The 52,557-nt window shown below is 42.5% G+C and overlaps 3 protein-coding genes across 8 annotated transcripts; all 3 read left to right on the top strand.

Annotated features, from left to right (window-relative positions):
- The first annotated feature begins 1,546 nt into the window (after positions 1-1,546).
- On the top strand, positions 1,547-10,639 carry BRS3 (bombesin receptor subtype 3). Its single transcript, XM_080366125.1, has 3 exons — positions 1,547-2,035; positions 4,220-4,571; positions 5,133-10,639. The coding sequence occupies exons 1-3, from the start codon at positions 1,605-1,607 to the stop codon at positions 5,538-5,540; spliced, it is 1,191 nt and encodes a 396-aa protein (XP_080222251.1). The 5' UTR covers positions 1,547-1,604; the 3' UTR covers positions 5,541-10,639.
- Positions 10,640-11,370: 731 nt separating this feature from the next.
- On the top strand, positions 11,371-26,258 carry HTATSF1 (HIV-1 Tat specific factor 1). Its single transcript, XM_080366105.1, has 9 exons — positions 11,371-11,784; positions 15,617-15,821; positions 16,147-16,194; positions 17,382-17,536; positions 18,302-18,465; positions 20,109-20,208; positions 20,724-20,813; positions 21,267-21,404; positions 21,790-26,258. Exons 1-9 carry the CDS (start codon positions 11,617-11,619, stop codon positions 22,072-22,074), a joined length of 1,353 nt encoding a protein of 450 aa, XP_080222231.1. The 5' UTR covers positions 11,371-11,616; the 3' UTR covers positions 22,075-26,258.
- A 257-nt stretch (positions 26,259-26,515) lies between these two features.
- On the top strand, positions 26,516-51,420 carry VGLL1 (vestigial like family member 1). Of its 6 annotated transcripts, none has more exons than XR_013923904.1 (6): positions 26,516-31,843; positions 32,426-32,842; positions 34,932-34,991; positions 35,663-38,631; positions 39,915-39,980; positions 43,376-51,420. XR_013923904.1 is itself a non-coding variant. In XM_080366122.1 (6 exons), exons 3-6 carry the CDS (start codon positions 31,633-31,635, stop codon positions 35,701-35,703), a joined length of 729 nt encoding a protein of 242 aa, XP_080222248.1. In that variant the 5' UTR covers positions 26,516-28,142; positions 30,723-30,786; positions 31,614-31,632; the 3' UTR covers positions 35,704-51,420. The 6 variants fall into 6 exon arrangements, 3 of the variants coding, with proteins under 3 accessions (XP_080222248.1, XP_080222247.1, XP_080222246.1); XM_080366122.1 differs by having other exon boundaries at positions 26,516-28,142; positions 30,723-30,786; positions 31,614-31,843; positions 35,663-51,420; XR_013923905.1 differs by having other exon boundaries at positions 39,915-51,420.
- The last annotated feature ends 1,137 nt before the right edge of the window (positions 51,421-52,557 follow it).

The raw sequence follows: 52,557 nt of genomic DNA, 5'->3' as shown, positions 1-52,557 counted from the left end.
CATCCTCAAAGGCACCTAAATCTGTGAGCAACCTACATATTGTGCCTGCATAAAAGGATATATTATGGTCGATCGTGACAAGAACTTATCTTCTAAAGGCACTTTCAAAATCTGTAACTGGACTTTTTAACCCATGCATCCTTTTTGTATCGGTGACTCCTTCTTCCACCTGGCCTGATCATTGGTCTTCCATCTGATTCTACCACCTACCATCTGGTTTATCGCTGCCTGATATCTAAATCATAGCTCTATTTGCAAAGGATCTGGATTGGGAAAGGGAAAATTAGACTTTTCATACGCAGTACTTAAAGGAGGCTTTTATTGAGTAAATGAAACAAACTTGGTTTTCTGTGTCTGCGTGTCTGTGTGTGTGCTGCTATAGATAAAGGGACTCGGCTATAAGCTTGCTTTTGTGATTTGAGCAGGGTACCTTCTCCACTCGAACATCACAGCTGAAGAACAACCTGGAGGAAAAAATACTCCAGCTACTGATCTTCATTTTCAAGGCATAAACCTCAGTCCTTTGATACCTTTTCCACTTTCACTATTTAGAAATTAGATCTTCACTTTCTTAATTTCAGGAGATTTAACTCAACAGGTCACATTCCTTGAACCTTAGTTTGAAGTTAATCAGGAGTTCATCACAGCAGAGTTTAAGATTTGAGTATTGACTAAGCTAAACATAAGAAAACCCATAGTACTAACATGTTTGATTGATATAGCATCATGAAAAGTGATTTTTCTCCCAGAAGATTTCAATCATCAGTTGTATTATCCAAAGCAAATAAATACATATTGCAAAATAACAGCAACTATCTATTAAACCCGTTCACACTTCAGCATAAGCTGTGGTTTTTTGATGGCAATGGGACTGTTTGTGGGACAAACCTAAGCTTTAATGTAAGTGTTAGCAGGATTGTAAGTGTTAGCAGGATTATGGCCATAAATTTTGATCGTTTATTGCCATTTGGAAGGTCACTGCGTTTCTGTGATGGAAAGACTACTCAGAGCATAGACAAGCACAGGCTGTCTCTGGCTTTTTCAGCAAATACTCTCTATACTCTGAGATATTTTATCTGCCATTAAGGTATACTGCAGAGTTTTGTGTTAAGTTAGTATATTTTATTCTTACCTGTACTATTGAGGAAACTATTTCAAGTTTTCATTTTATTTCTTTTTTAGAATATTTTGAAAAACATTTACAAGTATTTGCTAGATAATATGTAAATCCTGACACTACAGTGATTACAATACAAGATTTACTTGCCAGATACCTCCAAGGAAAAAAAAACATCATTTCAGCTAATATCTTTAAAGAAATTCCATTTCTCTTTTTTCCTCCTCCCTCTCTGCTCCACTAGCTGAAAAGCCAATAAAAAAATTCTCCACCTCCTACACAGTTCAGAACAAGATCTGTGTGCATTTCTCCTAGGCATGTTTTGAGACCCAGAAGGGGATGAAAGTAGTTAATGCGCAACAGGAATCTTTATTTCAGACGCAGATCTGTACCTTTCTATTGACCTTGCTGATATGCTGCAAGCTAAATATTAAACAATTTTTTGATCAATTTAAGTCCACCCTGGGGAGAAGAAACAGTTAAAGAAATGTCTCAAGTATACTTGCATTCAGCTAATCAGACTTTGTGTGCATCTACAGACGGTACAGAACTGAAATCAATCACTGATAATGAAACCACAAATGAAAAATGGACTGAAGACTCCTTTCCAGGATTAGAAATACTGTGCACAATTTATGTTACATATGCTGTGATCATTTCAGTGGGTCTCCTTGGAAATGCTATACTCATCAAAGTCTTTTTCAAGATTAAATCAATGCAGACGGTTCCAAACATCTTCATCACCAGCCTGGCATTTGGAGACCTACTGCTTTTATTAACTTGTGTGCCTATAGATGCAACACGTTACATTGTGGATACCTGGCTCTTCGGAAGAATTGGGTGCAAGCTGCTGTCTTTTATCCAGTTAACCTCAGTTGGAGTATCAGTGTTTACCCTGACTGTTCTCAGTGCTGACAGGTGGGTCTGATGCAACTGATTTGCCAGGAGATATACCGCAAGTGTGAAGTTAGAAATTAATAAAAGAGCAGAAATGATCATTTTGCACCATATTAAATGGCACGTTATAATAGACAATAGGAAAACAATAGGAAAAAAACAAAACCCAACCAACTGCTCTCCCATTTAATTTTAAAATGTGTGTTAAAAATTTGAGCAGTTCTTTTTAACGTGAAGTGAGAAAGACTCTTCAAGTCTTTTGACCTTTTAATAGCTTGAAGTATAGTACATAGGTTTTTTCTCAATTGCATAGGAAAGGGAAATTGCTTAAGGCATGGAAAAGACAGTATATTGGTGCTATCTAGTGGTGCACTAAAGTAGTCAGTGCAGAGGAAAAACAAAACTGAAAATGACTGAGTGGAAATCCTTTGTCCTACGCACTTAGCGAGGCTCTAAAATTCTAGAACTGAAATGATTGACATGTGGGGTAAAAAGCCAAAAGAAAACACAGAACAGACTGGGGGACAAATGAATGGCTTATAATTTGATAGTTACTGCAATATTGTATTAATATTCCACTTGATAAGTGCTTAGTGCAACAAGATACAATTTTAATATTTTCTCTTATACTTCTTAGATCTTTTCCAGAGATATTTTAGCCCAGAGGTTCTGAAATTAAACTGAGGTGACGACAACAGCACTGTTAGTAGGGATCAGTGCTCCCATCTGACTGCTGTCAGGAGTTGCTGATCAATCAGTTTTCCACGCACTTCTTTTCTGAACTAAACTAACTAAACTGAACAAAACTAACGTGAGATTTCAGTTCAATCGGTATGAGCATGTCAAGGAGCAGAAAAGCCCCCAAATTAATTTTAGTGTTAAGAGAGAAAATGATTTTCATATTGTGGCCAGCAATTGTGGATTGTATGTAACAGCAAGTAGTTCATGTGTCCAGAATTTAAGCAATGCTGCTGTTACTGTACTACCAAAAAAAATCAGCCAACATACGAATGGCCACATTGGGTCAGATTGAGGGTCCATGTGGGCCAATACCAGCCTCCAGCAGTAGTAGTATAAGGACAAGAAAAGACACACAGGAAGAATAAAAACCACTATCCAACACTACGCTTATAACTTAAGCCTTCCGATGACCTCCTGAGCAGATGTGGTTTCTGTCTATTTAATAACCTCAATAGATTTCTCTTCTAGAACCTTGTTCAGCCTCTTGAACTTGTTTAGCAATGACTTTCACTGCCTGTTGCACATTATTTTGCTTTGCACGTGGCTTCATTCGATGGCCCTGGGTCTCGTGCCCAGAAGAGACAGAGATCCTTACCCACCTCTCCAGGCTATTCACATTATATTCTATACTTAGTATGTGTTTTTTTTGTTAAGGTGTGCAGAGCAGCCCACGGTGTTCAAAAGTTGCATGAACCTGAGGCACAGATAATTGCACAGTAGTCTCTTTTGCTCTCCATTGTTTTCCTGATAATTCCAACCATTTTGCTTTTGTGTTGGTTTTTTAGGGTTTGGAGTATGTTTTTTTACTACTGCTGAACATTAAGGTGATGTTTTCACTGGACTATCTATCATAGCTCCAAGGTCTTGGTCCTGTACGATGTCAATTCTTCACACATCTATACGTTTACCCAGATTTTTCTCATACGTCTGACTCAGTCCACATGCTGCAGAATCACAGTCATGAATCAACAGCACTGTTAGCTCCAGTTTTATAAATATGAATGAATACTGGAGCATTACTTTGAGTCAGATCACTGCACTTAGCTGGGATCTTAACAACATGGAAGAAAGGAGAGGTGTACATGCTTGGTTTCATGTATTTATAAAGTAGTTAATCTGTTCCATACCAATTTTGCATGCTAATTCCCTCATTTACCGTTCTAGGCAATGTCGTAGGAGAAATGTTTGCCCTTGCTGATCTTAACCCAAACAGCAGAAGTCACCTTTACGTAGCAAGGCTTTAATGATAAGTCCTGCCAGCCAAGTCATTAAAATACATGCTTAAAGCTAACTCTTACATTTCCATCTTGATTGCAAAGAGCTAGTACCTGTTTTCATTTCCAAGACGATTCTACTACCTTCACTTTAGCAAGAACAGAGATGGCTTTATCCTCAAGAAGTTTGCACTGTCACTGCTTGCATTATTTCTGTATTTGTTCTGACAATGATGTTGGTTGGGTTTAGGTACAGAGCCATCGTTAAGCCCCTGGAACTGCAGACTTCGGATGCGCTCCTGAAGACGTGCTGTAAAGCTGGCTGTGTTTGGATCATCTCCATGATATTTGCTATCCCAGAGGCTGTTTTTTCAGATTTGTATTCTTTCACCAATCCTGAGAAAAATGTAACTTTTGAGGCATGTGCTCCCTATCCTGTATCTGAGAAGATCCTGCAGGAAGCTCACTCCCTGGTTTGCTTCTTAGTGTTCTATATTGTACCCTTAGCTGTCATTTCTGTCTACTATTTTCTTATTGCCAGAACTTTATATAAAAGTACAGCCAACATGCCAGCAGAAGAACATGGTCATGCCCGTAAGCAGGTAAGCTATGACCAAGCACTAAAGTGTCCAATTTTCCAAAATCTATCGTGCTGATTAAGTCTGAATTCTTGAGTGCAAATCCTTTACCTGACAATGGAGTAAAAAGCTCCATAAACTCAGCCCATATTAGCAATCCCAATTCAGCTATGCACTTCAGCACATGCTCATGACTCATTAACTTTACTGTGTGAGTGTGCATGTTTTCCAAAGGAGGGATGGGGTTTGTTTTGCTTTAATATGACCCCATTAAACTCAGGAGTTAAAATGTGGAATTGTGAGCTGACATATTAACTATTGTACTTTTAGACCCTAGTCTAGATGAGATTGCCATGTGATTTATAATGGAAAGGGAATGTGCTCTGCACTGGAAATACTTTGTTACAAAAATTATTAAATAGATTTATTTTTCTGTTGGTTTCTTGGGGTTGTTTTTTTTTTTCATTTTGGTTTTTTGGTTACTAATGCATTTAGACTTTTAGACCCCTTTGAAACTCAGCACCAACTACATAAACATGTGTTACTAATTGCTATTAATACCAGATATTCATTATTTTCTTGTAGATTGAATCCCGCAAGAGAGTTGCAAAAACAGTGCTGGTGCTTGTTGCTTTGTTTGCCTTTTGCTGGTTGCCTAACCATATCCTCTACCTATACCGCTCTTTTACATACCATGCTTCTGTAGATGCTTCCACCTTTCATCTGATAGCTACTATTTTTTCCCGTGCCTTGGCCTTCAGCAATTCCTGCGTCAATCCTTTTGCTCTTTATTGGCTAAGCAAAAGTTTCCGGCAACATTTTAAAAAGCAAGTCTCATGCTGTAAGGCAAAATTTCGTACAAAGCCTCCCAGTGCTACCCACAGTAATACACCTACCAGAGCCCTGTCAGTTACGGGCAGCACGCATGGCTCAGAAATCAGTGTTACACTGCTAACAGATTATAGTATCACAAAAGAAGAAGAAAGTGTTTAGTCCATCTGGGATGAAAAAGGACAGAAACTGAGCCTTTGCCATCAGTTCACTACTACTGGCATCACGGAAAGAGGTGCCATGCCTTGCCCTGTCTGTGACAGAGTTTTTGTCAGGATTTCCTCAATTTTTTCAAATATACCATAAAGAAATCAATTTGTGTGGGAGAAGAAGCTGCAACAGCTGAACTTTCCAGTGTAAGCTCAAAGGGATTGTTCATGCTCCCAAGCATGAACACGGATCCCTAACTGGAATTCCTGGACTGGGCAGGACAGGAGTCAGCAGAGTTGGTGCGAGAATTGGCTGCGAGGATGGTTTTGTCTTCGTGACTTCCTTGACTTGTGACTGAGAGCTCCCTCTGTCAACTACTTGCATCTACAGCAAACAAGCAAACCCACGTATCTTCATAAGACGGTCAACCAGGCAGATTTTTTATTTATTTCTTTTCTTGTCCCAAATGTTGAAAGTTGGCAAACTTATCAGAAAGCATGCTAAAATGAAAGAAAGCTAAGGTCTGAAGTATGGTGTAATAAAAAAAAGAAAAAGCATCATGGGCTAAATCCACACCAGCCTTTGCTCTGTCGGGGACTTTGAAACTCTGGGTAAGAGCTGGCTGCTGTGTAGAGGTGCCCTTGTCAGTTCCTAAGGAAATCAAGGGAACCAGCAGGTGATCACCTCTCTTAAAAAGCTATAATCATTGTTAACCGCACTTGTGAAATTCTTGGTAATCTATGGGCAGAAGATCTCAACAAGCGCAGAGTTCTTTATTGTTATAGTGATTGAACATCACGAAATTGGGGTGGATCTGTATTAGATTTCTAGTTTGGATTCACAGTGCGCTTTTGAAGTGAACTGCTCAAACGTCCCCTCCTGCCCTACTTCGTCTCCCAGAGTGGTCTGGAGTGCATAACCCACATTTCCCTCAGACGAAACTGTGTCCCCAGTCCACAGAACCAGACTAGAATGAATTTGAAATAAAGCCCCCAAAAGTGTATGGCGCAAGGGGTCAGCCCAACCCCTGCAGATCCACTCCTGCTGTAGTGTACATGGTCGTATCTCAGTGGTCTGCACATTTTCAAGCATGCTGGGAGAGCTTGATTTTTCTATTGTACTAATTTTCTGTTATTCAAGTTGTAACCCTTTTTAATATTAGGATAGACTGTCCTTACGAGATAGGCCTTCTAATCTCAAATCCACTGATACTGTGACTCTGTACGCAGAGGCAGGTCAGTGACAGCCTACCACGAGCAGCCTGGGCATCCCTAGAAAGCCCAGAAGCACTGCTGGCAGGGACTGGCTTCCCATCAGGAAATACAGGAGGCAAATCTTCCTACCCCACATTACAAAAATGTTGAATGACACTTATTTTTATGAATTTTGTGTACCCTGAAGCAAAATTTTCTGTGGGAGTTAGTGATAGAAAGCACAATATATTTTCCATTGCTTAAACTAAGGGACTTCTATCTCAAAAAAGAATTTGTGTGTTGAAGTATAGAAGAGAGGTTGCAACATATAAATTAAACAAAATAGTGCTGTCAGTCACAGAAGTTTCAATTTTAACTAATCCTTGAAGATATAACACCCCTCCAGCTGCACAGAGCCCCAACAACACATTGTTGGAAATCCATACATCCATCAAGGCACCGTTATTTGAGTTCACTGTAAGATGAGAAAATCTGTTTTCAGTCTCTCTCTGTTGACTGCCCTTATCATAATAATATAAGCAAATGATAAATCCCAAGGGTGTTGGAATACAACCTCTGTCACCATATTAAACCAGTTTAATGCCAGTCCATTTTAATGCCATCACGCCTGGCCTTATTTTACTACACTCTTCATGTTACTAGCTGCAAGGCTATAAACACTAATTTTCAAAGGGATTCTCCCTTTTATTGTACCAATTGTACACCAGGATAGGACCACTGAAATAAATGGAAATATAACAGCACAGAAATACGATTTATGGCAAATCAGACTCCAGAGACCTTATTTTACTCTCTTGGTCTTAATACAACACATTCCCTGGTAGTGAGCTACGTGCAAATACAACAAACATATTGGACTGGTATTTTCCCCTTTTCCTTTTTTCTCAATGGAGCTGCAGGGTGAGACTGAAATAAATAAATAAGCCTACACACTTATGAGCCTATTTTTATCTTCCTGGATCTTACTGTAGGGACTTCCAAACAAAAGAAAAATCAACGCACAGTAGAGTTCCTTACGTCATTCTTTATTCCAATTTATTAAAGCCTTTGGAAAACAAATCTGCCACATGTTTCTGGACTTCACAATTTGTCTCTGTTGGAAACCAAATTTCCCGCTGCAAAATCCTTGGCTACACCTCACAGTAGCCCTTAATACCACAGTTTCCTAATTCATCATTTTCCTTGCTTTGCATGCAGCTACTTTTTGCTTGTGTAATTACGCTAACTGGATGGTCTATTGCTAACATATCCTGCTACAAAATTGATGGTTTTGCTATATGCTGCACATGTTTTGGTTAAAGACTGGCAATATTTTGAGCCATAATTTAACTACTCTCTGTACTTTATGCTTTTGTAATTCTGTACTTTCAAATCTTCATGACATGTTGTATTGGAGTGATATATTGGTCAACATTTATTTTTATCTAAGGAAGTTGATATTATTCGTTCCATCTATTCCCCCCATATAATTACGCATAAAATGTCTCCACATTACCATAACTGGATTTAGGGGAAAAGAGTTGTTTCCTCTGCAATCTCTTCTAGTGGTCTAAAAACCAGTTCTTTCACCCCTAGCTAATACAAGTGTAATTGTATAAGAGCATAAAGGAATAATGTCTATTTACAGAAATAATGAATATTATTTAGCAAAGAACTGGCATGAATAACTAGTATACTATTTATATCTACAATGAAAAAATAGGTAGAAAAAAAGCAAAAAATACTGAAAGGCAAGACGCTATCAAAGGTCTTGTTCATATGGAGTCTTACTGAGTAAATAAATACCATTTCTAGGATGTACCTTTCTTATAGTTTGTTTTGTGACTGAGATGCACGCATTAACAGCTTTAATACATACGAATGTAATAATGTTTGTGTTAGTAACAGGCTTAATATCAGTTCTCTTAATTTGTGCTGTCACTACAAGATGCTGGTTTAGTTTAAAAAAACAAAAATTCCAAAAAAAAGAACAAAACTGTGTCAAAGCACGGATGTAGTGTAACAGACTGCATCTCCAGCACATGGCACAGAATATTAAAGTCAGTTATGAAATTATAGCCATTTTAATGCTCACCCTCCTCTTTTTTAGAAAGTATTGTTTTATTTTACATAGTTAAATATGGGCTACCCACTGACGCTCAAGCGATGCCGTTTCTTGATAGTTCAGACTATCTGAGCTGAGTAACACTGGAGCTCTTCGCACCATCCCCAGAACACGCAGCTTGCAGCAGCAGTGCTTGTGCAGCCATGAATCATAATTTTTCAAGGATGTGACTGAGAGGAAAGCTCTCTTGACCCAAAAAATGACAAGTTTCCAGCCAAATCAGTTCCCTGAGCTGGCTCACTGTGCTGTCTTTACTGAAGAGGAAGAGGACAGATGGTGGCAACACATTAAGATACTGTGCCACAGTGGCTGCCACCACGCATGTTGTTGTCTGTGGAAAGTGTGAGGGAATTTGAGGTAGTTTGTCCTCATAGCTACATTAAAGTGTGCAGATGAGATTTACCATGCACTAACCCTGCTGCACACAAACATGCTCTCACTTTCATCGGTCTGAGATTAAATTTGGATCTCCTGCTCCCCAGGACAGTGCCCCAGTCACTTGCTGTAGGCAGATCTGCACACTAGGGAAATCTGTACTGTGTGGGCATAAACTTCACCACATTTTTACTCAGGTTATGGAAGTAACAAACTTTGCCAAAATCGAACAAGTAGTTTAAGACTTAAATTGCATTGCTCTTACAATGTTTAAGGCTATGATTACCCTACCTCCAAACATCTACCCAATTTTTCTAAGTAAGCGCAATTTATATTAAACCTCTCATGTTCCTCACCAAAATCCAATACCTATTTGAGAGCTAATACAAATGCCTCTTAAGCTGTCAGTTTATAAGTGATCACAAAACAATTTTTGGACAACTATCGTAATAGCCCTGCCAAGAGAAAATTCTTGAAGCATGAAAGATGTCATTAACCAGGCTGGATGTTCTTTGTGTAATAGCCAAAGGTTACTAGAAGTCTATATTTATATCCTCAGCAATTTCATCTGACAGTCTGTTGACCAGCCAGTTAGATGATGTCGGTCTCTCCCTGCAGAGCTTTGCAAGCTCAGGATTGTGTCTTTGATTTTATTATCATTCCAGTCTGTATGACAGTAAAGATATATTTGTTCCTGGAATACTTATTTCCAGAAAACTTCTGTACTGAATATTGTTTTCATTTCTGAGTAGAAAGATTGCTTTGTCATTGGCAGCCAGCCACTGCCAGCCTCGATGGGGCTGTTCAGCTAAATTTTCATTTAAAACACATGCACTGTTTTAATACCTGGGGTTTGTAGCTCTGTGTTAAATTTTGCAAAACAAAACTTAAAGTGTGCTTCTTCATCTTCTAAATAAAAATACTTTGAAGTAGGTACTTCAGCAATTGAATTTGGTTTTGGTGTAATGCTGTCTGGATGACACCGTGAAAACCACTAGATGGCTCTGAATTAAGTTATTTCAAGAGAACTGATTTGAGTAAGAAAATTTGATTTAAAATATTTAATTATCCACAGAGTACTACAATGCTTAAGAACTCATTGTGAGACTTATGCAGACATTAATGCAAACCAACTCAAAATTTTGAAGACAAGCTTCATCCTTTGCGTTGTACCAATGGATCAACCCTTTCCCAAGGGAGCACAACAGCTGTAGCTGGTCACCCTCAGCCTGTCACACTCCTGTCCTGTGGCCAGCAGATACTTGTGCCACCTCGGTATATCCAGGCAGCAGATGCCTCTTCCCCGGAGGCTTAATTGTTCAACCCATTTGCACCACAAACAAGTGCCCAGGGAGAAGCAAGAACCAATGTGTTTTTTTGATATTTAGCAAGCCATTTTCATCTCACCCACCTCTTCTTGGTTTCATTTTTGCCTCTGGTAGGGTGTGGATACAGACTTTCAGTGGCAGTGGCAGATGGCAGCCAGCTAACTGCACAGCGCAACTGACAGCAGCAACTTGACCATTCAGTGCTGCCCAAGGCACAGCAGGGGGGAAATACTTTCAGCGCTTCTTGGCCCTTAGCAGGCTTTTATTTTATCATAGCGGTGGACTTGGCAGTGCTAGCTTAATGGTTGGACTCGATGATCTTTAAGTTTTTTCCAACTTAAAAGATTCCATGTAACTAAAACCAGCCTCCACGCAAGGCCTCTCCGGGCCCGGCTCCCCGCCCACAGCAGGCCGAGAAGGATCTCCCAGCCTCAGGGCCAGCCGCGCTCACGCCAAGGCCCTGCCTGCGGTGAGACAGACTGCAGGCTGAGGGAAAGGCGCAAGGCTGGAGCCAGCAGCGCCCTCCCCTGCGCGGCCCAGCCTGCCGCCGCCGCCATCGCCATCGCCACCGCCGCCGCCACAGCCACAACCCTCGCGCTGCGCCGTCCCTGCAGGCCGGGGCCCGCCCAGAGGCGGGAAAGCACACCCCGCCCCCTACCGCGCGCCCCCAGGCGGCCGGCCCGCTCCAGGAAGAGCCCCCTGCCTCCCTCCTTCTCTCCCTCCCTCTCTCCCTCCCATTGGCTGTGTCTCTGTCACGTGATCAGTCAGCCCGCCGCTCAGTGGCTGAAGCGTGGGTTAGGGGCGGGAGGGCGGAAAAACCCGTACGCGGGTGGGGGGCTGCTTCCGCTCCTGCGCGCGGCGGGGCTCTGGGGCGGTCACCGGCCGCGTGAGGCGGAGGGGGTCTGCGCGCTCCCGCCGCTCCCGGCTGCGAGTGCCCGCGCTCTACGGCCCCGCCGCCGAGAGGGGCGGGGCGAGCGGGCGTCTCAGGCGGCGGTGCCGGTGCCTAGGCCCGGTGCGAGCGTCTCCGCCAGTCCACCCCCCCGCCGAGGCCCGCCGACCGGGCCAGGATGAGCGGCGAGGACGGAAACGAGGAGTTCTACCGGCAGCTGCAGCTCCAGCAGCAGTACGAGGCCGAGCCCGGCGGCGAGGGCGAGGCCGACCCCTTCACCTACGTGGACCCGGCCGATGGGGCCGCCTACGAGTGGGACCGGGAGAAGAAGGCCTGGTTCCCCAAGGTGGGTGCGGGGGGAGCTCCCTGAGGGCAGCCGGGCCGGGCCCACCGCGGCCCCCTCCCCTCCTGGCGCTGTGAGGAGCGGCCTGGCCCGGCTGCGGCCCCCGCGGGGTCCGGCGTGGCGCTTGCCTGGCCCGCAGGCCGCCGTGGGGCAGCCCTTCCCCTGGCGTGCCCAGGTTTCCCCGGGGAACGGTGAGAGCGAGGAACTGTTGATGCTGGGCCTCGTCACCGCGGAGGTGCCTCACCTGTCTGCACCCAGCCACACGGGCGTCGGCTGCGAAGGCTCTGCAGTGCTGAAACACTCGTTATGTGTAGGCAGACCCACGGCAGCTGGCGTTGTCTCCATCTGTCTGTAACCTTACCGGCTGCTTTCTGCTCTTTTGTTATGACGAGCTGCAGGTTGGCTCTTCTCCTTGGCTGTGAATCTGTAGAATTGCTCGGGCCTGGCATGAAGTCACAGTTATATTCGTGGATTAAAACGGATCGGTACTGCCTTTGACAAGCTTAGGTTTCTTTATCACAGTAACTATGGTGATCTCTGTCTTTCTGTTGGCAGGAAAGAAGTGACCTAGTCTGTTAAAGAGGTCTAGGTGAAAATGGAGTAGTATATCCCTCTTTTATTACTATTTGGAAACAATGCATGTGTAAAAGATGCCTTGTTCCCTCTCCTTGGGTCTTGGAAATACACTTGAAAATTAAGTGTATTTGGTTTAGAGGCATTGCACAGAATGGAAACATGTTGCAGTTTTTCATCTTGGTTTTGGTGTTTTTTTTAAATTAACTATTGTAAGTATAAAAAATGAACTTACTCTAACAACATGGCTCTTCAAAGTGAGAGGGAACACAGATTTAATGTGTTGAGCCAATTACTGATCTGCAGGTGAAACAGTAGTTTTGTTACTGCATAACAATCAATGAGGGCAATTACTTAATTTAGAAGCATTAAGACATTTGTATATACTTGATAAACATAATATACCAGTTCTTATTTGTGGCTCTGAATTCATTGCAATTCAGAGAATCTGAGTGAGAGTGAACCCTGTAGTGCCAAGTTTATATGTCTGTAAACCTAGTAAGGTGTCCATGTAGCAGATGGCTTACGGAGGGGTAAAAATATGTGAAAAATCCAGACTCGGAAAATGGAGCAGTGGATAGCCGAGTATCCCTGGCTCCCTGCGGAGTGCTATATCCAAGTAAACATAGTAAAAGGGTCCTTCCCTCCCCCTGCTCTGTTTCTCCCCCTCTTGCTCACCTCTTTTAAAAATTTGTCTCCTCAGGACATTAGTTTTTTCTAAATGCTTTTCTTCCCTCAAATTTGTGTCTTGGAGAGGAGATAACCTTAAGGGTTGGACAGATTATATAGGAACAGCAAAGTTCTTTAGTAAAAATGATGTATAGTAGAAGTTGGTAAAGAATTATTGTGAAGCACTATGTGTCGTAGATAGGACATTGAGCTAGATACCATATTTCAGGTTTCTTCATTTTGCTGATGATTATTCAACAGAATGTTTTATCTAAATAGTTTTTAAGAGACCACAGCAGCCAGAAGTTGTAGTTCTTTCTCTACTCCATGAGCAGTAATAAAATTTTTTATTAGTGTTCTTTGACAAAAGATTAAAATATTCTGACTTGTCTTGAGTGATCATAATCTACGGACTAGTATTGCACTGCTACTCTACTTTGGGAATTGGGCATCTGCTGAACTTCTAAAGCACATTTCAAAGAAGTGCAAAAAGTTAATGATACTAACTGTTGATATTTTCCGGAAAAAAATGGAGGCAAATTTTTAATAAAAGCGATTGCAACTTTCTGTAATTATTTCATAATTTTTCTTTCAATGGTGCTGTCTTGATGGATACAAGGGTTTTTTTATCATCCTTCACAGACATAGCACAGAATTGCATGTTGAATTCATCTGCCTTCCTTCATCGCTTGCTATGAAAAAACAGATGGATGTCTTCTTTAAGTGTAGGGTATCTGTTCTTCATTTGGTTAATCTATTCCTTTCCATTTCAGTGTGGCCAGTAGTTATTTGCATGCTAGCATGTCCTGTAGTATTGTATTTCTTTTTTGATAAGCTTAATTGCTCCAGACTGTACAACTGTGTGGGTATGGAGATAGACCTGATCTCTTTCTGTGATGTTCTCCACCACAACTGGATTGGAGCCCCAAGAAAGAAATTCTGTGACTGTTTTCTGTGCAGACATGGTACAACATTAAGTTCCAACAAAAGCCTTTATACTTGTATGAATTCCTTTATGCTTCCAAAAACGCATTTTATGTTGAAGTAGTTGTAATGGTGTATATGGTAGGATGATAGCATACTATGGGGGGAAAAAAAAGACTGGCAAAACTTGAAAGTCTGTGTTAGGTAATTTGCTAAGAATAAATTTAGCTTTACATGAGAAGGTGGTTCCCCATGAAGCTGAAAAATAATACTGCTGCAGGAAGGTGGCTAGTTGCTGCAGGTTTAATCAGTAATTTATCAGTAGGTTCTCTGATGAAAATGAGTAATACTGTTCACAGGAAAGTTTAGAAGCATGTTAATTCTCTGGATTTCATCAACTGTGAAGCCAAGGATTTGCTAAGATTGCTAGTGTCAAATATAATGAACCTGATTAGAACACAGAGTCTTCTTTTCTTCACTAAAGATGGTTGTACTCTTCTTTTCTCTTGGTGTTGTGTTGTGTCTATAGGAGCAGCCACTTACATTTCTGATTGAGGTGTGTTGCAAATCTTTAGTGTAGGAGCTATTTCATGCTAGACTTTTAAGTTAGATGAGGCTCCATGGCATCTTGTGTTATTCACAACAAGCCTGTGCATTCTGCATTTTTTATTTGTCATAATAAAAGCTTAGAGTTGAAATATCAAGCTTCAAATCACTATGGAAGATAAAAGATTACATTATTATCATTGACACTTAGTACTGTCCATTGTGCTGTTCTCTTACAATAGCTTAATGATACTAAGTTTTGTTCTCTTTTGAACATGGATGAAGAAAGTGCAGCAAGGTTAGTGTCAGGTAAATTTTCAAAGGTTAAGGCTCAGCTTTGGGAATAAATCATTTCAGAGTGTGTAACTTCAGAAAATACTTCGTGGTGCAGTGATGCTAGCAAAAGCAGCTATGATTTATTATCTCATTGCATGTTATGGCTGATGGCTGGTATTAAAACTTACCTGGCTGGAAATGCTGGGTGTAATTTGTAGGGATTTTTTGGTCTCTAAAAGGTAGACATTAGCCAATCTTACATTTTATCCGGATATTGTCTCGCTGTAGAAAAGAGCAAGCTAATTATTTATGTATTAATAGGGTATAGGGTGTACAGCCTTATAAACAGTGTGTCAAGCTACCTCTCCATCTAAGTGCAGTATTTCTTGTCTGTAAGTGCAAATGTGTCACCTCTGAAAATGTTTCTATGAAAAGGCAGATGCCTACAAATATCAGTTGTTCATAATCCGTGAAGAAGTTGTTGGCTTACTGTCAGTGTCACTTTATCTCTTCAACATGGTCAGGAGCCCTTGGTTTCTGTCCTTCAGGCAATACCAATTTGTCTAGAAGGCAGAAAACATTGCTTGAAAAGAGGCAGAAGTGAAACGTTTGTTTAAAAACTTCGTGTGCTGTATGGGGTTAGTGTGTTGGTCTAGTTCAGATAATGCCTGAACCGATTGTTCTTGTATGTATGGCTTTAGAGACGATTAAAAGACAGTTTTAAAATACTGTTATTTTCTGTGTTGCCAGATTAGAAAATGACCATCATCTATCTAAATTAAATTTAAAACACTTACAAACCTGAATTCTTCAAAATTTTGGATTATTTTTCCTAATTTCTTTTCAGATAACAGAAGATTTCCTGGCAACATACCATGCCAACTATGGCTTCCATGCAGATGATAAAGACAGTTCTTCTGCTTCTGGCACGGCAACTGAAAGTAAGCAACCAGTAAGTTCTAAGACATCAGGAACACAACCATCAGCAAATGAGAAAGGACCACAACAAACAGATCCAAAACAAAAACCAGAAAAACGAAAGCTTGAGCCAGGTAGGTACCAAACGGTTTTGCTCTGTGTAAGCTGTAACCTGTGTAGTACTGAGTGGTAACTGGCGATTGTTCAGTGTTACACACTGTAAAGATACGGGTGGTTCTGAAAACTTCCAGAATGGTTTAAAAATTGTATGGTAGTTCACAGCTGTTCTCCTAAGTCTGTGTACATGGTGGGGAAAAAAGGCAAATGTAAGGCATGTTAAGAGCTTTTCCTGTTAGCAAGCAAAAATTCTTAGAAATCTGATGGAATGTGAACATCAGTGTATGCTCCCATGTTTAATATATTGGCATAACGGAGTATTAAATCTTTTTTTTTTTTTAGGATGGTTTCATGTTGAAGAAGACAGAAACACAAATGTTTATGTGACTGGTAAGTAATAGCATTTATCTATTTTGAGCTAAATATGGTAAAAAGAGACTCATATATGTCTCACTGAGTTCTCGTATTATCTATTCAGTCTGTCACTTGCAAGCTACTTAATGTTATGTTCCTGACGGCTTAATGTCTTTGTGACCTTTAAATTGCCCATGTGGGGAAATAATATAAGGGACATATTCCATGCTTTTATCTTTTAAATGTGATATTCTGTGAGCTGTGTCAGCCAAGTCACTAATACTAGTTTTTTTAAATAAGCTACAGCCAAGAAAATAAATTTCTGCAAGCTCCTAAGGAATTGGGTAATGAGAACAAGTTTATAAGTTAGTGTATTGACTATACACGTCACTTAATATTTTAATCTTTATTTGATTTATTAAATAGATCATTAAATCATTAGATTAGAAGGAGGAAACAATAAGTACAAGAAAATGCTGGGAACAGAATGGGCAGGTAACAGGGAAGCTTAAATGAAACTATCTGTGCATTTGTTATGGTATTTCTCTACCTGGTTTGGATGCTGAGGTGCTATGTTTAGGTGCATGCACGAAGGTACATTTGGTGGTTCTGAGCATTCACAGAAATGTGCACACTTGAGTTCTCAAAAATCTTCATTCAGGACAAACTAGCATGGAACATTCACATGATTTTCTTCTCAGTTTTGTTTCTTTTTCTTGTTCTCAATTCAAAGGTGAGACTTTAAAAACTCCATACATCATCATTTGCTTGTTTGGTCGAATTTGTGCATGGAGAAAATAGTTGTTCATAAGTTGGGTTTTCTTGGTTTGTTTTTTGGGGTTTTTTTTTGTGTCTCCAATTCCTGGAGGTTGACTGGAATTGAAACTTGGGCAGGATAGTTACATTTGCATGGGCCTTGTCAGTATCATGCCAGTATCATGTATAGCTCTAAAGCTCTAGGTCTGCCTATTAGGGAGCACAAAGATGTTGCTATGTGTTACACCTATTAAAAAATAAAAGGATTGGCAAATTATCAGTATGATGTAATGTTTAAAAGGTAATATAAAAAATACTGGTCCCAAGGGCAGTGCTTCCTTACAGTGTATGTAAAATTTTGTTCTTAATTTTGATATTTCATTTAAAGAAACACTGGCGGTCTTTTTTCCTAATGCAATTTTTAAAAGAATTGAACATACTCAAGCTTTCTGTTTTAATTTTTGCAGGTTTACCTCCAGACATTACAAAAGATGAGTTTGTACAAGTCATGTCAAAATGTGGTATCATTATGCGAGATCCTCAGACAGAAGAACACAAAATCAAATTGTACAAAGATAAAGAAGGAAATCTTAAAGGAGATGGCCTCTGTTGCTATCTAAAGGTCAGTGATGCACTGAAATGCAGCTTTCCTTCCCATTGCAGATACTTGTGGCCACTGTTTCTGAATCATAGAAGATTCTTGAAATACCTAAAGTATAACTTAAGAGTTTAGGTGTCTGTTTTAAAGATTTATTCCAGAAATACCCAGTTATCTGCTTGTGCAGCTTGTTTGTTTCCTCCTATCCATGCCTACCTTCCCCCTGAAAATGTCCGTAATACCTGCTGAACATGTGTCTGCATGCTCCTGCCTGGGGTGCTGGTGGTTACGGCATGAAAAGGGTGACCTCTTTGCCTTTTAGTTTTAAAATATGCCACTGTGTGGCCAAGAATACAAAATAATGAGATGGGAAGGAACATACTGTAGTCCTGTACTTACTGCTTTTAGCTGAGAACTGGTTAGGTTCAGGACTGTTCTTGCATTCTGTATTAACCTATAAAATTTTAGGCTGCAGTAATATTTCCTTCATGTCTTTTAAATTGTTCAGCTTGCTTGACCATTGCACGTTGGTTTCTATGAAATACTTGAATGAAATGTATGCAGCTGCTCTCGGGAGCATTCATCTGCTATAGCAGTGGTGAAGAAATACTGGGGTTTGGTAAAAAAAGCATTGCCAGCTGTGTGTCAAGAGACTTGGAAGAGATGGCATTATGGTTTTCGGTGACAGGGAATTGATTCTTAGCAGAATATTCTTTATGAAATGTTATTGGAATAATTTGACTGTGCCATGTATTTCTAAAGCTTGTGCTCTGTTTTATCTTCAATTAGAGAGAATCAGTTCAACTTGCATTGAGACTTCTGGATGAGGCAGAAATTAGAGGCTATAAATTGCATGTTGAAGTTGCAAAGTTTCAACTGAAGGGGGAGTATGATGCAAGCAAAAAGAAGAAGAAATGTAAAGACTACAAGAAGAAGTTGTCCCAACAGCAGAAGTTTGTATTTTTTATTTCAGTTAAATATTGCTTGAATTATAAGTGCTATTAGTGAAGCGCTGCTTTCTTTCAAATGCAATGCTAAGAGTTATGCAAAAATTGAATTTTTATCTGACAGTGAAATAGCTCTTAAATAACATACATTTGGAGGGAAGAAACTTCTAAATTAAATGTTGGCATAATGAACTTCTTCATGATTGACACATTAAAATAATACATAGGGAACCCAGATCCTTTCAGATGTAGCAGAAAGTATTACAATGCTGGGGAAATAAAAGACTTTTTCTCAGTGTGTGAGACTGCAAGTCCTGTCACGATATCTAGACTTAATTTTACAAGGTAATAACACTCTGGCTGTCCACGTATTGTTTCTACTGTACTAGTTGCAAAGGGCAAGAGATGTTAGCTGCCATAGGAGCAAATACTGAAGTATCTCTGTAGATTCCCCGAGACATCTCTCTCTGGTATGAAATACACTGTTTTTTTCAATTGTACCTAGATTCATTGTTTTTGTCATTTTAAAATTTTTTTTTCTGCCTTTTGGAACCAAGATGATGAGGACTAAAGAAGAAAGAAGTTTGAGTATATAGGACTCCCCAATATTTCAATGAAAGCAGCATTCCACTAAACATTTTAAATAGTGATGCAGAAGCATTTTGCCAAATTAAAAGGGAGCAAAGGCTACTTTGTATCTTAATTAAAAATAAAAGTAGCTTGAAATGTACCTGCCCTGAAGATACATTGCAGTGCCTGCTGTAAGAAGTCTCCAGTGTGGAGAGAGATGTATGAAAATAATGAAATTGCATTTGACAATGATTTGTGTGAATAAACTCACTTCAGCTGGTGTTCCTTTTGAGTGGAAGAGCATAATTTACTTGCAAAACTACCTTCATTGGAAATCCAAGTTTTCTTCAGCTAAAGTACAGGAAGGAACTTAAGATTCCAATTCTCCCCTCCTCCCCCACAATATAAGATTGTGAGATTTTAAAGTGTAAGTGAATGTGTCCTTTTTTTTTTTTTTTTTTTTTTGTAATAGGATATGAAGTAGGCATTTCTACGAGAAGTAACATTTTTCGTGAGAAGGCAAAGTCATAGAACAGATGCCCTGGGTTACATGGCTAGTTTGTGGCAGTGGCTGTGTACACTGTGGAACAAAATACATCTTGCAGCAATGCCTGCGTAAGACTGAAGGTGTTCTTGCATGTTTGTTTGAATAAAAGCAGTTAAATTTTACCAAGGGGAAGAGTGAATCCCTTTTTTACAAAGTAAGTTAGGAAAAAATGGTAAAATACCAATAGTTTCATTATACTTGGCATCAGCTGGTTCCTGTATCTGAGCTGATATTAGGAAGGAATTGAAGATTATTTTTTTCAATGTTTTTAAGGAAATACTTTGATTTTTAAAATAATCTGTATTCCCTCTATGAGCATTTAAGTACCTGAAAACCTCAGCTGCTTTGTGGAAGTGATAAAACTGGGTGTTTATTGCATTTTGTAAAAGAATAACGTAACTCTCTGTCAAAACAAATGTTTTAGTTGATGTATTGCAAGAAATGTCAAATTAATCATTTTTTTTCAACAAATACTTGTAGAAACTGAAGAGAGCCGCAACAATATCTTCTTACTGTTGCTTCATTTCATTAGACAGCTGGATTGGAGGCCTGAGAAGAAAGATGGCACAACTCGAATGAGACATGAACGCATTGTCATTATCAGGAATATGTTTCACCCAAAGGACTTTGAGGTAGGAGGATGCACTTTGCTACTTTAGATTGTGCTGTTACAGTTAATGTTGTCTGAACTCTGCTATAAGAATTTTAGCAAAATTCTAAGCAGATGAGAACAAAATTAAACTTACCGTTAAGGCAGGGTTTTTTTCTGTACCAAGCATCTGCTTAAAATTCATTTTATCTATCTCCAAAAAGCAAGAAAAAGACGTTGGTAAGAATGTATTTTTTGAATCTGCCTTTTTTTCTGTGTGCGTCCTGAAAGTATTCATTTTGGGGCTGGAAGGAGGAGTAAACAGTAACTATGTTACAGTGGAGAAACAAGCACAAAATAGCCTGATCAGTAGGTACCATTTATTAAATTCAGGTAAGGGCTGTCTGCCAGCTCGTGAGTGGTTTTGAAAATGCAATGTGACAACACTTAATTCATCAACTTCTAATAGATTAGCAGATGCACTCCATTGGTGATTGAGCAAAAATAAAGCTGAGAGAAGTGCTTTTGTTTAATTTAATCTGTGTGGTTGCATTGCAGGAGGATCCGTTAGTGCTAAATGAGATCAGAGAAGATCTGCGGACAGAGTGTGAAAAGTTTGGTCAAGTAAAGAAGGTTCTCATATTTGATGTAGGTATTTTTTACATATTGTGTTGGCAGAATTGATGTAATATGTAAATGTGCAAAACATTTTTAATTCTTTAAATAAGAGTGGAGCATTTATTTGGGTTTATGTGTTTATTTCATGGAAACTCCACGTAATTTTTCAGTATTTTAAAATAAACGTTTTTGAAATTAATTTCTAAGCACCTATTTCAGCCTGTGTGAAGGCAAACTATGTAAAAATACATTTATCTGTAGCTAAACTAGCTGAAACATTTGTTTTCTGTGTTCATAAAGTGTGTTCTGTGTACCAATAGAATAAAATCTGTAAAGTTGCCATTTGAATTTTTCGAACATGATTATGTATGATCGGAGAGGAGCTATATCCTGACTGATCTTGTACAGTCTAAAAGATGTTGGAATAAAAGCCAGGTTAATGGTTGAACTTGGTGATTCTATGAAAGTTGTGTCTCCTTACAGAGACACCCTGATGGCGTGGCTTCTGTGTCATTTAAAGAAGCAACAGAAGCAGATCTGTGCAAGCTAACTCTAAATGGAAGGTGGTTTGGTGGCCGTCAGCTCAGTGCTGAAACATGGGATGGTGTAACAGATTATCAGGTAACCTTTCACGCTCTTATTTCATCAAATATTTCCTCCAGTTAAAACAGATTTAAGAAGTGCTTGGTGTTCCCATCCCCTTTCCCTGCCCACCCCTGCCCTATGTTGCTTCCTCTCAGAAACTTCTAGGATGTTTCCAGAATATCATCCTTAATTAATCAATTTAGCAAATATTTAAAGGACCCATTTGATGTTAAAAATAACGTGTTGGAGATGCCAGTTTACAGGATTAGCCACTGGATGTACAGATCATTAGTGCTCAGTCAACAGGGCCTACTGAAGTCTTGAGATATTGCTGCAATATAAATGTATAACTTTATCTGTGTAAATATTCATTTTTACAAGTATAACTTCTTAATGATGTGTATAAACGTATCTTGACTAGGTGGAGGAGACTGCAAGAGAAAGGGAAGAACGGCTCAAGGTGTGGGGATCATTTTTAGAGGATCCTGATGCAAAGGAGCAACAAACTACGGCTGATTCAGATTCTGCAACAAGTAGTGTTAAACTGCCTGAAGGCAGACAACCTTCAAAAGTTAATGACACATCTAAGGAGGATTTAAATGATGAAGCCCATAAGAGGGAGAATAATGGTGAGGGCATTAATGAAGATGGTGCTCCATCTACAGACAGCAGCCTTGCAGGCAGTGATGTTGAAGCAGATACATAACATCTTTAATGCTTTATGAAAGCATGGGTTTTAGGGTGATGTTTGAGTTTATCCCTTTCTTCAGGGTGACTGCAGACAATATTCATAGGAACATATGCATATTAGAATGTCATCAACTGTGTGCTTTGAAGTTTTCATTAAAAGCAGTATTTAATGAGGTTCTAAAAGTTTGTATTAATTGGCTGTTCAGGTAAAGTAACTCAAGTTGCCAAGAATGCAGTGAAACTCGTCAGGCTTCTTTTGTTCTAACTATGCGTGTTAGTGTTACATTATGTAAGTGTGAAATATGTTATAACCCTTAAGTTTTTGTAACTATATGTAACAAGTAATGCAAAGCTATTACAAAACTTGTGGATTTTACTGTTAATTTTCCTGTATGCCTTGGAACTTGGTATCTCATCCTTAAAAATGATTCTTGTCCTGAGTACTTTGGATCATTTTATGGTACAGATGCTGTGATACGTTATAGGGTGAATGCATTGGATATGTTGCTATGCATTAAGTAGCAAATGGTAAGAGTAGTATGCAAACTTAAGGGAGGTGGAATACAAACGGCATTGACGTAGCCAACATAAAGCAAGCTGAGTGAAGATACAATATTAAATCACATCATTTAGTAAATTATTTTTTTTCTTCCCCTGTTTAGATCTTCTGTTGATGCTTAGATCTTCTGTTAGGGCTGGAATTATGTCAAGGAGACTAGAAATGCATGAGCACACACATTCTAGGCCATAGTGAAATAAGACTGATTTTAAACTCTCATGGTCTGTATGCAGTAGGTATGCAGAATAGGCTTTTGATTGATGTGTTTACTTTGTTTAGTTTTTGCTTTAATATTAAAGGGTTTTGTTAACTTTGTTAGAGTAAGTGTGAGTTCACTTCAACATTTTTAGCTTAGCCTTACAGGCTCTTCAAAGTGGGGAAAATCTCCCATGTTTCATAAAATTTAAAGGCTTTTGGCAACTTGAACTACAGTTTGTTGTGCAAAAGTTAGAATACTTGAAAATATGCTTTCAAATAATATTCCTTTATATGGAAAAAGCAGATACTAGCCCTCTTAGAAATACTTCCAAAAGCAAGGGTTTAAAAAGACATTCTAACTTTAGATACCTTAGTAAGTGGCAGGCTTTCAAAAATAACTGGGGGAGTCATTTTGGGCACAGTCATTCTTAATTTAGAATCCGATTCTATTGATACCTAAGGATAGGAGAATATGGATATAGGCACTAAACCATTAATATATTGGTGCTAAATTCATAGCATGCTGTTCATATGGATGGTTACTAGTGCTGATTTGGAAGGAGGATCTTTTGAATTTTTTTAATTCATACTGGATTGTAAGACCATAGATGATAGTTCTTATATTTCCATCATGAAATATTCAGAATATACTGAAAATTGGTGTATTCAAACTTTGTGCTCTGAGATTACCATCTATATTTTTTCCAGAAATCTGTATGGTACTCTTAAGTATGGCTTGGTTTTGTTGTGTTTTGGTTTTCATGTGTAATTGATACGTATGGGCAGCTATGCCAACCAGAGCATCTCAGTTAACACTTGCCACATGGTTATAAATGGTATATTTTTGTGACAAAATATCTGGTCTTACAAGAGAGATGATATTTGAATTCAGGATTTAGAATTCTGGGGGCTCATTATAAGCTGGAATGACAGATTTCCACTTTTGAGTGGCATTATAAAGACCTGTAACTCTTGCCAGCTAAGAAAGACCATTTTCTCATTTTTATGAGTGTGTGAATTGTACGTTTCAGCGAAACAGGTGTTTGAACAATTTGGGGAATCTGAAATACTGCCTGGTTTGTGGCTGCATGTAGTGGCATATTCAGATTACATCTCTGAGTTGTGTTGGTTCTGCCTCAGTTATTTTTACTGGTAATAAGCACCACAGACCTTTGAGGGCTGGAGTTTTTTGCATATGGAGAGTGTAATGTAGTGTGGAGGTTATTGCTTTCAGTGCTCCTTTTTTTCTTCCAGCTTCTAGACTCCAGGCGTTAGATCTGTTAGACTATAGTGTTAACTTCTTTTTTTGAGAGCCTAGTCATGTAACACTCTACACAGTTAAATCACATGTTTTACAGTGGAATTGCAGCTGATACAGGGAAACTTAAAAGTATGTAAAAAATTGTACAGTTCTATGAACCCTTATGGTATCAGATATAAAAAAATAAGGTTAGTGTTAGTGTTTGAAAAGACTTTGAAAAATAATCATTATATGTGCAGTAACCTTCCTCTCTCCGATTGGTGTACAAATTTGATTGGCTTGCTTCAAAAGTCAAACATGATGTTAAGTCTTTTCACCTTTTCCTCTAAACAGTGAAGTCAAGCACCGACATATATTGAGACCAAATGCATTACTGGCTTTTCTATTAACTAGGATTCTTAAGGAAATAAAAGCTGTTTTTTCATGCAAACATGTTGTTCTGAAGTGCGGCATTACACTCAGACTGGTTTTTCCTTTTGTCTACCTCTGTTACTCCCCAGTAAAATGTAAAAATATATTTTTATAAACTATTGATTGAGTTATTGAGGCATTTAGTAGTCTATGGAGAGGTTAATGCAGCTGTGACTTTCCTTTCAGCAGATTTTCAGTGAGACTGAATTCTTTTGATTTTTTTTCATTTTTTTAAACGATGAAAATTTTATAAATTGAACATAATTTTTTTCACAAAAGTTAAAATCACTGTTTTGAAGTATGATTATTAAAATCTTGTCATGTAAAGCAGTAATGTTTAATACCAAATGTTAACAAATCTGAAGTTGAACAAGCTGAGTTGCTTTTAAACTTACATTTTTTTCCTGACTGAGCAGCATCATAAATTGGTAAGAAGTTAAAACCCTAATGCAGTTTTCACTGTATTCGTTCTTTAATTAAAAGTGCTTTTTAATGGTTTGTCACTCATTAGAAGTGACAAAATCAAATTTTTGCTCAGTTTCTAGTATTTCTTTGGTTCCAATCCCGGTATACTGCATGTTCCTTCATCCCTAGGCTTTTGGTGAGAGGTTTGTTTTAAGAAAAGCTGTCTCCTTCCCTCCATATATTATGCAAAAACAACTAGCAGCAGGTTGAAACAATTTGTGGATAATCATTGTTGCTCAACTTTGAACTAGATTCCTCTAGTTGTTTTTAGCTAATTCAGTTGTTTCTCTAGCTGTTTTTACTAATTTGCACAGGGTAACGAAATGGATGTGAAGCCTCTTAAATATAACAGTGGGGAAAGAGTATTAACTGATACTTAAGCATGATTCAGCAAAGATAATCGCTTTCTTAACCATGCAATACAAAATCAGTTGCTTAGCTTCAAGATACATTGGTGGTTTGCTTTACAATCAAATGCTGTTTAGTGGTTTGCTGGCAAGGTAATTGTATGGAGTTACAAGTATTTGTCAGAGAGTACGTGGTTTGAGGAAGCATGGCTAAGGTAGGCATCTGGAAACAAAAAGCCCCAAAAGAAAAGGCACATAAGTTGTAGCAGGTTCTCGAATGTTCATACACGGCTGTAAAGAGAGAATTAGTTTCATTTTGCATCAAAATGTGTATCTGTTTCTCCTGCTGACTTTTTTTAATGACTTTTTTTAATTGAATTTCAGTCTCTCGTACAACTTACATTTTGTATAAGGATTGCAATTCACTTAAAATCATTAGTATGTTAAATGCAGTGCATTTTAGCTAAAACATGTCCTAGACATTATTCAGTTAAGGTTAATCCATTTGCAATTACAAATCCTTAGCTTAATTCACTTAAAAAAAACTTAAAGGTATTGGATGCTTCATAGTAACCCGAACTTGCCTTTAAATTTTCCAGTAAAATTGATATCCATACCCTGAATTCTTGAACTGTTTAACCTAACAAAAATCCTTAAGAAAAAAATAAAATAATACATCCCTATAGCTTTTAATTGGATTTTCAATTCTTACTTTTATTTCTGAATTGGAGGAAACATACTGCAGTATGATAAATGAATTATGTAAGTTGTGTACTTGTGTTGATTTGACTTGTGTGTATTTTAGTGCTCATTATACAAGGCTTGAAGTCTTACTGTCAGGATACTCTGAAAGTTCTGTAAAATATTTATAGAATTATGAAATCTTTTGCAGCAAATTGTTTTTTGCTCATTCTGTAATATGAAAGTATATTGTTAGATTAAACTTTTCAGTAAGATGACTTTGGAATTTTTCTGACAGGTTATTTTCTTTCGATAAGTTAAATTGATCATTTTCATTTATCCTTTAGAAAACCAACATTTAAAAAAATAAATCATATTTGAATAATATCTAGACCTGTGACAGCATCTGAGAATCCTCGATTTGTCTTCAATTTTGTTTCTTAAAGGGGTTGTGTTTTATACTACCTTTTTAATAAACAAACTCCTGAACAAAACAAGTCTTTTCTGATCAGTTTTGAGATAATTTATTTGTCTTACTTTTTTTCCTCAGTAAAAGATAACCATAGCATTCAGTGCACAGTGACTTCAGTTTATAAAGCGTGTGTTAACATGCCAGAGCTTTCCGACTGGAGTCCCGTAGACATGTTGCTAGAACTGTAAGTGTTCGCAGTGGGACGTGGTATTTGTTCCCTCTCTGTGGGTTTTGCCTCCAACTTCGTTCTGGCTTGGTGTGCTAACAGACCCTGCATGGAGCGGGAGTAATGACTGTAGACACCATAGTTACAGTTGAGATTGTAGCAGGATTTTTATTGGTTAAGGACAAGCAGAATTTCAATTTTTAATTTCAGAAATGAAGATTTTTTTTAAGAAAAATTTTTCTTCAAACCTTGACACTTTGAATACTTAAAAAGCACTGGAAATCAGTTGTTTCAGTTGCTATACTACAAAGGAACAAGGAGGATGATCTTTTACCCAGTAGTTCTTTGAGGTGTTCACCTAGAAGCTTTAAACTGATGCCATCTAACAACCTCATGAGTGCTTTAACTGCCAACTTAAGAGGAAATTCTTGAGTGAGGTCTTGAAAAGCTTTAACAGAAGAAACCTCCGCTATATGAAGCGGTTTAGAAGAGGGGATCAACGAATGATGGAGGTGTTGAGGGCACTTGCCCTGATAGTCCGGAATCCCATCTCACAGTGAGGATGTGCTATGCAAAGTGTGTGTCAATAAAAAGACTAAACACGGTCCAGGGAAGTCTTACAGCCTGGTAGTTAATTTGTCCTGGGAGAGGGCAGAGGGTGGATTCATAGCTATTTAGGCAGAGGGAATTGGATTGTGCTCTCCTACTTTCTGGGTGAGTAAACAAGCTAGAGTGTAAAAGTCATAATGTCACCCGTTTGATGACTAGTTCCCCAGTGTGTTTTTCCAGCTGCGACTGGCAAATCTGACCCCAATTCAGCATTCTGGAATGGCTTGCAATTTGGTAAAATTCCTACCAAAAAACCAACCAAAAAAAAAACAAAACCACCACACCAAACGATCTGTTTCTTCCTATAACACTTACGGAACAAGAATGGTATTTTTATTTTCTGAAGATTTCTTCAGTCGTTTAAACAGATCCATCAAAGAGGAGAGAGAGAATTGCTTATCCAGTTTATCAGGGATGGAGACAGGTGATCTTTTCCTTCTTGTTGATGTTACCTACTTAATACTGAATATGATATAGTCTGGCACGGGAAAATCCTTTATGATCCTGGCCATGTTTGGTTCTCGCCATAACTTGTTTATCATCTTCCTCTAAACTCTTTCCAAAGTCCAGACGCTGTCTTCTTTATTGTGTACACATTGTCATACAAAAAAAAAAAAAAACCCAAACCCTATTTACAATCCTATTTTCCTCATTCCTGAAACCTCCTAACCTGGTTGACTTGTTGGAGTGCATTTCATGCATTCTTAGCAGATAGGCTGAAGGAAACGCCTAGTTCACTCGCAGCTAGAGGCTAGAAAGCATGTAGGGAGTTCATGAACGTTGCTTGTCTCCTCCTGCAGTCGCTGGAGAGTGTACATAGCCTGCTGGGGGAAGGATCCCAAACTGCCGGACACGGCATGACCGTCCCACGTCTGGAAAATCCTGTTGTAACACCGCTCGTGACAGTGAGTTAAGGTAGGAGAATTCAGTGAGAATTTCAATCTATGGTCACTGACTTTCTCAAATGTTCCCCCATTTGAAAACTACTTGCAAAAAGAAAACGCCTGTTTGTTAATTTGTTGCTTAATACTTGGGAAGTGGATTTTTACATATTTTTTTTTTAATTTCTTTTTTAAACTGGTTTGGGCTGCATGAAATAGAGAACAGAGAGTTCTCTGTCTGATGATACAGTGATGGGAGATGAATACTATTAGCCAGGGTGGGGAATGTGAAAAATATTGTAAAGTACTGTCACTTGTGAGCAGTCAACAATGTCTCTTAAACCTGTGTTGAGCATGCATCTTTGTCCACCCGAAGGACACGTAACTTTTAACAATTACACACATCATTGCCATGATGAACCCATTCTGAGAGTAGTGTGAGGTGAGCTGAGTCTGTTTCATCCTGAGCTCCACTTCTGCTGTATTTTGACGACAGCTTGTGGCAGACACAAATTGGAAGGATTTCTGCCGGTTTTTGCAGACTTCCTGCTGGAAGATGGAAGAATGGGAAATTCAGGTAATGAAGACCACAGTGCCCCAAATCTAAGTCCTGAGTCCTGGGACATCAGATTTCTCATGTGTATATGGTCACTGAAAGGACTGAGATGTAACCTGCGTTATATCCAGCCTTCTTATGAGTGCTTGTTGGAAGGCATAAGAAGTTTTTAAGGGAAATGAGAAAAAAAATAGATAAATGACCTTTCTGTAAAAAATTGTATTAGCATTTTTTTATTTATAATTGTTCTAGCATTGTGGTCACAATTCACACAAGTTCAGCAGCTGCTACACACCAATAAAGGAGCTTACAATTAATGTCAGAAGCAAGTTAAGCATGTTAATAAAGTGGCACAAAGACACAATGGCTGGCTTGCACTGAGTGAGGAACAGGAAAAAGACCTCTGGGCCAGAGGTAACGCTTTTTAAATTGTATGTTGATCTGTAGTGGTGGAGCAGTGTAGGAAGAGCTGGTTTGCTTGCTTGCCATGGAGGTGGCATGATGGAGTCCATTCTCAAGCCATATGGCTGCTAATGACTTTGCCAAGCTTTTGCTGCTTGGGTTGGAATTTTCAATGGCAAGTGTTGGCCTCCAGCTGAGCAACCAGAAAGTTTCTTCACCTAAACCGTGGGTTGCTTTCTAAAACAGGACTGGGAAAATATAGTGTCTTTTCCTGTGCTTGAAGTTCTTCCAGTTGTTTGGCTAGGTTGTGCTTGTTCCTGCTCCCCTCATGGGCCTTTGGAAGGTGCCTGTAAATTGTGAGGAAGGGTTTTCGGTTTAAGTTTTCTGTGTTTTGGAAAGTTTGGTCGGTTTTAAAGCTCTGAAAGATTGTCTTCTGAATCAAAAGGCTGTTATAGAGTATCCCCGTGCATTTCCTAACTGGTGACCAACCTGTATGTGTCCTATCCCCACCGTTGTGTTTAGGTGGACCGGAGGCTGGAGCCACAGAAAGGATGCAAGAAGGACGATTTCTTAGATGAGGACTGAGGAACTCTAGAGTTTGAATGTGAATTGGTAGTTGACAACAGGTGATTAGGGCTAGCTGAGCAAGGGACCATGAAGGGGGGAGAACTGAACAGAGAACATGGGGGGAGGTGGAGGTAACAAGCAAAACCAGACATAGAAGCAGATGATAAACAGGGGCAAGAAGTTTGTAGGTGAAGGCTTAAGCATAAAAAGGGTTAGATTACAGCTAAATAACCTTAAGCCTCATATTTCTGAATATCTGAATACTGGGCTTTGCAGCCTGAGCAGTCCTTTCATGTGTAAGAAATAGACAGTCTTTGCTGCCCTTTGAGACGAGTGCAATGTTTACTAGGAAGTTTCTGAGGATTAGTGTGTGTGTGTGGGGGGGTGTTAGAAAATAAATCAGATAAATGTATTGGAATAGGTTAAGCAATGCTGCGTATTGTAGAGTCAGTGGGATGGAAACACCGATCTAATGATTCAGTAGGTTTTGTGTGATACAGCTGTCTATTGGCCAAAGGTTTCCCTGGTCTCTGAAAAACAGCCTTGGTTTTGCTACCAAGGTAAATGTTGTTGTTACGCTATGTGGTGTGATGAGCTGACAATGAGACTGGAAAATTTAATAGAAACAGCAGGCACTTCTCACAACATTCCTAGCCAGAGCATTGCTAAATAGGATTCTGATTACAGCAGAACATATGAGCTCTGGTTGCGGAACTAGCTCCCCTGCGGATAGAAACTACATAAATGCATAAAAACGATGCTTTTCCAGGGCAAGCAGTGATGTGCCTTGTCCTACCCTTACCGTATCTGGCAGCAGAGATTTTTAAGGAAAACAAGAAGTCTTATAGTCTTCTGTTGCCTGCAAACTCCTTTCAAGTAATTCCTGCTTTAAATCCCTAACTTCTGGTTGAACTACAGTGTGTGTTTTAGCAGACCAGCTACTAAGTTATAAACAACTGGCAGACCCACCATGTTGCTAGGTAAGTTGTTTTGAACAAAAAAGGTTTTTTGGGTTGGGTTGGGTTTTTTTACTTGAATTTGCCACAATTTGAGTTTCCAATAATTTAATCTAGCATCTTTTTCTAACAGGTAGAGCAACTAATTACTCTTGGAAGTCTTTTCCTTGTGGAGGTCTGTGCTGACAGTGATCAAGGTACTTCAAACTTTACCTTATCTAAAGTTGTCGTTGTTGTTGTTGTTTTAACCTCCAATGAGTATGTTTTCTTGGTTGGGGTGGTTTTTTTTTCCCCCCACTCTGTCAATATGTTTTTTGAACAACGCAAAAAACAGAGTTGGGCAAAGCATTTTGATAAGTTCACCTGGAACTTCACCCACAGCTAACACCACCTCTGAATTATTTGTCGAAGTGCTTCAGTTCTTTCAGCGCAGTTCCATCCTCAGGTCATATTTGCACAGTACTAGGTCCTAAGTGCAGGGTTATAAAGGCAGGGTGAGAAATGATGGCTAGTGGATAGATGTGCCCATTTTATTCTTCACTAGAGCCAATGCTATGGTGTTGACAGGGAACTTGTACAAGGTTGGTATCCGTCAGGCCCTCTGCATCTCTGGACCATTCAGTGCTTTCAAGGTACAGGATCCCTTGCTAAGGCAAGTTACATCAAACTTGGAACTCACCAGTAAAAGATACTGCATTGAATGAGTTAAAGACTAATTGTACTCAATTTGTCTGATTGGGAGACGTGCACTCCCATCACAATTCTGAAAAACGTAGTATGCATTTATTGAAAGGTTTCTCCTTCTATTTTATACTTAAAAGTATTTCATATTAGAAGTATATAATAGGGAAATCAGTAAAGAAAAGGTGTGTGGAAGAAGCAGAAACCCAGAGAAATAATTTAATCTTCCTAGTAACGGTTCTTCTGGCCCTGCTAGTTTCAGGAGAGAGATGGGCCCGCCACTGTCTGTGCACTTTAAGTTGAATAGTATTTCTCTGACCAGTCTGGGTCTTTTTTTTTGCAGGGACTGTTCATCGTTGAAAATGGAAGAGACAAGGAAGCTCTCTCCAAAGCCATGTAAAAGCAAAGAACCTGTGAAAACAGAATGGGGATCTCAGAGTGTTGTATTTACATATTTTCAAGGGGATATTAACAGCGTGGTAGATGAACATTTTTCTAGAGCTCTAAGCAATGCCAAGAACCCACAAGACCTGAGCGCAAAGCACAAGGGTGAGACTGCTGTCCTGAAGAACGGTGAGCTGCTTTCCATGTCTGAGCATGGTGTTAGGTGGGGGTGACTAGCTTTCGCTAAGGAATTTAAGATGCAGTGTGCTTAAATGTGGAACTCTGCACAAACAGAAAGCAAGAAAATCATGCTGACAAAGCCCTGGATTATGTAGCTGGGACTTGTGGTAAATCCGGTGCGTGCTGGGTTGCTTCTCAAGCTCTTCATAGGCCTGTTGGCAGGACTGGGTCCTCACTTTTCAGATAAAAGTCTCCATTGCTGTCAGATGCATTAAGTGCCTTATGACTGACTTTGTTATCTTTGCAAAAATATATTTGTCTAAGCTTGCAGTTGTTAAAAACCTGCCTATGCTAGTGGCCTATAAGAAAACAAATGTAATATTATTTTAAAGTAGTGGTGGTGGTGCTTTAGTCTGCTTTTTATATGAATTTGTGATTGATTTTTAAGATGAGAAGCACTAAAGTAAAAATATTTCTGTAAAAATGAATACGCAATCTGGTGGCATTCTCATAGAAATCCATTGGAATTTGCCTTGGAAAAAAGTTAAGAATTGATGAGTCTTCAGATGCTTTCTTTCTCTTTTTAAGTAGATAGCATGTCTCCCCATCAGTGGAATTTCTCTTCACATTGCTCCAAACCATATCCATCATCTTCTGCGACAAGCATGCCAAATTCTGGTCTGAATTTTTCTGCTGCTGGTATGGCAGGCCAATACCAGCCATCAGCTCTGCGGAGTCATCCAACACAACCTGCGGATTTATGGCCCTTCCCTTCAATTGGGACTCCCAGTCTTACAAGTTCAGCGTATCATCATGCCTTGCCTGACCTGCACATGGTAGATGAACCGATCTCTGGCAGGAAATACGGTTCTCTTCTTGGACTTCTGGAACAGGAAAGGTGCCTAACATCCATGCAAGAATGTACCATGAAGCAACACTCAAGTTCTGCTTGTATGACTGGACCTGCTAGGTTACAAAATATAAGTCAAAGTTCAGCTCCTGGGGGAGGTAAGGAAATACTCACCATCACTTTATTCTTTGGTGGCATCATATGTAAAGAGACAAAATAATACCATCTGTTTCTAAGGCTCTCAAATTGGAGCCGTCTTCAGCCCAGCTCATAGAAATTTTTTTTCAAGAGATGACCCATGGTGTGTAGTGTGTTACTTTGGATTGATGAACTGTATGGTATGGCTTAATCAAAAAATATGCATTGCCCACTTGCACAATATTTTACCTTCTGGCTTAACTTAGGGAGGTATTTTAACTGAATATAACCATTATTCACAGTGCTATCAGGATCTCTACCTTAGAGGTAGAAGGTATGGTGTGTATGTGGCCAGGTAAGAGCCCTGAGCAACCTATCGTACTGTGTAGGGCGTTACTGGTGCTCTGAATTCAGGATGTGACACTGCAGCCCTTACCAGAAAGGTCGGGGGTTTCTCTCCCTCTCCACTCTCTTGTCTGTAGCTGGAAGGATTAGGGTAAAGGGGCTGGTGGGCCCACCTTGCCTGTTCTCCCAGCTAATTGCTTTTTTAAAAAATTTTTATTAATTGCGTGTCAAAGGCTGTGTTTGCTCTCTGCAGTGGATTTCCCAGAGCTAATGCAATTCACGCAGAAGCGATGGTTGTTGCTTATTTATTATTAACAATTCGTAGGAATCCTAACCCTTAGGTACTACCAGCACACACAATAAAGATAGCTGGTGAGTCCAGGCCATTTCCCAGGAGCTTATGACTCCATAGTATTGAGGTCTCCTGGATAAAATTGCTCCGCTGTGAGTAATTTCTGCCTTTGAGAAGCTCTCTGGGTCAAGCCTGCTGGCCAGAGCCCCGGTGCCCTGTTCGGGTACATCTGCGTTGCTGTTCCTGGGCGTTACCCAGATAGTCAGCTTGGCACCGGTCTCCAAGAAAAAGGGTTGTGAAATTGTTTTGGGAGTCTGCTGGAAAAATACAGTACATCCTACCTGGTGCTTCTAGATAAAAAGGACCAGGCACGTGAAGAAGCAATCCTGAGTCTTAGGTTTTGAAAAATAACCGGCTGTGGAATACCTACTAGTTACCCCGTTTCTAATCTGCATCAGCAGGAATTTGGCAGAATGGGGGCTAAAACTAGTATTTATATCTGCAAGCAGTCTTATCCACAGTCCTCTTTCGAGGTGTTTTGCTAACTTATTCCTGCTGGAGTGTCTAATGCCTGTCTCTGTGCATAGAAAAGGGCAAGTACGTACGTCTTCAGCTGGAATACAAACTTTCTGCTCATGGTACATAGGTAGATTTAGCTAAGGCTGTTTGTGTGTGTGGCACAGGCACGCACCCCAGACTTCGTGCAGCTATTAAATGTCAGTCTACTTACTTTAAAGACACCGTCTGGACTTCTAGGATTTAATTTAAGAACACGGTTAGGTGCCCTTTTCCCCCAAGGGGGCAATGTGGGCCTATCGAGGCTTGAGAGCCCCAGGAGCCAACTCCAACAAAAAAGATGTTTCATGAAACTAGTCTTGGGATCAAAAAAAGGGGAGCAGTGCTAGCAACAATGGACTTTTTTTTTTTTCTTCTTCTTTCTTTTCCCCTCTGCAAAACTTCAGCAAGAAAATGAGCGGGGAAAAATTGAAAAGGAAATTAAATAGTTTGATGTTCCCCAGCCATCGTCAATTAAAGCCTTTTCTTTAAGGCTGTTTGCAGGGCCTTTCTGAATATTCGAGGAGCTTCATAACACCACATGTATAATGCCAAACACGCTAATCAAGCAAACCAAAAAGAACAGATAAGAAGTAGCTGGCCCGTGTTCACAGGGAGGCTTTGGCAAGCCCCTAGGATGTGTGCAGCTAGTCTGGCTGTGGGAGTCCCTGTTTCTTGGCTCTGTCTGTTAAATATACTTCTTGTTGCGCTGTGTCATGTTTAAGAACAGCTGATATTTATATTTGTGAAAGTGTATGTTGCTGTACCAGACAGCACAGAGCTCCCCAGCACCTGTGCTATAGGCTGGGCTGCAAAAGCACAAGGTTTATTTAGGAACTACTGTCTACTTTTAGCTCTGTGTTGAATCTCTGCTTATCTCCAGTATTTTATGGTGGTTTGTTTTGGTTTTTTTTAAGAGAGGAAAGCAAGCTCTTACCAAAGCTCAGAAAATCCCAGTGTAAGCCGTGGCACTGCAGGTGAGTAACAAAACCAGCAGATTTGGAACAAAACAGTGCTCACTTATGACAGATAGCTGCCTTGCTTAAGCATGCGGAATTAAAGATGCTTCCCTGCTTGCTTCCAGACTGTATTTCAAAACCTTGTTTTCTTCCCACCTATAGATACACCATCTCCTGTAATTACATTCACAGAGAAGAAGGAAAAGATCCTATTAAAATAAGATACATGATTTTCTAACCCCATCTGCCTTAGTTTTTGTGGTTTGCCATCAACCATTTCACAATGCCTATTTGGCACTGGATGTCAAGGTTTCAGATCCCAGAAAAATAGGACACCTCTTGCTTTCTATCTCAAGCACCGAGCTTCAGGCTGAAGTCCCTGTTGGACCTGTGTGCTAGATTACTGCAGTTTTCACCAGCAAGCCCACCACGCTGCTAGAAGAGTTGTTCTAAGAAATTATTCCTGAAGTATTCAGGCTTCCATATTTTTATTAGTCTTTGAGACTGTCATACCCTGATGTCGGTTCTTTGACGTGCAATGTTTTGGGAATACTTTGGATGGGTCATTCTGGTTATTCTAGTAAGGGCCATCTTGCATCAGACCCAGAGGTGCAATTCTGTTTCACAACATCTGAAGAGATTGCGTGGACCGTGCTGTTTGACTGTCCTGATACTGCTGTGTCTTTCAGGTATTCAGATTCATGACAGAAGACAAGATTTGTACTTCTAGCAACTGGATGTTTCTACTTTATTCTGAAAGAGAAAGTTCTTGCTGTGAACTTTTATTATTTGCAACCGTGAATCAAGAAGAAATGAACTGCAACTATTCTGTGCTTTTTCTCTCAGTTGGAAGAATACATGTACTAGTTACTATTTGGGGAATGTAAAATTATCTTTTTCTACTCACTAAATAATTTCTAATAGCAGTGGTATTAAACCTGACAGTATGTTGTGAAGAAATACTGTCTACTTCAGGCTTTTCATGTAGCCCTCTTGAAAGAACCCCTAGCACTTTTTCATCCTTCTGTGTTTGTTTGTTTACCATCTCTTGATAAGAAGCACAATTTTTATTCAATGCAGTTGATAACTGATAAGTGCAGGGATGCAGTTTGCATAAATTCAGTGCTGCAGCTTCTTCGCTTAATTTAATATCTCCATATCGTTTAAAATGGTTTTAGACCATGGGCATTTAGACCATGAGACTTACAGATCAGCAAAGCACATTATTCTATTTGTTTTGAAATACAGTAATTTGTGATCATACTCACAAGTCACATTCTTCAGTAACTATATAATATGCATATGCCCAAAGACTATTTTGCTTCCCATAATATATAATCATCCTCTAAAAAAAGGTGAATTGACACTAGATCTGGGGTGAAATGTGGATCCTCATGGGATGCAATTAAAATACCATTGACCAAAAAGCTGGAGGTAGGAATGGTCTATTTTCCCAGTCTCTCTGCAGGTATAAAAAGTTTGTGGGGCTGAATTTTAAATTACTGAGTTTGAAAGGCTTGGGCACCTGAACAAGGAAAAATCAATCCCTTCGTGGTAACTGCATCCCACAGACCTCGGAGTGGCTGACCGGGGGTGGTGTCTGTGCTCCTCTGTGCAGAAGTGGCAGCAATGAACTGTATGTCGATACTGCACATTCAGATTCGCGCACACACACACACACACACACCCGCCCGCCTCACTTCACCACTTGCCCTTGGCAAATATGTTTGTTGAAGCTACTGTGAGTAAAACCTCATGTGACTGATGTTTAGGTTTGTATATGTAATCCCTGCAGTAAGAGAGACGGCTTAGCCTTTATGGTAAATCCTAAGGATAAAAAAAGATTTGGGTGGTTGTTCTTTTCCTTCTCCATTATCTATCGATTTATTTACTATAAAGGAGCACAATTAACTTTTTCTGACAGCTATATGCAATTGCTTAAGGAAATTTGACCTTTGAGATCCTAGAGCTTGTGATTTTGTAGGACAAATCCTTAGCCGGTATAAGTGTTTGTGACTGTTTACACCACATATCTCTATGCTGCCACTGGTCTATGTCAGTTATAATACCCTGTGTAATTTTATAAATAATCTGAGTTCAGCAACTTTAGATGTTTATGGTACTGTCTTAAAAGAAAAACTGAGAAAATATCATCTTGTGCCTTCCAAGTTTGCTCTAGCAAATACATGAGTTAGACCAACCTGAGATCACATACAAGTGGACCTATTTTAACTAAATTAATAAAAGGTAGAGCAACATCCTGCCCTCCTTATAGATGAGCACTGGAAAATCACTTGTTCTCAATATTTCTGCCAAATTGCCTTTTTTCTCCTTTAAGTTTAGGAATACCTCCCCAAGTAGTTTTCTTCTGCCATCCCAGATCACTTAATTCCCTGATTTTTAAGGCTCCATGGTAATATAATCTGACTTTCTCTTTGGGCCGAAGCAAAGATTTCCAAGCCGTACTCGGTACATCTGTCTTACTAGTGTGTGTTGTGATTCCAGTGGAGTTACTGCTTCAAAATAGTGGAGTATTATTTTTGCCTCCCTCTGCCATTCCTCCTAAAGGAAAATGCTTAAATAATTTCTCTCTAAGGTCTGAAAAGACATATAACAGTATATTTCTATGCTCTTAAAAGGTTTTCTTGGAACGGTTTGGTCCTGTGCGTGTCACAGCTGGCAATATTCAAGGTGACTTATAAAAGCCTGTGTTTCTGGTGAGCTGACCAAGTGGGGCCAGGCAGTGCGAGGCAGGGAAAACACCCCTTGGTTTTATAAGCACATCACTTACTGCAAGGACACCGAGCGCCGGCAGCTCTGCCTTGAGGCAGTAATGCTTTGAGCCACTGCTGCAAGGTGTCCTCACCACCTGGTTGTGGGTCACAACTGGGAAAGGGAGCCAGTGCCCGGGCAGCCCCAGGGCTGGGGGTTTATCCTGGAACCCCCCGTCAGCACTGCGAGCCACGGTCTGGGCTCCGCAGCGGGCACAGGGGTGCCTGCTCTTCTCCCCAGCTGTCAGAAGAATGATGGCTTTGGGGCAGAGGGCAGGGGGGCAGAGGCTCTTACTGCTCTGGTGTTTTATCTTGCACCACCTCAGCAACACGCACCCAGAGCGTGCCTGGGTTTGTCAACGTCTCTATTTTCTTCTGCAATAAACATAGTTAACCTACCTGTGCAATTTGCCTTTAATGATTTAGTATGAATAGAGGTTTGACCATTTCACAGAAGTTCCCTACGTTAGGTATGCTTTTATACGTATATTTTATATATATATATAAAATTATATATACATATATATTCCTCTATGCTATTGTTTGTCCAGAGGGGAGTGTTTCTTGCTTTTCTGCCCAGGCTAGCGCCGTGCTGCCATGCTGCTGTCATGCTCCAGCGACGGGGTCTTCATTCCCATTCAGTGCCTGCGCTCTTTCGCTCGGGACTTGGCAGACAGCACACTGCCTTCAGCACCCGCCATCTGGTACTTCCCACGGCTATTTTCGGTTCCTCCTGTGAATGCAGCAATCGTGGTGGTGATGGGAGGAGAGGAGATGCAGGAGGTACCCGTTTCAACAGCTTCCAGCTCTCCGGATGCTAGCGCACCTCTGCAGAGACCACACAGACGGACAGAAGGACAAACCTGTGCCTCGTGTTGCATTTTCTGGTAATTTGCTGACCCTGTGGGAAACCACTGTTTTCCCTCACTTGGGTACTGTTTCTAAAGCTGTAGTCCAGGAATAACTTCTCCGCACAATTTTTCTCCTATCTTTTCCTGATGGGCGGATGAGCTGCAAACTACATGCTCTGGGAGCCCTGTTCAGAGATTAATGCAGAGAAAAACACTCAAGTGTTTCACGTACCTACACTGTGAGGAGTCTGGGGCTTTTTTTAATAAGCCACAGGAACTGTTGTACGTTTTTTCACTGTGCGTGTCCCAGGGCAGACATTTTCTTCCACCCCTTGCTCTGCTTTCTCATGTGGGATGGCCCTGGTCCAGCTCCTCCTCTGATGGTCAGATAAACCTGGTGGGTGGCTGGGAGCAGCATAGCTGGCTTAGCTACTCCACCTCATTTTAGTCACTCATTAGTAGTGTTAAAAATAGTCCTGGACTGCAATGACAAACAGGAGAGATTCTTTTGTATTAAAGAAAAACCTAAAGGTTAAAAGGAAGGGGGGAAAGCAGGAATGCTACGGGGTAACTCAGCCACAGTTTATATGGCCTCTTCTGGACGTTCATTGCTTCTCTTCCCCACCAGCCTAGCTTTTTACTTGAAGTCAGTCTAGCTCCAAAATATCCCAGAAACGTGATGGAGGTATGACATGCGTTTGCATTTGTGTTATGCCTAGTTTGGGATGCACAGCTGAAAAACACACATTCTCCCGTGTGTACTTGGGCTGGAGTTCGCTGGGGAGCTGGGCTGTCTCGGGGGTCACCAGGAGAGGGCTGGCTGGCCCCAGCCCAGGGGACCACCAGCTCACAGTGGTGCAAGCAGTGATGTCACCTCGGAAAATGGTCATAGCTGGTAGCCCTTACCCTGGAGTTGATATCCCTTATCCCTTTTAGAGAAGAGAACCCAAGCTACTGTTGCTTTCATTTTTGTTCTGGTGTCAATTAATTTGTCCCATCACAGATGAGAAAGGGACATCTCATGTACCCACGTGGCATGTAGCCTTTGGTAAGCAATTACTTGATCACTGGAATTTTTTTACAGTCTTACAGTTTTTAAGCCTCTTTTCTGGCAGGCTCTGCCAAGCAGGACAATCCTGTTCCTGGTGAGAAGCTCAGAGTTGCACAGCAAGGCTGACATCTGGCCAGAGCGTATCAACGCTGGTGAATTTGCAGCTGTCTGAACGGAAGGTGTGATCTGTGCCCTGTGCCATGCTGCAAAGGTCAGGAAATAGAAGTGATGTTTGCAAGTGTCCAAACTTTTTTTTTTTTTTAAATAGAAAATAGTCTCAGAAGTGGTACATGGGGAAATTTCTCAAAGCATTGAAGAAAGCAAGCAGTTTGGGGTAAGAGAACAGCGAATTCGTGGCATCCTTCCCTTCCAGCACAGAGAGCAGCAGCACAGGTAGGAAAGAGTTCGCCACCTGACCAGAGAGGCTCTCACCTTCACTCCTGAGTGTGACAGCTCCTCCTTCCTGGGTAGGTGAGCTCCCAAATCCCCCCAGGAAAAGGCAGCCAAGCCCTTTCTATGACTTTCTGAAAGGCTGGACCAGCTTTCTTCGTTTGCAAACAGCCCCACGGCTGGGCTGGGCGCAGGGAGCCTGGCTGGCTATGGCTGCTGCCTGCAGCCCCCCAGCCGGGGGGGTGATCACAGGGGTACTGGAGGGGAGGTTAGGAGGGGTGCTGGAGCCAAACCTGCCCACCCCTTCAGTACCTCTGCTCAGAGAGCACAGTGCTCCACATGCCTTTTCCAAAGGTGGTGTCAGTAAAAGTGCCTCTTACTGGGGTGTTTTTTGGTGTGGATTTGGGTTTTTCCCCACCTTCGGCAGATTTATGACTAAGCAACAACGTGACTTTGGCACGGATTGAGGCAAACCTGAAATAACTGGCAGAGGTGACTTTCCGGGAAGGGTAAAAGTATTGTCGCACCACTTTGTCCTGTGATCTGTTTTCCTTTACTGTCTGGTTCAAAACACTGAGTGTTTTGTGCTCAGGGCTCTAATCCACTTAGCTGCTGATCCACCGTAGACCCTGGCACTCCCCTCTGAGTTATCACATATCATTACACTTGGAGGATTTCAGCAGAGAACCATGCAAACCTGTGGGTTTGGTGCCTTGGCTGCTGGGAGGAGGATGCTCTCCTAGTTTCAGTATCACACACCATGTCAGAGGGCTGTGTGTTACCGCACTGACAATATTGCTGTGCAAGCAGCTTGGCTGTGGTTGCATCATACAGATCATGATTTCATTGCTGACGGGGTGCAAAGGTGGCTGAGGGGTAGGAAGTCAGCGGCTGGGCTGCAGCATGGAGCTCTGTGGGCCAGCTCAGAGGATGCTTTTGGGTAGCTGCAGCCGTAACAGAGCTGGCTGACCCAACCTGGCTGTGAACCAACTCAGATGCAGTATTCTCCAAAACATGGTCTGGCAAGACTCCCCTCTGAGCCAGCGTGAACCTGGCTGAGCTCATCAGCACCCATGATGCTGGTTCACGCTGTCCCCACAGCCTGTTTTCTAGGTGGGGCTCAAGGTGGGTGCACTGCTTGCCATGAGCAAGGCTGGCCCCCCGGAGCTCATGCACCCCAGAAAGGTGGCTGCTTCCCTGACCTCCATCCTCACCTCTGTCCCCCCCATCACCCCAGCCTGGGCTTTGCAGGCTCTGAGTTTGCGTTTGAGCAAAGCCATTTGTATTTTCCCCATCTCTCTTTCTCCATGCGGTGAACGCTAGGTAGAGCACAGGCCTATAGAAATACTATCAGGCAGTATTTCGTACTGAAATACAACAGTATTTCATCCCCTCCTCGCTACCTTTCCACCTGAGATAGGGATAAAGCAACAGCTCTCTCCCACACAGCACAATTGTAATAAAAAAGTTTTTTATGCTCAGCATTATAAATCACTCAATTAGCTCCAATACTGTATGTTTACCAGAGGGAAGTGTCACTTTAGCTAAATGTCTCTGCCAAATGAAAAAACAAATTGAGCGGATGGAAGGAAACTGAATGTACCGAACACCCAAAGAGCATCTCTGGTAACTGAGCACAGCTTAAAATAATCTTGTACCGGCTGCCTGTCGCATGCCATCTCCCTGTGCCTGGACGGCTGCGGGTGACTTCATCGGCAGCACCCCCGCACGCACGGGCTGCATCTGTTACCCCATGTTCATAGGCTCAGAGATGACCCAAGCCTTGCAGATACCACTGAATGATATGTTAAGGGACAATGCTTTGGTCTGGCCTTGCAGAAGATCAACGATTTCTTGGTCTTTAAAGATTCGTTTCCATGAAAGCCCCAAATGTCCTTTTGTCCCAAAGTTTTGTGGACCCCATCCAGCTACTGGCTCCATTGGGTCTGGTTGTGGCTCTGGAAACCAAGACCTCTGGATTTGTGTAGGTTGTAGAGCAGTGTAGGCTAATGCAGAAAAGCCACGTTCCCAGGAGGGCAGGGAGAAATGGTATTGCTTCTTGTGGACTACCCAAATATTGTCAAGTCTCAAGTGTGTGCCTGATAAGTGATATTTAACAAAAGTCACCATGTGCAGCTCACTGGCGTGAGGAATGTTGTGCACAATCTGGGTACCACGCTCCGGAGAAAAACACAAGGGCTACTTAAAAATGATGGGCAATTAAGAAAGTCCTCCAGCTGGACTTTTTGATGTGTAAAGGAGGTGGTTTTTTTAAGGTAGAATAAGTAGATTTCAAGGAAAACCTCCTTCCTGGCTTTAGTCAAGCTGTCACATAACTAAACATTTGTGACGTGTGATACTATTACGGTTCCACCTACCACACGGTGTTTGTTGTGCTGGATTTGTGTCATGTTTTAAGAAAAGATTAGCATCAAAACACCCTTTTCCCTGCCTCAGGTTGCACCAGTGGTTGCTGATTGTAACTGCAAAGAGCAGCCAGGTACTGTTTTGCCTGTGAATCACAAAGGTGCTTTGCTAGAACAGCAGCATCAAGGACTGCGCTGCCTGGCGGGTGCGTGGCACTCGAGGTCTCTGCGAAGCACAATGATGTGTGATGTGCTCTGAGTAAAAGGGCTGGGGCAGGAGGGGCAGGGAGTGTTTCCTCACTGCTCCATGCGGGATCTAAGCACCCTCTCTTTGACCTCTAACGTTTGCCGACAGAGTGTGAAATGATTGCCCAACGCCTGCTCTGGGCAATTTGGACTGTTCTGGGTTTGTCCAGATATGTAGGACCAGGATCATGGTTGCACAGTTTTTCCTGTTTCTTGGGGAAAAAAAAAAAATATTACAGAGAGTTCTGTTTATTAGATGGATTTACAGTGCAAAACCCATGTGTATCATCTATAAAGTGACATATTGAACAGAGCTGGTCAGCAGGGCTCCTTTGCCCCCCAAGCCAGGGCTGAACTGTTAACAGTGCATGACTTACGCCTGCGTGGGCAGGGCTGGAGGATGAGCCAGGTCTGATAAGGAGGCTTGTAGGTCTGGTGTTCCGAACACACGGCTACAGACCTCTTGTCTCGGAGGAACACCTGTGGGACCATGCAACAATGGGGAAAATCAGGTGCAAAGCCACAGTGGAGCTCACAGACGTGGGCAGGCAGCGAGTTGGATGCAGCAGGCATCGCTGTCCTGCAAGGCAGCCCCATGCAGCATCCTCCTAGCACAGGCGCAAGTGGTGACCCCCCCTCCCTGCACAGAAACCCATCGTCTGCCCACAGGCTTTGTAGTGCTATCCCAAAAAGTAGTTTGTTGGTTTATTTTTCTTTGCTTACACAGGAAAGCAGCCTGGAAATGGTTTTGAGGAATGACGGTTTGGGAAGCAGCTCTGACATCATCCCGCAGGGCACTGGTGCTGCCCAGGCTGCAGCAGGCTGCCAGGCTGGTTTTGCTCTAAGCAGATTTCCCACACTGACAGGCTGTAGGGCACAAACAACTGTATAACGGTGAGTAATGAGAATTGCTGCCTATCTCCGTGCAGGAACGCTTGGGAAGGGAGGGATTTCAGGAGAATAAGAGACTTCACCTCCATGCCTGGGAAAAATGCTTTCTGTGGCTTTCCAAACTGGGGAGCATTCCCCTGTGCGCATCCATCCCCCTCATCTCTCGTGTACGCAGCTGCAGCATGCATAGAAATTTACTTTAATGCAGACTGAAAGCCCAAGGATTTTCTGTCCTCATTCTGGCTTTTATGCTTATGAAGTCAGACACAAACTTCCTCGCATGCAGTGGTCTGTCAGGAGTTGAAGCTGTGGCAGTCCTGCCCATGCCTCCAACTTTGTTTATGTCAATAAGAGCAGGAATGTTGCACATCCCTGCAGACACCACTAAAGGAAAAAATTAGTGCAGCTAGTCAATCTGGCTCCGTTTGAGCAGTTCTGGGATTGTGTTCTGAATCTTTTTAGCAGTCTTGAAAGGAGGGAGAGAAATCTGTAATTACATCAATACATACGTAAATGAGCATCTGCCACAGAACCAGTTTTGCTGCTTTGTGTTAAACATGTATTTCTGTTGATGTGTTATATGTGACCTATTCTTTGTATATAAGGGTGTTATTAAGTTGGATTTTGGCTTGATTTAAGCAATTAAGTGAGTCAAATCATTCTATGCACTTGCAGGATTTTGTAAGCTGTTATGTTGGCTCTTGATGTGTGTTCTTGGGACTGCCTCTTGGCTAACAGCTACTTTTATGATTTATGATTATTCAGAAGTAGGTTTGGGTAAATCATTCGGGTCAGTGTTCAGGTTTTCACTGACCAAACGTGGTTGGATGTGAAACTAAGAGCCCTTCTTGCAAGGCTGCGTTTGGATTCGGTTTGTTTCTGAGCTTCTCTAAGAGCCCTTCTGAAGCAATGATTTCAGTAACTTCAGTCTAATTCTTTGGTGGCTCTAAAATCAAGTAGCTCTGTTTCAGTCACCTGGCATACAGTAAAAATACTGAGAGCCTGAAGTGTTTATGGCATGAAAGAAGATACTGTTATTTCCCAGGTAGGAAATTAGTCTGGTCTTGCATTTCCTGAACACTCAGCGCTGCCATTTATTTCATGGATAAACATGATCCGTTATTCTTTGTTTCTTTCCAAAGCCTGGTTCAGAGCTTGGACATCCCTAAATCTCTCTTTAAAAAAAAAATATATTCCTAGCTGATCTCTTTGGGAAAAAAAGATCGTATTGGTGATTTTGTTGTCTGTGATCACTCATTCTGCAGTGGCGCTCCACAGTGTGCGGGGCTTGTGCATTGGACTTGGATGCTGCTGGCGTGGGTGGCAGGGTCAGACGATTTGCTTCTTTTCTTCCTGAGGTATATACTCATTTTTTCCTAAAATGGGAAATCCAGCGGTGTCATATGGCTGTCGGGAAGGATACTAGGTCTTGCCTCGTATATATTTTGGCTGCAGCAAGTTTCCACCACGTGTGCGTAGTCCCCTGTGTCATTGGATCATGCAAATGCTACATCTTCCTTCCCTTTTGCAGGACATTTTATCTCCTACCTTGTGCTGCTTCCACCTCTGCGACAGGAGAGTAAGAGCAGTCCAAACAGCAAGGGTCACCTCTGGCTGCTTTTGCATATTATAACACTTGGAGATTATTAGTGCTATTAGTGGTACTTTGCACGCCTGGGGATATGCCATGTGTTTGCACATATGCAATAAAGTTTGCCCCTGGTTTGTGGGTGGATTCGTCGTGCTGCTGGTGCTTGTGATAGATACATGGTGCAGCTCCAGGGTCACAAATGTCATGTCGTGATGCTAGTATGGTATTGTGATGCTAGTATGGTAATTCCAGGAGGCTCCATCAGGACAAGTCTCATCTGCTGTGTAGATGCCCAGAATGAAAAGATGCTCACTGATCCTAAAGTCTTAAACATCTGTCACACTCTGCTGCCGCTGCGGTCTTCGAACATTACATTTGCTGTATAGACAGCAAAAGACACAAGTATAAGAAATGGATTGAGGCAAGGAATATGAATATTGCCTTTTTATCTGATGATGAACCAATAAGATATTTGGAAAAACCACCTGCAATGCCCTGTGGAAGAGGGATAATGCAAAGTTCATGCATGCTCCAGGCGCAGTGCTTTGCATACGCTTTAGTCCTCAAAAGGAGACGGTAACAGGCTGCATGCAAGCCAGCTCTTCTTCCGAAGGTCCTGGCTCCCACAGCTGCCACTGCTTCCCAGGCAGCCACACTGTGTCCCAGAGCTGCCATCAAACGGCGCAGTGTGGGAAGCAAACTTCCCATAAGGTTTAGCTTGAAGAAGCGCTACTTTACCGTATTGCATCAGTACAGCTAGTGAATTCCCACTGCTAAGGAAACGAAAACTGTAGAGCAGCTCAGCAAGGATCAGACAGATGGATGAAACAAGGGGAAAAAAAAGTGTTTCTGTCACACTGTGTAACCAAACTGTGGTGCTCCCAGCTGAGGGATGCTGTGGGGGACAGCAGTATGCACAGGTCTCTTCTAAATGCAGCTCTCGGGATGCGATCCCCAGTGTAGGGAGCTACAAACAACCTTTGATGGGCATGAGGTAGGTCCTTAATTTTGTTGGTGGAAGTTAAGTGGTGGGCACTGGATATTTGACCTTAATGTAGGATGGCTTTTATACCTGGTGGCTCCTGAGCTCCAACAGGTCTGGTCTAGCATCATAATCCAACCCTCAGCTTGTGTAATGGTGCGTGCTGAGCATCATGCGACTCCATCCTGCATCCTCTAACACCGCGTGTGGGAACCGCACCTGCCAGCCAACGCGCTGCCAATGCAAGGGAGACTTGCTGCCCTGCCACCACCGAACCCTGCAGGGACACCACAATTCAGGAGCAGCAGCTGCTGAGTGTTTCCTTGGATTTAATCATGTCCCAGAGCTGCTGAGCACTGGGGCTGGGTGTTCACCGAGGCTGTACACTACTGGGCTGATGTATGAAACGCTCAAGGGCTCTTCATTAATTTTGTATGTTAATAACCCCAGGACAGCTATGTAGGTTCCAGAGCATTTAATTTCCCATGCAGAGCTCTGGCCTTTTTCCTACCTGAGGCATAATTTTATGAATGACTCACTGGCACCTTGCCACCCAGCGGGAGCCACTGCCTTGCAAAGGATTGTAATGGCAGCTCTTAGGGAAGAAATTTCCTTCTCCTTCAGGGAAGGAGGAGAAAGTTGACCCATCCTATGAACACTGGCTATCCACAGGCTGTGAGGAGGCCACGGCAGCTGAGGCTTTGGGTGCCCCGTGATCCTCCAGGCCATGTTGCTGCTCCTGTGCCGTGCGAGGAGGGGTAGGCATGTCTCCACCTGCATGAAGGGATTCTAAATTGTGTTTCCTCCTGAGCCCTTATACACAGCTGGAGGGGGATTTCTCAGGGTTTCTGGAAGTCTGCTCAGAGGAAGGAATCGGTTGCTGCAGAGCTATTTCGTGTCACCTCTCTTCTGACATGGAAAAGTGTCCCTGCACCAAGGTGGGCACCGTGTCTGGAGCTGGCATGGCTCCACGATGCGTCTGCCCGCTGGGGTTTCAGTTTGCATGCCTCAGTGTACACAGAGCCTTGGCCTGGACCATCCTTTGTGGGTAGAGATGGTTTCGGCTCCAGATCCCATGGCATGGCTGGGACAGCTCACTTGTCAGTGTGTCCGGGTGGGCTCCCACATCCTCGTTCTTCAACTTGCTTCTTACCTTGACTTCAATTCAGTGGGATTTTTAATAAAAGCAGCTAGTTATTTGAGGAGGTCCGTAGAAGAAGGAACATCACATCAGTATCGTGGTGGTGTCTATGGTTACCTGCCTTCTCTGCTGGATGCTGTGTGTGATAGTGCCTTTGGCCACGACCAAAGAGAACCTGGAGAACCTGTCTGGATTTCAGCAGGAATGGTGTTTGGCAGCTCCTGAAATGAGCTAAAAGGACATAGTTGGGTCTAATAGATATCCATTGTCTAGTGTTATTCATATATGGCCTTTCCATGCAGTTCTTTGCAGGCACCATGAAGCTCAAGCTCCATCCTGCTGGAAGATGCCTGTCCATCCTTGCCATGCAGGGAGGAAACCTTGCTTTACATCTTCTCCCTTTGAGCTCAGGTATGTGAAAGAAGGTGATATGAGAGCTCTGGGTTTGTACTGAAACGCTTGCAAGATTATTTGAAGACTGGGGCTCATTCTTAGAGACCTCTAAGAATTATGTGTTCCTACCCTCTAGGACAAGTTCGGTGGGTTTTCTGGCAATAGCAGACCAAGAAGTCATTTCTACCACTGAACTCTTCTGAGGCTGTTTTCAGTAGCAGCAGTGCTCGGAAAACAAACCTAGTAAACATTAGAAGAAGATTGTGTAATTGCCTGGTTTTGTGGTTCATTATAGTTTTGCATGGGAGGACACTGTGATGTGAACCTACTTTCAGTTCCACTGATGTTCTTCTCTTGCAGAACATCCCCTTCTGAAAGATCCTGCTGACCGCCCCAGAGGCTGCATGCTCTCTTATTATTTCAGGCACCGCAGGAGGGAATTGGGGGGGAATTCACCTTTCTGCACCAGATCCAGGCTGTCGCTTAGAAACTCTCTGCATCATGTGGCACTGCCACAGACCTTCGTGGTCCAGGGGGCCGGTTAGTAGAGATGGGAGTTGTGTACATGCGGCGATACTGAGACTCAGTATTGCATGATGTCATTATTAGCAGCGATTCAGCTCAGTTCTTTGAGAATTAGGGTGAATTCAGTGGTCAGGAAGCCAGGCAGGGTGGGTGATGCTCCTCAGGGGCTGCACTGCAGAGTGGGAAGTGGATGGGATTGTGGGAGGGCTGGGACCTTGTGGTGGGTTGACCTTGGCTGGCTGCCAGATGCGTGTTCCCCTCCCCCCCCCCCCTCCCCCTGCCCCAGCCACTCTCTCACTCCCTTTCCTCTACAAGATGTAGGGAGAAGGTAAGATGAAAAAGTTTTGAGATAAGGACTTGGAGATCATAATTACTGTCACATCCAAAACAGATTCAACTTGGGGGGAAAAAAATGGATCTGCTAATCCTGCAGCCTCACCTCGAGATACAATCTGCTCTGAAATAATATTGCTCTGAAGATTAGAGCTAGCACGGTGTTTCTTTTCTGTATCCACTGAATATTTTGGGATGTTTCCACCTCTGCATATTTACTTTCCCCAGCAGCAAAGCTGCTTCATTTCACCAGTGATGAAACGAGAGCAGTTGACTTATCCAAGGTATTGTGAGCTGGACACAGGCAGCAAGGGAAAGCCGGTGTCCTGTCTGCCAGATCTCTCCACCTATACATCCAGCGAGCAAAGGCCAACGGGATCCGCATCCCGGCCGGCTCCTGGCCCGTGGCAAGGCATGGAGTGGCTGATACTAAGGGAACCAGCTGGGATGTGCTCTGGGTTTGCTTTCCTTTCTCTCAAACCACTTACTCTGTTTCCAGTACGGTTCCCCCAGCTTACTGTCACGGGGCTGACAACACTGAGCACTTACGTGGGCAGATTTCCTTGTGGCTCAGCAAAATGGTGGTAGTTTCTTGAACCGCTACACGTTCATCTTCCCCTCCCTGAATACTGGGGGGAAAATTGTCCTTTTTTTCTGTCCTTATGGTTAGTACCATTTGGGTGTTTTCCTTTAACGGGGTATTTAGGGTTTTCTTTTCACGGTTTTGCAGCAAGTGGTCATTTCACCGTGCAAGTCTCTCTGACTGCGTCACGTCTGTGTAATAGTTCCCTCCAGGTGTGCAGGGATTTTTTGGGCCAAGTATTTTCCACTTTAAAATAAAGGTTGCCTTTCTTCTAAAAGGGAATTACAACCTCTCTGGGCTTTGTTGACTCATTCAAGCGAGTGAAGAGAAGCGTGTCCCCCAGCCTGGGCTCATGAGAAGCTGCTCTGGAAAGGAGAAAGTGTACCCTGAGCAGCAGTTGCGTGTCCCCAGGCCAGCTTTCATCAGCTGGCATGGTGGGGTCCAAGGGGAGTTGGGGATGTGTCACCTGGGACTCTGGCTGAGCCTGGGCACCAGCAGAGAAGCTGAAATCCCATGATTCTGCAGTTTGATGTCGGATTCTGTCCCCTAGACTAGTAACTAGCACCCACCCATGAGGCATGTAGCTCTGCGTCCAATTTATTATGTGTGAGAGATATTTGGAGGAGTCTTTTCCAGATGCAGCTTGTTCCTCTGGTGTGACTTGATCCTGGGGGACCTGCATGTGAATGATAATCTTAAATTTTAGGTTTTTAGCCCCATACCCTCCTAAAACAGAATGCTTGAACAAGCTGGGCTTTTCTGCAGCTCTGCAGGGAAGTTGTCCACATCTTATGGGAAAGCTCTGGGAAGGATGAAGCCTGCTGACACACTCCGCGTGCTTTCTGGGGGTTTCCAGCCACCAGCCCCTCACAGCCTGAGTGTGGTGGGACGGGAGCCGGAGCAGAGCTTCCATACCATGAAGCAGCCCTGTGCGAGGGACCGGGGCCGGGTGTGGGGCTCCCGGCACGGCAGCCACTCTGTGGGAACTGCCTGGGTGCACGCCTGGCCCCTGTGGTAAATGTGAGATGATCTGAGGTGTCTCAGCTCTCTGCAAACAGGCTGCAAGCTCCGAGAATTGCCGTGCATCTGCCGGTAAGAGTGACTTGTACCTAGAAACGGCAGCAGATTTGCTCCCAGCATCAGTGGTACACAGGCACCAGGGCTGCAGCATCTTCTGTCGTCACATTCCTGGAAGGATGGGAGATGCCTTGCTCGTGCATCATGGCTATGATTCACCTGGGCTGGAGCCACTTCTTGGAAATGCCTCTCCTCTGAGCTGAAAAGGGCAGAGGAGATCACTGCAGCTGGCATATCCAATGCCAGACCATCAGCAGGTACTATGTGTGGCCAGATCTCCTGACCTAATTACTCATTTCCAAGTTTGCAGCACCCTTTGCAGAAAGGATGGTTAGCACAGACAGCTCAGCAGGGTGTTTGGAGACCTGCACCTCTCTGGGCAGTGACAAAAAAAAATTCAAAGCAGGTCTTCCTGGTGACAAGTGTGTCTGGCTGTGATGGAAATGGTGTGCCAGTGGGCAGGAGAACTTGAGCTGCAACACAGCTATTTGCCACTGGTTCCTTGGAAAGGAAATATCTCCCCTAGCAAAAGTATTGGTAGAACAGCTCATCTACACAGTGACCATGGTTTTAGCTTTCCCACTGTTCAGAAAGAGAAACATCTTAAAGAGCCTCGTGTCGATGCTTCTGGTAGCACCATCCTGCTGCAGCACTGCTGTGGGAAGTCTCCATCCTTCATCTGGTGCATCCCCAGGGCACTGCAGGGAGAGGCAGTCCCCGGCCTCCAAGACACAAGCTTGACATTTGTCATCATGCTGCCACCATTCTCCTCTGCAGAAGCCCCCCCGAGCCACTGGGACCACTGGTGTGGAGGCAGGAGTTTGGGGCTGAGCCCATGGTGCCTCATGGCCCATGGTCATGCAGTGTGGTGTGCTGGCCCACAGGCCACCTCCAGCTGTAGGGGTCCTGCATGTGTGGTGCATGCCGGGATGCTGCTGTGGAGGAAAGCAAAAGAGAAAATGAATTCCTGGTGCACTTCAGCACTCCCACTTATCACACACAGCTGCCTCTGCACAGCTGAGGCATGTAAGGTGTGAGCTGGGACTGGTGCCAGTGGTATCCTTGCCCTCATGTCCAGGTGTCTCCCCTGACCTCTGCAGCTGGAGCTCCTTTGCTTTGGAGCACTGAAAAGAGGGATCTGCCTGGGTTTAGTTTGGGAGGTACCTTCTCACCCTGTCAGGATGGTTTCCATAGCACCAGGGATGCTCTTCTATTTCCACTTCTGCACATATTGTTTCCTATTGATTTTACTAATGAGGAAAATGTGTTTACTAATTAGGAAAATTTACTAATGAGGTTTCTGTGTGCAACCTGTGAGCAGCAGTTCCTGCAGAAGGTTGTCTGAGCCACTGTGGCCATCAGCAAAATCAGCTGTGTGAGGCTGGGGCTCAGCCTGGACCCAGGCTTTGCACCGCCCGCCTCTGGTCACAGCATCGGGGCTGCCAGGCTGGCTTGGGACTGTCACTTGCTCTTCCCCACCATGGCTGCCAGTGCAGCGCTAAGCCAGACCTGGGCTCTGTCCCTGCTCCCGTGGTCTGTGGGGAAAGCAGATGTGGCCGGACCTTGAGGAGACACACGCCAGCCATGGGGCACTGCTTCCTTGGCCGTGCAAAGGAAAACCTGCAGCCGAGGTCTGTTCAGACACAGACATTCCTGAAACACCAGTGCTTTACGCAAGTCATACTTAGTCTCTTCTTTAAGCAGGTTTTGTCCTTGGCCTGAGCACTAGGAACATGGTTATGTTGGTAGCAGCTTTTGCAGATTGAGTTTGCTTTTCTCCCCACGAAGCCCCTTGCCCTGCAGCCTGAGGACTACCTGAGCTGGGCACAGGTGCCCACGGTGCAGGGCAGGTGATGCTGCAGGCGTGCTTGGCTGCAGGGCTCCTCGGGAGTCACCTACGGCATCTTGTCCCAGCATGGGACAGCAACACCTCCCCAGGTGGCTGCACGCAGCAGGGATGGAGGGGTGGACCGGGCAGGCAGAGGAGCCAGAGGAGTCAGTAGATGGCAGAGTTGTTTTAGCATCCGCTCTCTGCCGGGTCTCCCGCAGCCTCACAAGGATTTTATGATGGATTTGTTATCAAGATGATGCCCCAAAGCTCGGGCCATTGCAGCCTGGCCTAGGAGCAAGCTGGGGCTGGGGCTGCTGCAAACCAGTCGGTCAGGGCAAGCGGTCAGGGCAAGCGCTCAGACTATCGCGCTGCAGCAGCGGCGAGGCTGGCACCTTGCAGGGAGAGGGCTCCTCGCAACGCCTACGTGCCTGGCTCGGAACATCCCGCTGAGGCGAAAGGGCTGTGGGTTACCATCGCAGTATCTATTGCATGCCATCGAAGGCGACGCTGTTCTGCCTTTGCATCGCTTTGAAAGAGATTCCAAATCGGATTTGCTGCCTCT

Source organism: Falco punctatus (genome assembly GCF_963210335.1).
Source record: "Falco punctatus genome assembly, chromosome: 15".
Lineage (NCBI taxonomy): Eukaryota > Metazoa > Chordata > Aves > Falconiformes > Falconidae > Falco > Falco punctatus.
The sequence above is the reverse complement of the archived record's forward strand: the minus strand, read 5'-3'. Positions and strand labels throughout refer to the sequence as shown.

Bases quoted from the DNA above. Each gene is read 5' to 3' on its own strand.
- VGLL1 (XM_080366120.1), top strand. From the start codon at position 31,540: ATGGGCCCGCCACTGTCTGTGCACTTTAAGTTGAATAGTATTTCTCTG. The intron at 32,843-34,931 runs GTAAGGAAATAC...GTTTTTTTTAAG, and splicing joins AAGTTCAGCTCCTGGGGGAG to AGAGGAAAGCAAGCTCTTAC. The intron at 34,992-35,662 runs GTGAGTAACAAA...TGTGTCTTTCAG, and splicing joins TGTAAGCCGTGGCACTGCAG to GTATTCAGATTCATGACAGA.
- HTATSF1 (XM_080366105.1), top strand. From the start codon at position 11,617: ATGAGCGGCGAGGACGGAAACGAGGAGTTCTACCGGCAGCTGCAGCTC. The intron at 18,466-20,108 runs GTTTGTATTTTT...TCATTTCATTAG, and splicing joins AAGTTGTCCCAACAGCAGAA to ACAGCTGGATTGGAGGCCTG. The intron at 20,814-21,266 runs GTAGGTATTTTT...GTCTCCTTACAG, and splicing joins AGAAGGTTCTCATATTTGAT to AGACACCCTGATGGCGTGGC.
- BRS3 (XM_080366125.1), top strand. From the start codon at position 1,605: ATGTCTCAAGTATACTTGCATTCAGCTAATCAGACTTTGTGTGCATCT. The intron at 2,036-4,219 runs GTGGGTCTGATG...GGTTGGGTTTAG, and splicing joins ACTGTTCTCAGTGCTGACAG to GTACAGAGCCATCGTTAAGC. The intron at 4,572-5,132 runs GTAAGCTATGAC...ATTTTCTTGTAG, and splicing joins ATGGTCATGCCCGTAAGCAG to ATTGAATCCCGCAAGAGAGT.